This window comes from Styela clava, chromosome 14, assembly GCF_964204865.1.
Source record: "Styela clava chromosome 14, kaStyClav1.hap1.2, whole genome shotgun sequence".
Classification (NCBI taxonomy): Eukaryota; Metazoa; Chordata; class Ascidiacea; order Stolidobranchia; family Styelidae; genus Styela; species Styela clava.
Window position 1 is genome coordinate 19,102,387 of NC_135263.1, and position 72,089 is coordinate 19,174,475.

The 72,089-nt window shown below is 33.5% G+C and overlaps 3 long non-coding RNA genes across 10 annotated transcripts; all 3 read left to right on the forward strand.

Moving 5' to 3' along the window:
- Positions 1-1,302: 1,302 nt before the first annotated feature.
- On the forward strand, positions 1,303-48,520 carry LOC144432090 (uncharacterized). 8 transcript variants are annotated; one of them, XR_013480377.1, is made up of 15 exons: positions 1,303-1,378; positions 2,189-2,268; positions 2,442-2,628; positions 3,172-3,324; positions 8,713-8,792; positions 10,277-10,439; positions 11,014-11,112; positions 12,106-12,140; positions 12,504-12,580; positions 14,150-14,275; positions 15,330-15,380; positions 16,918-17,020; positions 17,294-17,338; positions 20,381-20,463; positions 21,172-21,229. It is a non-coding gene; the product is annotated as an uncharacterized LOC144432090 (long non-coding RNA). The 8 variants fall into 8 exon arrangements; XR_013480372.1 differs by lacking the exons at positions 14,150-14,275; positions 15,330-15,380; positions 16,918-17,020; ... (1 more) ...; positions 20,381-20,463; positions 21,172-21,229 and adding exons at positions 42,321-42,361; positions 42,708-42,869; positions 43,951-44,076; positions 46,899-46,949; positions 48,412-48,520; XR_013480374.1 differs by lacking the exons at positions 14,150-14,275; positions 15,330-15,380; positions 16,918-17,020; ... (1 more) ...; positions 20,381-20,463; positions 21,172-21,229 and adding exons at positions 42,321-42,361; positions 42,708-42,855; positions 43,951-44,076; positions 46,899-46,949; positions 48,412-48,520.
- On the forward strand, positions 28,632-32,159 carry LOC144432093 (uncharacterized). The gene is made up of 4 exons (XR_013480387.1): positions 28,632-30,405; positions 30,763-30,818; positions 31,501-31,581; positions 32,039-32,159. It is a non-coding gene; the product is annotated as an uncharacterized LOC144432093 (long non-coding RNA).
- Positions 39,726-41,748, forward strand: LOC144432094 (uncharacterized). The gene is made up of 4 exons (XR_013480388.1): positions 39,726-39,860; positions 40,494-40,592; positions 40,693-40,727; positions 41,060-41,748. It is a non-coding gene; the product is annotated as an uncharacterized LOC144432094 (long non-coding RNA).
- Positions 48,521-72,089: the final 23,569 nt, after the last annotated feature.

Below are 72,089 nucleotides of genomic sequence, written 5' to 3' on the forward strand. Positions count from 1 at the left end.
AATATGGGTATGCTTATATTTATTCAATTTGCGTTATTCAATGTGCAATTAACTGCTCCATGGATTAAAGAAGACTGACAAAGATCGCACTCCTGCCTATATTCTATCAGTTTTTATGAGAACTACTTTGTTCAATTCTTAATATTCTCAATACTTGAATCTTTGGCTACTCCCGTAGTGTGTGTACCAGGTTAGGTTTAAGCCATAATTTTATTCGGATTTTTCCTATTTCAGTTCTATAACGAGTTCAGGAACTGTTTGTTTTAGGCAAGTGAATATACCCCCTGCCCATAGATTTAGTCCCTATTCACAACTTGATGTTAGGTAGGCGAATAAAATTATTTACCTCCATATTGGTACACGTAGCCTACTTCTGGAGCGCCAACTCTTGAGTACGGCTGACTCTATTCTCTGAAATTATGTTTTCCATTCCCACTCCTGAGAAGTATTTTATGAATTTATAACATTTCAAATTTTATGTGAATACTATTTTATGTAACATGCTATTTTATGTAGAAAAAAAGGTTTCAGTTTCTTTTTTCTCATTTTTTTAATATTTATTTTCAATTTCGCAGGCAAAGGAGAGACTGAAAAAATAAAAGTCAACTCCTAAGTTTTGCAGACTACGGTACCTTCATTTCTTGACAAATCATATCGACAATGGTTTCATCTTTTCTCTCTATTAGTAGTCTCAAACTTGCGGCCCAGTGGACAATTAGGGCCTGCATGACGATAGTTTGTGGCCCCTGTTCGTATGGTTAATTATTAGGACATTTATTTCAAGCTATAAGTTTGCAAATTTTAGATTTTCTCGGATGTTTTCGTCACAATCACATCAATTCATATTCTCTTCAGTTAATTTTTTTTAGTTTATTATTAGTAAGCTTTTATTGCGGAAAACCTAATGCGGCCCAAACCCACTCAGACTCTGCCTCCAGTGGCCCCTAGGTAAATAGAGTTCGAGACTCCTGCTCTATATCCTATTTTTGACTGTTTCAACACACAAATGATATTAATACATTTTTTGTTCTTTGGATAATTTTTTTTTTCGGTACTCCAGAAGTATGTGCAACAAGACTGCGGACACCGGGACGTAGTATGTGTATCTGGTTAGGGTTAGGCTATAATTTGAAGCACAAATACTGAGGGAGTCACCTGGCTAGTCCCTGAACTCATAATAGAACTGAAATAAGAAAAATTGGATTTAAATTATGGCCTAATCCTAACCTGGTACACATACTACATTCCGATCTCCGCCATCTTGCTGCACATAGTTCTGAAGTGCCCATTTTTTCTACGTAGACCGCAACAGTTCAAACATAGAAAAATACAAATGAATATTTTGTGAAAAGGTACCGCGACCTATTTTGTGGGCTCAGTTAAGTATTACTTTTTTAAAGTCTTAAAATTATTGCAATTCCCTAATAGCGATGGTATACTATATTTGTGCATGGTATATAGCAATGGTATATATTCGTGCATGAATATGCATTTTCCTCTACCTATACTCAGCAATATAACTTGTCCCATTGTTTGTACTTTTCAATACTTCTGATGATTGATGCTGCTAGTTTCTATAATTATAACGGAGTCGAATTGCAAGTGGTAATATAATCTTCCTTTGTATAGAATAAAACATTCTGAAAAATACGACTTACCTAATTGAAAACAAAATTTGTTTGTATTCTAATTTCTAAATCTGATTTTAATAGGAATACCAAATATATTTATCGGATTGAATGTTTTTATTTATCATGATAGAAGTCATTGCATGTTGACTACAGTTATGGCAAATATCCATGGTCTAGTAATATATCTCTAAAATATATTATTAACCTTGTTTGACGATTTTATCTCTAACTTAAGTTTGAAGCAAACATATATATTCTTTTCGTGAGTTCTTGAGTTGCATTAGAAATGTACTAGTCGTATTTTTATATGTATCGTACAAAAAATAATTATTCATTGTAAAAATTGAATTAGACAGTGAATTGTCTATTGCTAGTTCATAGATGCATCTTGATTATTTGGAATGAGTGTTACAAAACAAGCATTGAATACCAGTTCATTAAAATATGGATGCTCTCTTTAACATATATAGTCGCCATTGCAGTATCACTCAAGCTTGGTGTACCTATATCCTATGATAGATATTATATTTGTCATAATATTTTATTTCATATTTCAGTCATGGCACCTTCTGCCCAAACAGAAATTGTAAAAACCGATATCCAGAAGACAAAAAATCAACCAGCAAAAGATATGAAGGTGTGAAAATACAGTCAAATATCATTCAATAGTTATTGGAATGAGCTTGGTTTTCATTTTAGTGATTTCATTGTTCTGCAAAATTTCAATCAGGAATTTATTGTGAAATAAAAATCAATTCATATCTAAATAACAGGCAGAATAAACTAATAAATTATTTATTTTCATACAAGGTACGGCAAGTGAAATCCGCAAGAAAATTGAAATACTGTGAAATTCTTAATCTGCCGAACTTCAATTGGACATAGAAACAGAACATCGTCTCAGTGTTCAAAATTAAAACAATTGAATTAACATTATTGCAGAAGATCTGAAATGTCATCTTTAACATCCTCAACTCAACCTTTGACTGTTCAACGAGTGAGTAGAGGGTTAGAAAGAAACGTTTACTGCAAAATTTTTTTTAAATTTTTTTTTTTTGATTCATTTGATGTAGGAAATAATTCATCGATATTACACTATAAGTTGCTGGCGAGTTTGTGTGGTATTTTGAAAAACACTGTGCAATTTAATACAGAGCTTATTCACGCTGTACACTCCGGGCGAGGCCCCACACAAACTTTTTTACTTTTATTATGATTTCCTTATGTTACTAATCTATGCTTCGTGTTCACATACGACTCGTTGACATATACCACGAGTTTTGTCATAAAATGTACTGTTCAAAATTGATGTAAAATATGAACTGGAAATAATAGGATTATAGACTGGCTCACCCGGGGTGCATTAAATGGGGTAAGCAATTATGAATCAGAGACGATGTAGTTCCTCCAAAAAGATTTTTCTACATATAATTACCTGCTTCTACAAAGACTTATTCCTAGAAAAATCTGAAAATGGCTATTAAAATCTTTTCATTACTAGGACTAACACTGTTAAAACTTTCCTTTTTCTTTTACCAAGGTGAAAGTAATATTTAAAAAAGAACCTGGTGAAGAATCAGGAGTTGCCAGAAGTTTTTGTACAGCTCTTGTACAGCTGTGAAGCTCTTTTATCCTATGATCAACTTCCACCACTGAATGATACTCTGGTTTCGCTCGGTTTGTCTTCTTCCAGGTTTGATATATGAAATTGTTTCTGTTACAGTATGATTCTATATTTTTCATATATGATTTTACTTGTAGTACATCAGGGTGGTCCAAGGTTGCGAAGTTGACGGGCCGCCAAAACTTTCGACGATGTCTCAGTTTTGTAAGAAAGATATATAAAGCTATCAGTAAGGTTCAGTTATTTCAAAATTGCTTCCCGAGAAATACTGTGGTGTTATCTCATGTTTGGTTTGTCTCTTCAAATTATATTTTTTCGTGATGGATCGGCATATTAGCCGACTTCCTAAAAACTGTCTTAAAACGGCGATTTTATAAAAAAATTGCATATAAGCTGACCCTACGAATCGTAACAGGTCTAGGCACCTATCACAGTGGAGGATATCAAAGTATTCAGATACTTTTCCGGCTGATTTTCAAATAATAGCCACTTTTCGCCCTCATCGCTTCATCGTGGTGTTTATTCAAACATATTTTAGCGCTTTGCCACATATTGTAATCACAACGATAAATAAAATCGGCAATTTGATTGTTTATCTTCTGTGCGACCCTACGCCTCAAATTGTTGCAACACATTTGCATGGTTGTGTGGAGGACATTGCCGCCATTTTCTTTCAGGGCTTCTTATTTCACATTCATTTCCATTACCTCTCAAAATTGAAAATTATATTGTTAAAAGTTGTATCTCCGTCCCATAGAATGTAAAAAGCCATTTCATGTATGGTCATGACTGAAAAGATATTCAGTGAAAAACCGTCTGAAAACACCAAAAACCCTGCAAAAACGCTAGTTCTATCTCTGTCTGGTAGAATGTAATAAGCCATTTCATGTATGGTCATGACTAGGGGTGGGCAAAATCGAATATTTTTTTCGAATCGAATAATTCGAATATTTCTAACAATAACGAATATAGTCGAATAACGAATATTTTTTATCTATAATAGGAGGCCCAGAACGTCGGTCGATACTCCCTTTGGAAATTAATAAAGACATTGAAAAATCGGATACAAAGCGTTTTTTTACTGGTTAATTTCGTCAGAATCGCTGATTGTTTTTGACATCGTTACCGTTTTTGCGGCGATATATAATCTATATTACCGCCCCTTCTGTTTTTTGCAAGTATTAATACGCCGAGTTTAAAACACAAAAAAAAAGTTGCCAAACTAAGGGGGCGGCTTATACTCGCATAACTCAGATTGCATAAAAAATCGACTCATTCGCGCATGACTTTGATCACGCAACGAGATTGACATTTAGCTAACTTACCGGTAATTCCAAAAGCTTCAAACCGCACCAAGTTCTCACGATAAAGAACGCACACACACAATCGCTTGTGCCGGTGTGATTGTCTCATCATACAGCTGATGGCTCGTACAGTCTGTGATTGGTTGTTAAACACGTGACGCTTGTACAGTCTGATTGGCGTCGATTTACGGCCAGCATTTCGTGGTGAAACGTTATCATTTAGTGCACTATCGCGGTACAACGCAAGTAATGGCGCCCTCATTTTGATCACCTTTACGATATGTTATCCTTTTCAGTTGCGCTGATAAAGACTCTTATCTCCGTTATAATTGAAATATTTACCGTTACATATGCATGACATCGCTTACGCTGTTGAGGTGATGACACAATATTTAAAATTAAATGATATATACAATTATTCAAATCGCATTACGGAGCAACATCGAAATAATGGAGCTTGTAAATATGTCACAAAACGACATTCATTCTACGAGGTTTGAAAATCCTTTTAATAGCAACTTCCGAATCAGCGATTTATAAGAATGTGTTAATACAACATTCGATTTAAAAGAAATTGTTTTATGCTGATCCCTTCTGTTTTATCCCTTCATTAATACAAATCACCGCCCATTGAAAAGCAATATAGACGTTATTAACATAAATTTACAAGTAAGAATCAGGTAGAATAATACTCACAGTATGGTGTGATAAATATTGCTGTACGTCCATGGGTTAGGCAACAGCTGTGTTTTCCGTTTTTTTCCTGAATCAGCAAAACGGAAGGGTCATAAATCAATTACGTTATCTCGTGGTAGCGTTTTCTTTCTGAAGTGCCGATATCGGACAGGAAGTGCTTCCCACGTTTTTGTTTTTAAAGGTTTAACCCGAATAACAGCTGGTATACAAAGTCAATTAAATAATCAGCAGACACTTTGGCATACATTATAAAATATATCAGCCCATATATGAAGCTTACACAAATCATGTTTGAGAAGACTTGCGAAAAATAACCAAATTTATTGCCGTTGCCGCTCAGGATATCTCGACTACGTTAATATAAAATAAGGATTGTAAAATATTTTCAATCAAAAATGTTCTCATGTGATACATTCGGTACTTCAAGTCGGCGCTGATTTAATTCCTTTTATGTTGACAGTAATCCGCAAAGTGCTGTCTTCCATTACGATTTGGATTTGTAGAAACGGCGTATATGCGAATTTTTATAAATTCACTATTTTGAAGCTGGTATTAGGGAGTCGGCTTATTCGCGAGATAGGCGTAATTTCGAGAAAATACGGTAATTCTTTCGGTTCCGTTCGGCGGACATCAAAGTTTATATTTCGCGTTTACCCGTGCGTTCACGTCAGCTGATTGATTTCAAAACCCAAATTTATTCTGATTTTTATCATTTGGGCTTTCATATTACTTATCAACATTTGTAAATTCACCGTCACAATATCACAAGCGAACGGTAATATTATTATCGATACCGGGATGCAGATATTTATTTGGACAATACCGTAATTAACATTGCTATGTTTTTCTATGGTGTCTATGTTACTTTACAGATAAACCTCACAAAGCTGCGATTGCGCAATCCCGAATGTTGATTTAAAATAGTGACTAAATAATTCCGCAATAAAGGCATTTCTGCGTGGCCATATGGCGAGATGAAGTAAATAAAAAGCGCTTCTTGAATAATAATTTACATATGCGACCTGATGCTGAAAAAAATTGCGCTTTTGTACTTTTGTGCCTAATAGATGGCCAGGCGCTAATTATAACTAACTCCTTCAAGTTCCGACATTTTCTTTCAACAAACCCCGCGATCATTATAGCTAATATCGTTACAGAGTAAATTCATAATTTTATTTACGGAATTTGCAAATTCACTTTTTCTTCTCTTGAGGATTTTGATAATGTATTTATTAGTGCAAAAATGCTCAAAATATAACGAATGTAATCATTTCCGATGATACAACAATTCGTAAACGAGACAGTGCGCGTTGTTACATCGAAATTCACGATTGATTTTACGTTATTCCCCTGTTCACGATTTCTGCACTCCACCCGCCATGCATGCCCGAGTAAAATGTTTACATTTCGAAAGATTACTTGGTCAGGAATGAAAGGGATCGCTAAAGAATTTTTTGAAAGTACATTAAAAGAACTATTACCTGCCATTTCTTTTCTGGTTATAGCTTGTTTGTGTTATACTATGTATGGTTTCATGCGAAAGTTATTTCAACTTTTAATTTTTGTTAAACAAATTTCTGTTTGGTTCATGCATGAAACGGATAATCACGTGCCGCCAATCATACCGAGTTTAAAATCTGGGATATTTATTTTAAATACTTCATCTGATTTGAAGTTTCTAAATTTAGGGAACGTTGTCGGTACCTTTTTTGCAAAATAGGGAATTGAAATGAGGGATTGAAACGCAAAGAAAACAAATAACACCACAACGCCAAGATGATTTTTCAAATTTGTCGCTTTTGTCTGTTAGCGAGCGTTGTAGGTGAATAGTAAAATGCCATTCGAATAATTTAATAGTCATGACTGAAAAGATATTATCGGTAATAACATCTATTCTAAAGTGAGGTTTTTGAAGGAGGAGGAGAAAACGCTAGTTTTATAAATAGAATCGAGTTGTATCTCTGTCCGGTAGAATGTAATAATCCATTTCATGTATGGTCATGACTGAAAGGATATTATTGGTAATAACATTTAAAATGATGTATTTGAAGTTTACAGAAGGAGAAATCGGCAGAAAATCTAGTTCTATAAATAGAATCGAGTTGTATCTTTGTCCGGTAGAATGTATTAAGACATTTCATGTATGGTCATGACTGAAAAGTTATTATCAGTAATGTAAATATTCTAATCATTATTCTAATCAGCACATATCATAAAGATAAATAAAGGTTGAAGTTATTTGGGTTACAGCAATAGCGCTCCAAATAATGTATGACATACCGTAAAGATGTTTATAAAATTTGGGCGGCGTTATTTGATTTACGACGAGAGTACAATCACAATTGTACAAGCGATCACATGTCGTTTTGTATTGTGATCTGAGTTATGCTCATATAAGCCGGACCCTCAGTTTGGCAACTTTATTTTTGGAGTTTTAAACTCGGCCTATATGCGAGAGAATATACAGTACTTGAAAACACACCAGACTCTGTGGTTTATCGTTGTTGTTGGTTGGGAAATTCGTTTTCTCGCTGTTTACCTCAGTCACCTTTTTTACGCTCATTGTATGATGAATTGTTATATTTGCAGTGACTAATTTTATTACTCGTAGCATAGCCAGTCCTGGTGCTATTGTCAAAAAACAACCAGTCTTTCTGAGTTGGAATTCTGGACACAGCTAAAAAATACTGGATCGCGTGGCGCTAAGTCAGCTCTGTGGTCCGTCATTGCTGTCACATGGCCAACGCTTGAAAATAGAGGAGTGTCTTTACTGAAATAAAGGCGCAAAACGTCTCTCCAAATGAGGAGCTTAAGGTACGGGGTTTAGATAAAAAGCGTGACCCATCTCATATGCTTGGTCCTGTCTGCAAAAGACAATACATTCTTCTTGTACCGGTATTCCCATATTGGTACTATCTTGATGCTTATAGATACAACACTGAAATCAAACATGAATCCCGCCATCGGGATTAGAAATAAGGCTATTCCTAGTTGGAATAACTCAAAATAACTCAAAAATGTTCTGCCAATAAATACAAATACCTGCCAATAATTTAGTGCACACTAACATTGCTCTGAGGGCCAAACGGAATGTGTCGTCGGGCCGCGGTTTGGACCACCCTGTAGTACATAATCGATGCCCCCTTCATTGTGGTGAATGACCCCGACTCTGCAGTTTTAACATGTTTAATTCAGTTATTTTGTTTTCCACATCTAAAGATAAAAAAGCTAACAATCGAGAACAAAAAAATAAATACATTTTGATAAAAGAAACTAAATACTGTAAATTGAAGTGGTCACTTAGAAAAAGACTTTGCTCATAGGCTAGCACCCAAGGGATCAACAATTCATGACCACCTAGAGAGGCCGAGGTCACCTTCATGTAATGGCTATGGAACCATATTGAGAGTGGTTAATAAACTGGTTTGCTGACATCACTATTGGTTTCCATTTTAAGGAATTTGTCTGGAACTCACAACAGCCTTGTGTTTAGGCTGAGAAGAAAGGAACAAGGAAGGGACCGATTGTGACATGTCGGTAAGTTATCTTGTTTTAGATAGAAAGATGTTTTGAGGTTGATTTTTTGGTAAGTATTATCAAAATCTAACAGGTATGTTCACGATATTTAAGGAAATATGACATAAGTGATATTAATAGATTCCTCAAATATAGCGGCTCAGGACGGACATAAGATAGCTATGGATCTCAATGTAATTAGGTTGTCTTATAGCAGGGGTCTGCAGCCTTTTGTCGCTCGTGGGCCAAAATTAGGGGTTGCGAATCATTGGCGGGCCACACATACTTTTAGAAAAGTTAAAAACCGAACAAATGACGGATGAATCAACATTTTGTCACACAGATCAGAAGTTAAATTTTAAGCAACGTGAGCTAACTCATGAACTCAACTTGGTCGACTTACAAATGATAATAAATGTGACACTTTTTGTTGCATCACACTTTTCTAAATGGAACACTGGATGAAGCCAAAGTAAAACATTTACCAAATGGGAATCACTGATATGAGTTCTCAGCTTGTTCTTTCTAATGTTCATTTAATAAAATAATGTTTGCATGCGTATGTACTTCAATAAAACATCAATGTGAATTTTTTTTTGCATGGTTTGTCAAATTTGGATAGAGTTTTCTATAAAGAAGATACTTTTTATAATAAAAATCAAGCCTTGATCTCTCGAATAGTATATAGATTTATTTCCTCGTTGTCCATCCATCTCAAAAAAGTTGCTGTTGAAAGAGATGAAACTTCTCAAAAAATTATAATTGAATTATAGACGCATCAAACGAGTAATTCACAATCATCAAAACAGCTGTTTTGTTTGTAGCCTATAATTCAGTGGAGCGCCGCAGGCCAGATTATATTACCTGGGTCGTATGTTGCCGACCTCTGTTTTATAGAGTCACCTCTCCCCTTAATATCTATATTACATTGCCTTATTTTGTACCTTTGGTTCCCAAACTTTTGGAAAAAAAATTCTATGACGAACCCTCAGTAATCTTTTTAAAGATTCCCGGCCTTGTGCACTTAAACAAAACAATAAAAGATCACAACAACAAAAAAAAATCAATCCATCATATAGTGAAACAAACAAAAGAATATAAAACGCAACTCCAAATGACATGTGTGACAACCTGCCTGTTTCGATATTTGGTGAACGTGCAAAAGGGCAGCATTAGCTATAGCTCAGCAGTTAGTAAACATTTGGTGACATGACTTGAACTCTCTCTGTGATCCCACAGCTATGGGACATCACAATAGAGACAGCGTGACCGAAACAGAAAGAGAATAATCAGTTTAGCGGTGATTGTAAAGCAAAAAAGGCGATGAATGTGAATTTGCAAATTTAAGTTTGACTTATTTTTGTATTATCAAGCTATTAGCCATATTACAGATTTGTTTCACGGACCCTCCGAAATTGCTTAGCGGACCCCAAAAGGGTCGCGGACCCTAGTTTGGAACCACTGGCCTAACTCATCAATCAAATCTAAATATTTCATTCTTCTAGGAGGAAGAAAAATAAACTTGCAATCGTATTCATGGCTCGATATGCTCAATGCTTCCACAACAACAACAATGTCAACATCTGTACTTAGCACTGTCATGTCGTTCTTTCATCTCAGTTCTCAATTCTTTTGCCACCATTTTATAAATCAACTGAATCCCCAGAAGTGAGTAAATTAGATTGTTTTTAACTGCTTTAGATGTCATATTTCGCCCTTTGATTGACCTAAAAATGAAATCATATAACTACAACATTTTTGCATGAGGTTGCACGTAGATGTTGACTGAGATTTCAGTAGACCGCAGTTCAATTTTTCTCAATTGTGAAATCCCGACTGTGTATTTTCACCGACGGTTGTTGGTTTCGAAGTTGGTTACTGGCAACCAGCAGTGCTTATTCGTTGGTCGTTTCAGCACATCCACCTACGACATACCGAAAAATATCGAGCAAGTTTTGCACACTATAAATTATGATTAACCTTATGTTTCAGTATATATTTTTTTTTAACTGGCAGCACTTAAGTTAAATTCTAAGCTGACCTTTTGCAGGATTATATTAAACATAAATATTTATTCAAAAATCTACTAGTATAGTTATTTTTGAAATGTTCTTTTCTTAAAGAAGGTCCGTAGATAATTTTCTTGCTTCCAACTCTGAATAATATAATATGTATACATAAGTCAAGCCTATATTATATGTCTGAATTTATTCAAAGTTGAATTCTTATTTTTATTTCTTAGTTTTTAGCTCAGCTTGTTTCTTTCTTCGATAGCAATCAAATCACATGAATATGAACAGGAGAATTGTGGCTTCAGTCAAGCATCAGAGAAAGTTATTAGGTTTGTTTTTTTAATTGCATTTCAAGCAGATGCTAGTTTGGATCCATCTCCATGCCTTTACATTAGCGGTTCCCAACTGGCGGATGAGCATGAATTATTTGAACATAGTTGGATTTGGAATCTACTGATCAAAATACCACTATAATACCACTAGAAAGATAAACAGGTGGCCATGAGACGTAAAAGCGTTGGAAAAACTGCTTCACATATCTATATATATAGCCAAACTCGACACAATATTTTTTTTGTAACTATATTATTAATTCATTTTTATACTATAAAATCTATGGTTTTCTGGCTTAGGATATTGTATCTCTTCTTGCATAAACTAAGTCTGAATGATTATTTAGACTGCAATAATTTATTTAGTTTGAATTCTTGAACTTACTATGAGATTACCTCTTTGTTTATTTTTATGCTGTAATTGGTTCTCCATTTGTAATTATTTATCATGGTATGATTAATTCGCTGTTATATTGAATATATATGCTGGTTAGCTCCCAAAAAACTTTTTTAAAATAGCAGAATTTTATTTTATCTATTTTTTGAATATCTGATGATTTAAGATCCGAATCGAATATTTCTTTTGAATCTGATCAAATCTCAAATACTTGGGAAGAAATGTAGTTGTATTGGCTGTTTTATTGTAATGGATCCTCCAGACACATGAATTAGTGAAAACACGTAATCTATCACTTGAACAGTTTGATGAGCGTTAACACACAGTTTAAAACATATTTCACCAATAACACACTCACACGATAAAAGATTCCATGTTATAATTGCATATTCAAATTTTGATATGAGTAAAAAAGGAGGGATTCATCTTGATCTGAGGCTAATAAAACAAGATGACGACGATTCAAAATTCCAGTCTAACCGATTCCAATAATTTACTATTCTATTCAATTCGAATATTTTATTTGAAATTCTCGGTCCTACTCACCATATTCCAAAAATATATATATGACTATTTTTTTTTCAACTTTACAGTTCTCAACATCAAGACTCAAACTCAAAGATGAAAGGTGTGTTTAAATATAAATGTTCTTTTGCAATTCATTATTTTTCATAATTCGTCTGAATTCTATTTAGTATGTTCTTATATATACCTCCTCAAGAAGTAGGACTATGATCCATTAAATATGAATTGCTCAATTTTCATTAATTTCACCCCCCGACCTTTACAAATGGCTAGAAAAACTTGTATAGATATGTTCTGGACTTTTGAAACTTATCAAACATAGTCTTACTGAAATCGCAAAACATAGTCTTACTAAAATCGCATTGAGGATTATATTGCTGGAAAAATACATAGGACTATTGTTGTATGTGAACTTGATATTATTTAAAGTCTAATGCTATATAACTCTCACATTAATCCTGCACAGGATTATAAACGAGAAGATGAGACCCAACATTTTGCAAAGAGCAGAACGAAAGAAAGACCAATTTGGAGCAAATGGTTGTGAGTCCTAAATTTTTAATCTTTCGATTAGTTATTAAATTATTGCTATAACGAAATCAGTTAATACTACAAATCCTTGTCCCCTCCTCTTACATTGCACACAAAGAGGCTGATTGCGTTTTGAATAATAACATATTTTATACTGACATGCAACTATTTTTTTTTACATTCATTATTTCCTTTGTTGTATGTATTCCCTAATCTTCCAAACATGGTATAATTGTTCACAAAATGTTTGCAAGTCTTCTTTAAATATTAGGTATTTCAGCCATATCAGGAGGCAGATAAGCTATCTTTTAGGATGACCCAGAATTATGGGATGATCTAAATAAATTTTTAATTTGCTGACTAGGTGAACAGTAACCCTTATATCAAAACAATTTATTCCATGATTTGAAATACTAGTCATATGGAAAAAATCATCTACTTGATAAAAACTTAATCATATAGAGTGTAAGCTCTTACTTGCTTCTGGATCAAAAAAAGATGAAGATATTTTTAGAATCCACTTTTTAAGGCATCAATCTCTCCCAATTTCCCATAAAATAATAAATGGATAGCTTTTTAATAACTGATGCCATACTCTTAAAAAGGGCTCTAAATCATTTGGAATTAACTAAATATAATGAAAATAATTTTTTGCCATTTAAATTTAGCTCTTTTCAAAAAAATACTCGTTGTAGTACTAGTGAGACTGAATACACATTCATATATGTGATAAATATGTATACACGTTTTTATACATATTTGTTGATCCAAATATTCCAATAATATGGTTATGAATATTTTTATTGAACACATTTGAATTCCTTCATCTGTTTATTGAATGCTTCCCTGATTTTGGGGTTTTTTTTTTTTGGTCATCTTATTAGGCGAGTATGATAATTTTCATTTTTCTGGTGTTGCCTTATTATGTATTAGGTAATGTTCTTTTAAGGTTGACTCAATCGCGAGTTGAACACAATTAGAGTAAAATTTAAAGACAGTTTGAATTCTCATAGTTAGTTATTATGGATTGAATATTATGCTACGAGAAAACGTCATTATAGGCTATTTTAACCAATGTGCAAACGTGGCGACCGCTCAAGAGGCATTGCATGGTAATTTGAGATTCTGATGTTGATGCGATTTTATTATCCCGACTTATTGGCAGGTTATATCCAAAAACCCATTTTTTCAGGCTTAAAAACAGGCCTCGTCTTATTTACCGGGTAGACTTATTCGCCGGGAAATACGATATCTAGCAACAGATTTAAATTTTAATAATGTTAGCGTTTACTTAGAGGAAAAATCTGAAATAGTACAAAATTCTGAGACAAATATTTACTTTTGTTTTATAGCTTTACAATTGTAAAAAGGTAATACAATCAAGTATTTGACCCGCCCATAAATGTTGTTCTCATCGTTATGTGTTTTTAGTAGTTACCTACTTCTCAACCCATGAACCATCCCTGGGTCATCAGTCTATTTTACAAGACTTAGGTCTCAAGTCTTTGAATCTTGTTCTTGTTTTTTGGGATCTTTTGATGCATGAGATGGTTTCTAATCTATTATCATACTTGTTTACAGGGTGGTTGAATATGTGAGGATGTGCTGCTCTCTCATAAAACAAATATTTATGAAACAAGTGAATATCTTTCATAGGAAATATTTTTATTATGAACACACTAAATTGAAATGGTGCGTTTTAGTATGGTGAGTGTTTTCATTTTTTAAGCATTGCCTTGTCAATCTTGTCATCATAATTTTTCAGTAAATCAAACTTCAATGGATATGAATAGTTGAATACTGTTAAATGAACATTTTATTATTGTAAGATTTGAGCAAACGAAGTAGACCCATGTTTCCTTCATCTAGTTTGAAATACTATGTTGAATCTTGAACAAAAAAGCTATTGGATACGAGTAATGTGTGTTCAACCTAGACCAGGGGGGTCCAAGGCTGTCGGCTCCGCCACAAAATTATTTTTGTACTGTTCACGGACCACAACCACAATAGTGCCCAGAATAGGTGAACAGTGCAATACAAAAAAAAAAACATTGATCAGTATTTGCAAAAACCACAAAACCTGCGCCCTTTATATATCTACATTAAGTGTAAGATTTCACACTATTCATAACGAAAAAAGTGCTTCCGCAAATGTAAGTTGCCAACATTGTTTATAAAATAACTGCAGATGGATTTATTACCAAATGTGAGGTACAGGAGGGTAATTACTAAATTATCTGACATATAGGCAGCTTTTTTGTAATACTGATTAGGCTGATTACAAAAAACACCTGCATGAATTATATTGTCAGGCCATAACATTAATATTTAGTTATCATGCATAGCCAACCTAGGCTAATAGATTCCGCATTCACTTTTTGGTTTTCAATAATGCCAAAATTGTTATCATATTTTCCAAACCAAAAAGATAGAAATTCAGTTAACAATTTAGACTAGCCAAGAATATCATTCAACTTCGCTAGTTCCTATAGCTAGCCATAACACTCGTCAATTCAGTGACATTAGTGATGTAACAATATGTCAAAAGATTTTTCTGGTTAATTTTATGACGAAACAGCACCAAATGCGTTTTTTTGATTACTCTCTGAATTCGATGCGGACCACAGATAATGAAGCTGTGGGCCACATGTGGTCTGCGGGCCTGGATTTGGACCACCCAGACCTAGACTATTTATAAGTGATGTACATTTAGTTTAGTTAGTCTTCCCAAAATTATATTATTTTCAATACTATTTTATAGCTCACAACAACAAACTTCATCATAAATATGGCACAGAAAAAGGAGTGTCAGGTAATGTTTTTCATCATCATCATATTTAATTTTACATATCAGGTGTGAATATTGAGGATTTTCTAATTTTGTGTATATGATTGTTATTATTCTGCCGTTGCAATCGCCAGGTTTCCAAGCGTATATAGAAAAACAAACGGCTAATATCATACTCTTTGAGTGTTTGACAAGCACTTGTTTGTTGTTTGTGATCTACACATACCTGCTTTAGTACATTCTTCTTGTGCGATAAATGGTAACTTGATAACGATATATAAGTTGCTGTAATAAGAAAGAAAAATAAATAGTTTATGAATAAAAGCAACTATATGAGACAAAATGCATGCATTTGAGAGACAAAAAAATTGTTGATTAATTGATCATTAAGCCTTGAATGCAACCCAGATACGTGAACTATGTGAAAATTCAATTATATTTTTATTATTTGTTTAGCTAATCAATTGTGAGACTTTCTAGTATCGTAGCTGTTGTCAAGCTATCTGACATTGTATTGTTTTAAATTTGATGAATTCAGAACATAATGACTTGATGGTGTCATTCTATTGTTAACCTTGTATTTTCATCAGATGATATATAAAACTATATTCATATATTTATCTATAACAGAGGAACGATTTTGTTGAAAGAATCTATTTTTACAATCATTGATGAATGGAAAGAGTTTTTAAATTAGGAATGAATTTATAGGCTAAGTTCAGTTAATAATTGTTACTCAATTCGCATTCTAGGATATCATAAGGATTTAAATAGTTATCACAGGGGAAAGAAAAGCTGTTAAGGCAGCTCAATCATATGGCGAACCACGGCCTCTTGTTCGGTTACTGGTTCAAGTAGGGCAGGGGTCGGCAACCTACGACCCGCGACGCTTCACTGAATTATAGTAACAAAACAGCTGTTTTGACGATTATATTTTTCATGTTACACAATTCACTGTGAAACGCGTGTAGACTAAATTATATTATAATCTAACAAGTATAAAATTCACAATTACTCGTTTAATGAGCCTATTATAGTTTAATTATAATTAGACAAATGACAACAAAACGCAGAAAAGTTGATGCTAAGTACAAAGAGTTCAATGGCGCCGAAAATGCAATGCAATGAGGAAATAAATCTATATTCTATTCGAGAAATGTATCACTGCTTGATTTTTATTATAAAAAGTATAATCTGTTCGGTTTTCAACTTTTTGAAAATATGTGCGGCCCGCCAATGACTTACAACCCTTATTTTTGCCCGCGAGCGACTAAAGGTTGCCGACCCCTGAAGTAGGGTATGGGATTAGTTGGCCAGGTATTTGTTTTGGGCACATGACTTGGTGGAGGAAGACGCTAACCACCCTATGGCGGCAAGAAGTCCAGCAATTCTCGTGCACATAACTATCCCCGCATGGGATTCAAACCTGCGAACCCAGGCAGGGTAATCTGAGGTCGTATTCCTATTGCGATGCGCCACTCCGCGGAGCAATTTCGTATCAGAAATATCAATAACCAGATTCTGTGTCTGCTTATTTCTTATATATCTTCCATTTTGCAAGGCATCTGTAAGAAGTTAAAGACCTCATTCCACAAAAAAGGAAAATTGTATTGCATGAAGATGACTGAATGAGCAATTTTTGTTTGTTAGTTGTGAAATTTTAGGTAAATGTGCATTTCCTACTTTCATGGTTCAATTAAGGATTTATCAATGGTTTTCATGTTTGATTGGTTTCATTTTCTTATTCTCTCGTATTGTATACTAAATATGTGCCCAATTTGGACCCCCTTAAATCAGTACAATTTGAAATATATTGAATCAAGCCCAAAGTCAGAATCTGTAGAAATTGATTAGTCAGACTATTTATGAGTGATGAACTTTGGCTTGAATGATGGCTTTTTTACCAAATATTAAAGATTAAATTATAATATTTTCAGATAAATTTTACAATTCACAATGAACACGAATTTGCACAGAAAAAGGTGAGTAAGTTCTGTGCTTGATCCATATTTGTGTTTTATTATATTCAACAGCTGTTTTTTCATATTCAAACTCTTATTTTTGTCTTACCGGTATATGTGTTGAAATAATATATCTACGGTACTTTGTCATAGGACAGCCATACCGTGCTGAAATCAAAAATTACTGTTAAAAATTGGAAAATGATTTTGTTTTTTCACCAAGTTTCATTCAATTCATGCGCAATGCAATATTGAATGGAATGTCCAATCATTAGAGAAAGCAACAGGTCGGGGAAGCAACAAAATCTAGAAACTGACTTGATATTGACAGTGGCATTTGTCAGGCTATACCAAGGACGGTGCCTAATATAAGAAACCTCGTCAGAAAGTCTCAAGCGCAAGGTTTCCATTGATTGTATACTAAAAAGCTTGGAGTTTTTTGTCTGTAGTTTGTTTTTGCATTCCATAAAAGGTCGTAAAAACATAATACAATCACAACACGTATAGTTTTTTGGAATGGCGAACAGGGGGCCACAAGCCATAAAAGGTTAGGAACTACTGTTATATATGCTAATCCAGCAGTTCCCAAAGTATGGGTCGCGACCCACTGGTGGGTCGCAAAAAGATGTAGAAAGCTTTGATTGATTATACTGGTTATTAGGGTCGGTGGCGACTCGAATACGTAAATCTTCAAAAAAACAAAAGAAAATAAATGGAATTTAAATTTTAATCTGTGAAAGTCATAATCATAAATTCCCATTGCGGTCTGTAACAGTCTTCGCATTACGCGCTCGTTAAAGGGACGTCTTTTCAGCGAATAATGATTATTCTTGTCGCGTGAAATGTTCAATCTCTGACAATTACAAAATTCTAAAATGTCTTTATATATTAGTTTAATTGTGTCCAACGTAACTCGCGGTTGCTTCTTCTTACGTCAAAATTAAAACATTAGTTCTCTGAAATGCCACGGCGATCGGTGGACATAAAAATATGAGATAAACGGTGTATTTAATTTTAATACGTATTTTTGGAATCTTGCCAACTCGTTATCGCCGTTAGAAAAATCTCAATAACTGATATAAAATCCCGAAAAGTACAATGAAAATGCATATGAAGTATATCGTTAAATCAAAAATACATATTCATCGCCGCGATTACGCCACTTGTTAAAAGAGCCGACGTTTACAACGAAAAATGATTTTTCTGTTGTGCAAAGTAATCAATTCGTGACCGATAAGGGCATATTTAAAATGTCTTGCTTTATTAATTTAATTGTCTTCAATTTAACCAGCGTTTGCGTCAACAAAACAAAATTTTTTTTTACAATTCACAATTTCAAAATACCTCGGCCATTTGCCGACATATGTGGTAACTGCCCGTCGCCTATTATATATTGTTTTGATCCGTATTTTTTCTATTTTGCAAATTCGACAAATTTGAGATGTGCTTGTAACATTGACTCCGTTCAATCGCAATGCTGACACTCCGATTATTTTTAAAGATAAAACCTCCTGAAAAATCCCTAAATCTGCTGTAAATTCTCATGGAGTAAAATTTATTTCAGTACAATAAAAATTGATGGATATACTTCAGATTAATTATCTTATATATCATCACAAACCGGGGAAAAATCGTGTTTTCAACCTTGTTTAATGATAACACGAAAATCTTCTACGACAATTTTAAAGTACTGGATAAGAGGCATATCCCACCCACAATTAACCGTGTTTCGATTTTAGTGACGGTATGTTCCTAAACGGCGACCAAACATAATGTGCGCTGTAGGCACACGAAATTTTGCGATTTTGCGACTAGAAAAGCGTTTTTAGACTGTCGCGGGACTCAACAAAACTGATATTGTTTACGGTTTCATTTTCAGTATTTTATAATGCCGCTTTTCAATCAAATTTAGATCGCGGTTTTACTCCTTTTGTCTTTAGAACCTCGCCACCGATGAACGTATAATAACTCACGAATTCACAATTCCTTGCAAAGTAAAAAAATAAAATAATTATCATGTTTATCGTGGCACAAATTTATGATTTAGAAAGAATAAAAACCGACGGGTTCGACCCCGACCGTCCCCCCCTGGCTGCGCCACTGGCTGTAGTAATAAATAGTGGGTCCCAACTCTAAAAAGTTTGGGAACCACTGTGCTAATCTTCAAACAGCCTGTTAAAAATGTGTTTCAAATTTACTAATTTCTTTCAATACCTCAATAGCTCATCAACACATTATTCAACTTTGCTAGTTGCCTCAGCTAGCCTTATTAACACTAGTCAATTCAGTGACATTCATTAGTGATGTAACAATATCTCAAAAGATTTTGCTAGTTATTTGTATTACGAAACAACACCAAATGCGATTTTTTGTTTACCCTCGCGCAAATGCGACGCGGGCCATAGATAATGGAGCGTCGGGCCACATGTGGCCCGCTGGCCTGGGTTTGGACCACCCTGTCATAGCTCATCCATATTCAATCAGGGTCCAAACCACCCCTTTTTAAAATTCTTCTAATGCTGAAGTGGTTACGAAGAATGTGTGTGATTTTCCATAGCTAATTTTTTTATAACAGCTGATCGTTGCGTTGCCATTCGGATGACCTGATTATTTAATAAAATGCAAAAATCTTCATATAGCTCTCGCAAATTCTCCCAAGTCATATCTCATAGGTATCTATCAGCGCCTACCGTATATATCTTGGGCTACAAAGAAATCGATTATTTGTTTTTTAGGTATTTTGTGAACATCTGCAATAAGATAATAATTTCATTAAAGCCTTGAATGCTGCACTCCAACTTTTTGACTGAAACATGAAACTCCATCCTATATATGCCATTCTTAAGTGAAATTCCAGATTGACTTTTTCCAGAATTATTCTATACATAAATATTTATTAGAAAATCCAAAAGTATAGTTTTTTTCGATATGTTCTTTTATTAAAGACGATCCATAGCTGAATTTCTTACTTCCAACTGTAAATAATGTATGTATACAAAAGTCTATATTATATATCTGAATTTATTCAAAGGTGAAATCTTATTTTTATCTCTTTGTTTTCAGCTCAGCTCGTTTCTATCAATCAAATCACATGAATACAAACCAGAGCATTGTGGCTTCACTCAAGCATCAGACAAAGTCTTTAGGTTTGTTTTCTAAATTGCATTTAAAGCAGATGCTAGTTTGGACCGGCGGCCCATTTCCAGAGGGGGTCCGCAATGCTAGATACAAAACTGATTTTACTTTTCCCCTGACAATAAACCTCCCCATTTATTGATTGATAAAGGTATTTCATTGCGTGTTTTCATCATGTTGAGCATGAATTGTTCAAACATAGTTGGATTTGAAATCTACTTATCAAAATACACTATAATACCACTAAGTCAAAAGATAAACGAGGCCACAAAAAACTAAAAACTGCTTTACATGCATGTATATAATATAGCATTTTTGAACACCTGATGATTTAAGAACCAAATCCAATATTTATTTCGAATCTAATCAAATCTTGAATACTTGGAAGATATGTAGTTAGTTGTATCGACTGTTTTATTGTGATGGACCCTCCAGAAACATGAATTAGTGAAAACATGTAATCCATCACTCGAACAGTTTTCTAAGCATCAACACACAGTCAAAAACATATTTCACCAATAACGCACTCACACAATAAAAGAATCATATGTTATAATTGCATATTAAAAGTTTGATATGAATAAAAAAGTAGGGATTCATCTTGATCTGAGGCGGACAATAAACCAAGATGACGACGATTCGGATATTTTATTTGAAATGTCCGAACCACTCACCATATTTCAGAAATATGTATGAATATTTTCTTTTCAACTTTACAGTTCTCAACATAAGATTCCAACAAACTCAAAAATGAAAGGTATGTTTGAATATATAAATGTTTTTTGTGCAATTCATTATTTTTCATAATTCGTCTTAATTTTATTTCTATTTAGTTTGTTCTCATATATACCTTCTCTCAAGAAATATGATTTGTTCATATTCAATATGAATTGCTCAATTTTCATTATCAATTATATTAAATAATTTATAATGAGGTGAAATTTTAATGATAATTCCACTCCCCCAAATTTTACAAATAGCAGGAAAAACTTTTAAAGATATGTTCTGGACTAATAAAACTTATTAAACATAGTCTTACAAGCTATCTTTCAGTGCCTTGTTCATAGGAAATGTGTGGTACCTTCTGACCTTCTTGAAAATTTTTTAAAAGTCGATTAGTAGCATTGATGGAATTTCCAAATTCCAATTATTCATCTGACACACTTTACAAATACATTTGTATTATCTACATAGGCATTCTTTGGTATAACTGCCTTTGCAAATAAATTTCTGGACAAACCAATTGATATGGTTTGGTAATCTCTCCCTTCGAATACATGCTGTTGTTGCAAAGGCAATCTAAATAATCTCTCAAATTTGAAAAAACGTTGTTACAAACATAACTTGAGGGTTTGGGGGGAGGGTAGCACAGCATCACATTCATTATTAGACATCTACATACGGTAAGTGACACTAAAATCGCATTGAGGATTATGTTGCTGAAGAAATACATGAGACGATTGTTATATATTGTGAACTTGACTGAGGAATAACAATGTTAGTATGTTATAATTGCCAAAATGGTATTTACCTTGTCTACTACTCAAAAAGTCTAATGCTATGTATAACTCTCACATTATTTTAAACAGGGTACAAGGGTACAGGATGAGATTATCATTTTGCAAAGACCAGAACGAAAGAAAAGACCAATTTGGAGCAAATGGTTGGGTAGTCCAGAATTTTTAAGCTTTGTATTAGTTTGTATTGAATTATGTCTGTAACGAAATCAGTTATTACTACAAATCCTTCTGTTACATTGAACACAAAAGGCTGTTTGTGTCTTAAATAACTTAGACATTTTATGCTGACATAATTGACATATAATTGTTTGTAAATGTCACAAGTTTTGTTTTACTTCAACCATATCAGGAAGCAGGTAGATATATATATTTTATGCTGACCCAGAAAAATCTTTAAGGCATCAACCACTCCCTATTTTCCATAGAATTTTAAATGGATAGTCATTTTAATAATTGATGCCAATCTCTTAAAAATGGCTTCAATTTATTTTTTATATTAGCTTAATATCATGAAAATGATTTTTCAATCTTCTTCAAATTTAGCTTGATTTACATGTTTTTATACATATTTATCCAATTATGTCATCGATATGATTATGATTATTTTTACTTAACATGTTTGAATTTATTTGTCTGTAAATTGAATATTTTGATATTAAGTCCTATTTTTCTCCAACTTTTGCAAATTTTTTTTCAAGTTATTTGTGATAATCATATTGATTAGTATCTTTTGGTCGCCACTAGTTCAAAAAAGATGAGGAAAATTTTAGAATCCACTTTTTAATGCATCAATGTTTCCCCATTTCCCATAGAATGATAAATGGATAGTCTTTTTAAAAACTGATGCCAATCTCTTAAAAAGGGCTTCAATTTATTTGGAATTAACTTAATATCATGAAAATAATTTTTTAATCTTTTTCAAATTCAGCTTCATAAACACGTTTTTATACATATTTATTAATCCAATTATGCCATCGATATGATTATGATTATTTTTACTTCACATCTGAATTTATTTATCTGTATATTGAATATTTTGATATTAAGTCATATTTTACTGAAACTTTAGCAATATCTTTCGGTCGCCACTAGTTCAAAAAAGATAAGGAAAATTTTAGAATCCACTTTTTAAGGCATCAATGTCTCCCTATTTCCCATAGAATGATAAATGGATAGTCATTTTAAAAACTGATGTTAATCTCTTAAAAAGGGCTTCAATTTATTTGGAATAAACTTAATATCATGAAAATAATTTTTTAATCTTATTCAAATTCAGCTTCATAAACACGTTTTTATACATATTTATTAATCCAATTATGCCATCGATATGATTATGATTATTTTTACTTCACATCTGAATTTATTTATCTGTATATTGAATATTTTGATATTAAGTCATATTTTACTGAAACTTTAGCAATATCTTTCGGTCGCCACTAGTTCAAAAAAGATAAGGAAAATTTTAGAATCCACTTTTTAAGGCATCAATGTCTCACTATTTCCCATAGAATGATAAATGGATAGTCATTTTAAAAACTGATGTTAATCTCTTAAAAAGGGCTTCAATTTATTTGGAATAAACTTAATATCATGAAAATAATTTTTTAATCTTTTTCAATTTTAGCTAGAAATACGCGTTTTTAGACATATTTATTGATCCAATTATGCTATCGGAATGATTATAATTATTTTTACTGAACATGTTTGAATTTATTTTTCTGTATATTGAATATTTTGATATTAAGTCATATTTTTCTCAAATTTTTGCAAATTTATTTTTCAAGTTATTTGTGATAATCATATTGATTAGTATCTTTAGGTCGCCACTAAATCAAAAAATATGAGGAAAATTTTAGAATCCATGTTTTAATGCATCAATGTCTCCCTATTTCCCATAGCATGATAAATGGATAGTCATTTCAAAAACTGATGCCAGTCTCTTAAAAAGGGCTTCAATTTATTTGGAATTAACTTAATATCATGAAAATAATTTTTTTAATCTTCTTCAAAGTTAGCTAAATATACACATTTTTATACATATTGATTGATTAATTCAATCATGTCGTCGATATAGTTATGATTATTTTTACTTAACATGTTTGAATTTATTTGTCCGTATATTGAACATTTTGTTATGGAGTCATATTTTTCTCAAACTTTCCCAATTTATTTTTCAAGTTATTTGTGATAATCATATTGATTACCAGTAGTATCTTTTGGTCGCCACTAGATCAAAAAAGATAGGAAAATTTTTAGAATCCACTTTTTAAGGCATCAATATCTCCCTATTTCCCATAGAATGATAATTGGATAGTCATTTAAAAAAAACTGATGCCAATCTCTTAAAAAGGGCTTCAATTTATTTGAAATTAACTTAATATCATGAAAATAATTTTTCAATCTTCTTCAAATTTAGCTTGATCTACATGTTTTTATACATATTTATCCAATTATGTCATCGATATGATTATGATTATTTTTACTTAACATGTTTGAATTTATTTGTCTGTAAATTGAATATTTTGATATTAAGTCATATTTTTCTCCAACTTTTGCAAATTTTTTTTCAAGTTATTTGTGATAATCATATTGATTAGTATCTTTTGGTCGCCACTAGTTCAAAAAAGATGAGGAAAATTTTAGAATCCACTTTTTAAGGCATCAATGTCTCTCTATTTCCCATAGAATGATAAATAGATAGTCATTGTAAAAACTGATGTTAATCTCTTAAAAAGGGCTTCAGTTTATTTGAAATAAACTTAATATCATGAAAATAATTTTTTAATCTTATTCAAATTCAGCTTCATAAACACGTTTTTATACATATTTATTAATCCAATTATGCTATGCCATCGATATGATTATGATTATTTTTACTGAACATTATTGAATTTATTTGTCTGTATATTGAATATTTTGATATTAAGTCATATTTTACTGAAACTTTAGCAAATTTTTTTCCAAGTTGTTTGTGATAATCACATTGATTAGTATCTTTTGGTCGCCACTAGAAATCCAAAAGATGAGGAAAATTTTAGAATCCACTTTTTAGGGCATCAATGTCCCCTTATTTCCCATAGCATGACAAATGGATATTCATTTTAAAAATTGATGTCAATCTCTCAAAAAGGGCTTCAATCTATTTGGATTTAACTTAATATCATGAAACTAATTTTATAATCTTTTTCAAATTTAGCTAGAAATACACGTTTTTATACATATTTATTGATCCAATTATGCTATCGGAATGATTATAATTATTTTTACTGAACATGTTTGAATTTATTTTTCTGTATATTGAATATTTTGATATTAAGTCATATTTTTCTCAAATTTTTGCAAATTTATTTTTTAAGTTATTTGTGATAATCATATTGATTAGTGTCTTTAGGTCGCCACTAAATCAAAAAATATGAGGGAAATTTTAGAATCCATGTTTTAATGCATCAATGTCTCCCTATTTCCCATAGCATGATAAATGGATAGTCATTTCAAAAACTGATGCCAGTCTCTTAAAAAGGGCTTCAATTTATTTGGAATTAACTTAATATCATGAAAATAATTTTTTAATCTTCTTCAAAGTTAGCTTAATATACACATTTTTATACATATTGATTGATTAATTCAATTATGTCATCGATATAGTTATGATTATTTTTACTCAACATGTTTGAATTTATTTGTCCGTATATTGAACATTTTGTTATGGAGTCATATTTTTCTCAAACTTTCCCAATTCGTTTTCACGTTATTTGTGATAATCATATTGATTAGTGGTCGCCACTAGATCAAAAAATATGAGGAAAATTTTAGAATCTACTTTTTAAGGCATCAATGTCCCCTTATTTCCCATAGCATGACAAATAGATATTCATTTTAAAAATTGATTCCAATCTCCTAAAAAGGGCTTCAATTTATTTGGAATTACCTAATATCATGAAAATAATTTTTTAATTATCAAATTTTGCTAGATATACACATTTTTATACATATTTATTAATCCAATTATGCCATCAATATGATTATGAATATTTTTATTGAACATGTTTGAATTTATTGAATATTTTGACATTACTGGTAAGTCATATTTTTCTTAAACTTTCGCAAATTCATTTTTCAAGTTATTTGTGATAATCATATTGATTAGTATCTTTTGGTCGCCACTAGATCAAAAAAGATAGGAAAATTTTAGAATCCACTTTTTAACGCATCAATGTCTCCCTATTTCCAGTAGCTTGATAAATGGATAGTCATTTTAAAAACTGATGCCAATCTCTTAAAAAGGGCTTCAATTTATTCGGAATTAACTTAATATCATGAAAATAATTTTTAATCTTCTTCAAATTTAGCTAGAAATACACGTTTTTATACATATTTATTGATCCAATTATGCTATGCCATCGATATAATTATGAATATTTTTACTGAACATGTTTTAATTTACTTGTCTGTATATTGAATATTTTGATATTAAGTCATATTTTAATGAAACTTTTGCAAATTTTTTTCCAAGTTGTTTGTGATAATCACTTTGACTAATATTTTTTGGTTGCCACTAGATCAAAAAAGATGAGAAAAAATTTTAGAATCCACTTTTTAAGGCATCAATATCTCCCTATTTCCCATAGAATGATATTTGGATAGTCATTTAAAAAAAACTGATGCCAATCTCTTAAAAAGGGCTTCAATTTATTTGAAATTAACTTAATATCATGAAAATAATTTTTTAATCTCCTTCAAATTCAGATTCATAAACACGTTTTTATACATATTCATTAATCCAATTATGCCATCGATATGATTATGATTATTTTTACTTAACATGTTTGAATTTATTTGTCTGTAAATTGAATATTTTGATATTAAGTCATATTTTTCTCAAACTTTCGCAAATTTATTTTTCAAGTCATTTGTGATAATCATATTGATTAGTATCTTTTGGTCGCCACTCGATCAAAAAAGATGGAAAATTTTAGAATACACTTTTTAAGGCATCAATGTGTCTCTATTTCCCATAGCATGATGAATGGGTAGTCATTTTAACAACTGATGCCAATCTCCTAAAAAGGGCTTCAATTTATTTGGAATTAACTTAATATCATGAAAATAATTTTTCAATCTTCTTCAAATTTAGCTAGATAAACACGTTTTTATACATATTTATTAATCCAATTATGCCATCGATATGATTATGATTATTTTTACTGAACATGTTTGAATTTATTTGTCTGTATATTGAATATTTTGATATTAAGTCATATTTTTCTCAAACTTTCTCAAATCTATTTCTTCAAGTTATTTGTGGTAATCATATTGATTAGTGTCTTTTGGTCGCCACTAGATCGAAAAATATGAGGAAAATTTTAGAATCCACTTTTTAAGGCATCAATGTCTCCCTATTCCCCATAGCATGATAAATGGATAGTCATTTTAAAAACTAATGCCAATCTCTTAAAAAGGGCTTCAATTTATTTGGAATTAAATTAATACCATGAAAATAATTTTTTAATCTTCTTCAAATTTAGCTAGATATACACATTTTTATACATATTTATTAATCCAATTATGTCATCGATATGAATATGATTATTTTTACTCAACATGTTTGAATTTATTTGTCTGTATATTAAATATTTTAATCTTAAATCATATTTTTCTCAAACTTTCGCAAATCTATTTCTTCAAGTTATTTGTGGTAATCGTATTGATTAGTATCTTTTGGTCGCCACTAGATCAAAAAAGATGAGGAAAATTTTAGAATCCACTTTTTAGGGCATCAATGTCTCCCTATTTCCCATAGCATGATAAATGGATAGTCATTTTAAAAAATAATGCCAATCTCTTAAAAAGGGCTTCAATTTATTTGGAATTAACTTAATATCATGAAAATAATTTTTTAATCTTCTTCAAATTTAGCATAATATACATATTTTTATACATATTTATTAATCCAATTATGCCACCGATATGAATATGATTATTTTTACTCAACATGTTTGAATTTATTTGTCTGTATATTAAATATTTTAATCTTAAATCATATTTTTCTCAAACTTTCGCAAATCTATTTCTTCAAGTTATTTGTGATAATCTTATTGATTAGTATCTTTTGGTCGCCACTAGATCAAAAAATATGAGGAAAATTTTAGAATCCACATTTTAATAAGGCATCAATGTCTCCCTATTCCCCATAGCATGATAAATGGGTAGTCATTTTAAAAACTGATGCCAATCTCTTAAAAAGGGCTTCAATTTATTTGGAATAACCTTAATATCATGAAAATAATTTTTCAATCTTCTTCAAATTTAGCTAGATAAACACGTTTTTATACATATTTATTAATCCAATTATGCCATCGATATGATTATGATTATTTTTACTGAACATGTTTGAATTTATTTGTCTGTATATTGAATATTTTAATATTAAGTCATATTTTTCTCAAACTTTCTCAAATCTATTTCTTCAAGTTATTTGTGGTAATCATATTGATTAGTATCTTTTGGTCGCCACTAGATCAAAAAATATGAGGAAAATTTTAGAATCCACTTTTTAAGGCATCAATGTCTCCCTATTCCCCATAGCATGATAAATGGATAGTCATTTTAAAAACTAATGCCTATCTCTTAAAAAGGGCTTCAATTTATTTGGAATTAAATTAATATCAGGAAAATAATTTTTCAATCTTCTTCAAATTCAGTTAGATATACACGTTTTTATACATATTTTTTAATCCAGTTATATCATCAGTATGATTATTTTTACTCAACATGTTTGAATTTATTTGTATTTAATATCAAGTCATATTTTTCTCAAACTTTCTCAAATTTATTTTTCAAGGTTTTTCTGATAATCTTATTGATTAGTATCTTTTGGTCGCCTCTAGATCAAAAAAGATTAGAAAAATTTTAGAATTCACCTTTTAAGGCATCAATGTCTCCCTAGCTTGATAAATGGATAGTCATTTTAAAAACTGATGCCAATCTCTTAAAAAGGGCTTCAATTTATTTGGAATTAACTTAATAATATCATGAAAATGTTTTTTTAATATTCTTCAAATTTAGCTAGGTATCCACGTCTTTATACATATTTATTGATCCAAATATTCTAATAATATGGGTATGCTTATATTTATTCAATGTGTTTGAATTCTTTTATCTGTATATTGAATATTTTAGATATAACTATAATTGTTTTCAAAGTTTTGCAATCTACTGATATTTGGTACTTAGATTTAAGATATTTGTGATAATCGTATGGATTGGTAGTTCATAGTTGCCACTAGATCAGAAAAAGTTGAAGAAATTTTTAGAATCCACTTTTTAAGGCATCAATCTTTACCTATTTTCCATAGCATGATAAATGGGTAGTCATTTTATTAACTGATGCCAAACTCTTAAAAAGGGCTTCAATTCATTTGGAATAAATTTAACACAATATATGGACAACTATTTTTCAATCTTGTTGAATTTACTCAGAATTTAATCAGAATTTAATCAGAAAAAGGTATAACAGTCCCAGACAAGGTATTGCAATTAACTGCTCCATGGTTTAAAGAAGACTGACAAAGATCGCACTCATGCCTATATTCTATCAGTTTTTATGAGAACTACTTTGTTCAATTCTTAATATTCTCAATACTTGAATCTTTGGCTACTCCCGTAGTGTGTGTACCAGGTTAGGTTTAAGCCATAATTTTATTTAGATTTTTCTTATTTCAGTTCTATAACGAGTTCAGGAACTGTTTGTGTTAGGCAAGTGAATATACCCCCTGCCCATAGATTTAGTCCCTATTCACAACTTGATGTTAGGTAGGCGAATAAAATTAGTTACCTCCATATTGGTACACGTAGCCTACTTCTTGAGCGCCAACTCTTGAGTACGGCTGACTCTATTCTCATTGAAATTATGTTTTCCATTCCCACTCCTGAGAAGTATTTTATGAATTTATAACATTTCAAATTTTATGTGAATACTATTTTATGTAACATGCTATTTTATGAAGAAAAAAAGGTTTCAGTTTCTTTTTTCTCATTTTTTTAATATTTATTTTCAATTTCGCAGGCAAAGGAGAGACTGAAAAAGTCAACTCATAAGTTTTGCAGACTACGGTACCTTCATTTCTTGACAAATTATATCGACAATGGTTTCATCTTTTCTCTCTATTAGTAGTCTCAAACTTGCGGCCCAGTGGACAATTAAGGCCTGCAGGACGATAGTTTGTGGCCCCTGTTCGTATGGTTAATTATTAGGACATTTATTTCAAGTTATAAGTTCGCAAATTTTAGATTTTCTCGGATGTTTTCGTCACAATCACCTTATCAATTCATATTCTCTTCATTTATTTTTTTAGTTTATTATTAGTAAGCTTTTATTGCGGAAAACCTGATGCGGCCCAAACCCACGCAGACTCTGCCTCCAGTGGCCCCTAGGTAAATAGAGTTTGAGACTCCTGCTCTATATCCTATTTTTGACTGTTCCAACACACAAATGATACTAATACATTTCATGTTCTTTGGATAATTTTTTTTTTCTGTACTCCAGAAGTATGTGCAACAAGACTGCGGACACCGGAACGTAGTATGTGTACCTGGTTAGGGTTAGGCTATAATTTGAAGCACAAATACTGAGGGAGTCACCTGGCTAGTCCCTAAACTCATAATAGAACTGAAATAAGAAAAATTGGATCTATATTATGGCCTAATAATCCTAACCTGGTACACATACTACGTTCTGATCTCCGCCATCTTGCTGCACATAGTTCTGAAGTGCCCATTTTTTCTACGTAGACCGCAACAGCAACAGTTCAAACATAGAAAAATACAAATGAATATTTTGTGAAAAGGTACCGCGACCTATTTTGTGGGCTCAGATAAGTATTACCTTTTTAAAGTCTTAAAATTATTGCAATTCCCTAATAGCGATGGTATACTATATTTGTGCATGGTATATATTCGTGCATGAATATGCATTTTCCTCTACCTATACTCAGCAATATAACTTGTCCCATTGTTTGTACTTTTCAATACTTCTCATGATTGATGCTGCCAGTTTCTATAATTATAACGGAGTCGAATTGCAAGTGGTAATATAATCTTCCTTTGTATAGAATAAAACATTCTGAAAAGTACGACTTACCTAATTGAAAACAAAATTTGTTTGTATTCTAATTTCTAAATCTGATTTTAATAGGAATACCAAATATATTTATCGGATAAAATGTTTTAATTTATTTATCCTGATAGAAGTCATTGCATGTTGAGTACAGTTATGGCAAATATCCATGGTCTAGTAATATATCATTAAAGTATATTATTAACCTTGTTTGACGATTTTATCTCTAACTTAAGTTTGAAGCAAACATATATATTCTTTTCGTGAGTTCTTGAGTTGCATTAGAAATGTATCATACAAAAAATAATTATTCATTGTAAAAATTGAATTAGACAGTGAATTGTCTGTTGTTGGTGTACCTATATCCTATGATAGATATTATATTTGTCATGATAATTTATTTCATATTTCAGTCACGGCATCTTCTGCCCAAACAGAAATTGTAAGAACCGAGACCCAGAAGACAAAAAAATCAACCAGCAAAAGATATGAAGGTGTGAAAATACAGTCAATTACTTATTTCATAGAGCATTTATTTCAGTGGTTCACCCAAGGGATTTTCGGGGTCCGAAGTACCCTTTTTTGAAATTTTTCTAAGACTGAAATGGCCACGAAGAACGTGTGAGATTTTTACATAGCTAATTTAATTATAATCGCTGATAGTTTCCATTAGCATGACCTGATTATTGAAGATGCGAAAAACTTTATAATGCTCCCGCAAATTTTCCCCCATCTCACAAGTATCTATCTGCACATATACGTCTTGTATATATACTGAAAAGAATAAGATTCTAGACTGGCTCACCCGGGGTGCATTAAATGGGGTAAGCAATTATGAATCAGAAACAATGTAGATCTTCCAAAAAGACTAGATTTCCACATATAATTACCTGCTGGCTATTAAAAACTTTTCATTACTAACAATATTGAAACTTTTTTATCTTTTACCAGGGTGAAAGTATTATTCAGAAAAGGACCCGGTGAAGAATCGGGAGTTGCCAGAAGTTATTATACATTTCTGTGTGAAGCTCTTTTATCCTATGATCAACTTCCAACACTCACTTCTTCCAGGTTTGTTATATGAAATTGTTTCTGGTATGGTATGATTATTCTATATTTTTCTTTACATATAGTACATCATGGTTTTCCAAGGTAGGAGTGGGCAAAATCGAATATTTTTTTTCGAATCGAATAATTCGAAGTACATCATGGTGATCTATCCAAGGTTGGTGGGTAGGAAAAACTTTCGAGGATGTCTCGCGGGCCCATTCGGAGAGAACCCAAAAGTGATGAAAACGTAAAAGAGTTTTCTCACTTTCCATATATTTAGAAATGAGAGTTTACCATTCTAATCAATTTAGAAGGATATATTTAGAAGGATTATATTTAGAAAGATATATAAAGCCTTCAGTTATTTCAAAATTGCTTCCCGAGAAATACTGTGCTATTTTCTCCTGTTTGGTTTGTCCCTTCAAATTATATTCTTTCGTGATGAATCGTCGTATAAGCCGACTCCCTAAAAACTGTCTTAAAACGGCGATTTTATAAAAAAATTGCATATAAGCTGACACTACGAATCGTAACAGGTCTAGGCACCTATCACAGTGAAGGATATCAAAGTATTCAGATACTTTTTCGGCTGATTTTCGAATAATAGCCACTTTTCGCCCTCATCGCGGTGGTGTTTATTCAAACGTATTTTAGCGCTTTGCCACATATTGTAATCACGACGATAAATAAAATCGGCAATTTGATTGTTTATCTTCTGTGCGACCCTACGCCTCAAATTGTTCAACACATTTGCATGGTTGCGTGGAGGACATTGCCGTCATTTTCTTTCAGGGCTTCTTATTTTACATTTATTTCCATTACCTCGCAAAATTGAAAATTATATTGTTAAAAGTTGTATCTCCGTCCCGTAGAATGTAAAAAGCCATTTCATGTATGGTCATGACTGAAAAGATATTGTCGGTAATAACATTTAGATATTGGAGTGCGGTTTATGAAGTTTACGCGAGGAGAAAACACTAGTTCTATAAATAGAATCGAGTTGTATCTCTGTCCGGTAGAATGTAATAAGCCATTTCGTGTATGGTCATGACTAGGGGTGGGCAAAATCGAATATTTTTTTCGAATCGAATAATTCGAATATTTCTAACAATACCGAATATAGTCGAATAACGAATATTTTTTATACGCAACAGGAGGTCCAGAACGTCGGTCGATACTCCCTTCAAAAATTAATAAAGACATTGAAAAATCTGATACAGAGCATTTTTTTACTGGTTAAATTCGTCAGAATCGCTGATTGTTTTTGTCACCCTTACCGTTTTTGCGGCGATATATAATCTATAGTATCGCCCCTTCTGTTTTTTTTTACTTCGGGATGGCGGACATCTAAGTTTATATTTCGCGTTTACCCGTGCGTTCACGTCGGCTGATTGATTTCAAAACCCAATTTATTCTAATTTTCATCATTTGCGTTGGCTTCCATATTATTTATCAACGTTTGTAAATTCACCGTCACAATATCAAGCGAAGGGTAATATTATTATCGATACCGGGATGCAGATATTTAATAAGACAATACCGTAATTAACTTTGCTATGCTTTTCTATGTTGTCTGTTACTTTACAGATAAACCTCGCAAAGCTGCGATTGCGTCAATCCCGAATGTTGATTTAAAATAGTGACTAAATAATTCGGCAATAAAGGCATTCCTGGGTGGCCATATGGCGAGATGAAGTTAATAAAAAGCGCTTCTTGAATAATGATTTACATATGCGACCTCATGCTGAAAAAAATTGCGCTTTTGTGCCTAATAGATGGTCAGGCGCTATTTATAACTAACTCTTTCAAGTTCCGACGTTTTCTGTCAACAAACCCCGCGATCATTATAGCTAATATCGTTACAGAGTAAATTCACAATTTTATTTACGGAATTTGCAAATTTACTTTTACTTCTCTTGAGGATTTTGATAATGCCACGCCCTATTTATTAGTGCAAAAATGCTCAAAATGTAACGAATGTAATCATTTCCGATGATACAACAATTCGTAAACGAGACAGTGCGCGTTGTTACATCGAAATTCACGATTAATTTTACGTTATTCCCGTGTTCACGATTTCTGCACTCCACCCGCCATGCATGCCCGAGTAAAATGTTTACATTTTCGAAACATCAATTGGTCAAGAATGAAAGGGATCACTAGAGAATTTTTTGAAAGTACATTAAAAGAACTATTACCTGCCATTTCTTTCCTGGTCATAGCTTGTTCGTGCTATACTATGTATGGTTTCATGCGAAAGTTATTTCAACTTTTAATTTTTGTTAAACAAATTTCTGTTTGGTTCATGCATGAAACGGCTAATCACGTGCCGCCAATCATACCGAGTTTAAAATCTGGGATATTTATTTTAAATACGTCATCTGATTTGAAGTTTCTAAATTTAGGGAACGGTGTCGGTACCTTTTTTGCAAAATGGGAATTGAAATGAAGGATTGAAACGCAAAGAAAACAAATAACACCACAACCCAAAGACGATTTTTCAAATTTGTCGCTTTTGTCTGTTAGCGAGCGTTGTAGGTAAATAGTAAAATGCCATTCGAATAATTTAATATTCGCTATTCGGTATTCGAATATTTTGCCCAGCCCTAGTCATGACTAAAAGGTATTATCGGTAATAACATCCATTCTAAAGTGAAGTTTTTGAAGTTAACGCGGCGAGTAGAAAACGCTAGTTCTATAAATAGAATCGAGTTATATCTCTGTGCGGTAGAATGTAATAAGCCATTTCATGTATGGTCATGACTGAGAAGATATTATCGGTAATAACATTAAAAATGAGGTATTTGAAGTTTACAGAAAGAGAAATCGACAGACAATCTAATTCTATAAATAGAATCGAGTTGTATCTTTGTCCGGTAGAATGTATTAAGACATTTCATGTATGGTCATGACTGAAAGTTATTATCAGTAATGTAAATATTCTAATCATTATTCTAATCAGCGCCACTAAAAAAGATAACATATCATAAAGATAAATAAAGGTTGGCGTTATTTGGGTTACAGCAATAGCGCTCCAAATAATGTATGACATATCGTAAAGATGTTTAAAATTTGGGCGGCGTTATTTGATTTACGACGACAGTACAATCACAATTGTACAAGCGATCACATGTCATTTCGTTTTGTATTGTGATCTGAGTTATGCTCATATAAGCCGGACCCTCAGTTTGGGAACTTATTTTTGGAGTTTTAAACTTGGCCTATATGCGAGAGAATATACAGTACTTGAAAACACACCAGACTAAGTGGTTTATCGTTGTTGTTGGTTGGAAAGTCGTTTTCTCGCCGTTTACCTCAGTCACCTTTTTTACGCTCATTGTATGATGAATTGTTATATTTGCAGTGACTAATTTTATTACTTGTAGCATAGCCAGTCCTGGTGCTATTGTCAAAAAACAACCAGTCTTCCTAAGTTGGAATTCTGGACACAGCTAAAAAATACTGGATCGCGTGGCGCTAAGTCAGCTCTGTGGTCCGTCATTGCTGTCACATGGCCAACGCTTGAAAATAGAGGAGTGTCTTTACTGAAATAAAAGTAAAAAACATCTCTCTAAATGAGGAGTTTCTTGACGCGAGCTTAAGGTACGAAGTTTAGATAAAAAGATTGACCCATCTCATAGGCTTGGTCCTGTCTGCAAAAGACAATACATTCTTCTTGTACCGTCATTCCCATATTGGTACTATCTTGATGCTTATAGATAAAACACTGAAATCAAACATGAACCTCAACATCGGGATTAGAAATAAGGCTATTCCTAGTTGGAATAGTTTAAAAATAACTCAAAAATGTTCTGCCAATAAATACAAATACCTGCCAATAATTTAGTGCACACTAACATTGCTCTGAGGGCCCCCAATAATTTCGCAAAAAATTTTAACGCATGTTGTTTCCGCCTTACAATTATCATTTCCGAAAAGTGCGATAGTCAACCGCAATTAAACGGTTAAAAGTTACCGATATTATAACTGTTTGCTTACAATAATGTAGACCACAGCGCCTTCGGAGCACTTCACATTTTTGTGAAACATGCGCGCCCGCACGGGTAATACTTCGTCTTCAAACGCACCGCCGATCACGCGCCACGGTTTTGCACAACTAATTCATTTTTGTACAATTTAATATGGTTTTCTCATTGTCAAAAACTTTCAATAGTGTTATTGTTGGCACTTGCGAGAGAAGTGAAAGAGGCAAATTGTATTTCATTACAACAATTAATTATTATCGCTAAAACATTAAATAGATTTAAAGTTGTTATAAACAATTTTCACCGCTGGACGTATCTTTTCACGTTATGGATTTCGTGCAAGGCCCAGCATAATTTGCGGGCAAAGATCAAAGCATTTACTATGTCGAAACGCTTATTCGACTTTTCAGGCCACAGAAACTATCTAAAAAAGAATTTTTTTGAAAACTGAAAAAAAGTCGCCAATAACGCGTGCAATTGCCTTTTGCTAAAATCGCTGATTGTTTTCATCTGTTATTTCGGCTGTAAACGCCTTTACGTTGGCGTTTATTCTCTCTAAATCCCAAATTTGTGACACGATGACTATGCTAATTATTTTATTTTTGTACTAGCACGGACTTATGAACCCGACGAGAATTCCTAATAAGTTCATCGGCGGTGAGATTCTAAAGACAAATGAAGGAGTAAAATCCGAGACCTATATTTTTGTTAATATTAAACAAGGCTGAGAACGCGACTTTTTCCCGGTTTGTGATGATATATAAGATAATTAAAGTATATTCAATCAATTTTTATTGTACTAAAATAAATTTTACTACGTGAAAATTGACAGAAAATTTACGGATTTTTCGAAAGGGGTTATCTTTAAAAATAATCGGAGTGACAACATTGCGATTGAGCGGAGCCAGTGTTACAAGTACATAAATTTATCGAATTCGCAAAATAGTAAAAATACGGATCAAAACAATATATAAACGGGCAGTTCACCACACATTTTTATGTCCACGGATTGCCGTGGTGTTTTAGAGTGGCTCTTGTTTTGTCGACGCAACCGCAATTTGAATTGAAGACAATTAAATTAATAAATCAAGACATTTTAAATATGCCCGTATCGGTCTTTGATTGATTACTTTGCAGTGAAAAATCATTTTTCGTTGAAAAAGTTGGCGCTTTTAACAAGTGGCATAATTGCGACTGTTCGGCGTGGATTTCGAGGAGGCGGTGAATTTGTATTTTTGATTTACTAGTATACTTTATGATTATTTTCATTGTATGAAGTAAAATTGTACTATACGGGATTTTATATCAGATTTTTGTAACGGCGATAACGAGCTCGGAAGATTGCAAAAATACGTATCAAAATCAAATACATCAGGCATCTTATCTCATATTTTTATGTCCACATATCGCCGTGGTATTTTAGTTTAGTAATATTTTTATTTTGACGTAAGAAGTCGCAACCGCGAGTAACGTTGCACACAAGATTCTGGTGGCTGTCATGGATTGAATATTTTATGCGATAGAAAAATCATAATATGCTTAAAAAGGCGGCTCTTTTAACGAGCGCGTAATCGCGGTGACTGTTACAGACAGCAATGGGAATTTCCGACTTTAATCCCCTCCCCCCCACCTTTTTTTGAAAATCCTGGCTGCGCGCCTGAACTTGTGCCTGTTTATTTTCGTAGTAAATTGTAAATAAAAACCCTGCAAAGTCATTGCGTGAATCGTGAATGTTATTTCGAGTTCAAATGATGATTTAATGAATTGGCAATAATGGCAACTTTACTATTCAAATGATAATTCCTTGGTAAAATTTAGGAAAAAATTCGCACAATAGCTTGTTACCTTGTTTTGCATTTCTAATTTTACGAAACGGCGTTAGTGCGCTTTATGCAGAACTAGGAATTGAAACAATTACCCAATACCACTCCTCAAATCTGTAGTTTATGTTTGTTAGCAAGAGCCGTGGGCTAATTCTCGCGGAATTCAAGAAATTGGTTCAGTGACGCGCAAATTCCGTGTACAATCAAAGCAGCCTGGGTACTCGATATATGAGTAGCAAAATGACATTCTAATACTTAGAGAATGACATCGACAGGCGGGCCACACATACTTTTAGAAAGTTAAAAACCGAACGAATGGCGGATGAATCAACATTTTTGTCACACAGATCAGAAGTTAAATTTTAAGCAACGCGAGCTAACTCATGAACTCAACTTGGTCGACTTACAAATGGTATTAAATGTGACACTTTTTGTTGCATCACGCATCTAAAAGGGACACTGGGTGAAGCCAAAGTAAAACATTTAACAAATGGGAATCACTAATACTAGTTCTCAGCTTGTTCTTTCTAACACGAGCCAACTCATGAACTCAACTTGGTCGACTTACTTGAAGAAAAAAAATTTACAAATGATATTAAATGTTACACTTTATGTTGCATCACACTTTTCTAAATGGAACACTGGATGAAGCCAAAGTAAAACATTTACCAAATGGGAATCACTAATATGAGTTCTCAGCTTGTTCTTTCTAATGTTCATTCAATAAAATAATTGTTTGCATGCATATGTACTTTAAAACATCAATGTGAATTTTTTTTCGCATGGTTTGTCAAATTTGGATAGAGTTTTCTATAAAGAAGATACTTTTTATAATAATAATCAAGCCTTGATCTCTCGAATAGTATATAGATTTATTTCCTCATTGTCCATCCATCTCAAAAAATTGCCGTTGTATCTTGTATTGTTTGAAGAAGTTAGACCATGATCTAACGAAAGCTCACAAATATACTTACTATTTCACTATTTCGTTGAAAGAGATCATGTTATTTTTACTTCTCAAAAAATTATAATTGAATTATAGACACATTAAACGAGTAATTCACAATCATCAAAACAGCTTTTTTGTTTGTAGCCTATAATTCAGTGAAGCGCCGCAGACCAGATTATATTACCTGGGACGTTTGTTGCCGACCCCTGTTTTATAGGGTCACCTCTCCCCTTAATATCTATATTACATTGCCTTATTTTGTACCTTTGGTTCCTAAACTTTTGGAAAAAAAATTCTATGACGAACAGTAATTTTTTTAATGATTCCCAGCCTTGTGCACTTAAACAAAACATTAAAAGATCACAACAACAACAAAAAAACCAATCCACCGTATAGTGAAACAGAAAAAAGAATATAAAGCGCAACTCCAAATGACATGTGTGACATCCAGCCTGTTTCGATATTTAGTGAACGTGCAAAAGGGCAGCCTTAGCTATAGCTCGGCAGTTAGTAAACTTTTGGTGACATGACTTGAACTCTCTCTGTGATCCCACAGCTATGGGACATCACAATTGAGACAGCGCGACCGAAACAGAAAGAGAAATTCAGTTTAGCGGTGATTGTAAAGCAACAAAGGCGATGAATGTGAATTTGCAAATTTAAGGACTTATTTTTGTATTATCAAGCTATTAGCCTTATTACATATTTGTTTCGCGGACCCTCCGAAATTGCTTGGCGGACCCCAAAAGCGTCGCGGACCCTAGTTTGGAACCACTGGCCTAACTCATTAATCAAATCTAAATATTCTTCTAGGATGAAGAAAAATAAACTTGCAATCATATTTATGGCAATGCTTCCACAACAACAACAATGTCAACATCTGTACTTAGCACAGTCATATCGTCCTTCCATCTCGGTTCTCAATTCTTTTGCCACCATTTTATAAATCAACTGAATCCCCAGAAGTGAGTAAATTAGATTGTTTCTAACTGCTTTAGATGTCATATTTCGCCCTTTGATTGACCTAAAAATGAAATCATATGACTACAACATTTTTGCATGAGGTTGCACGTAGATGTTGACTGAGATTTTAGTAGACCGCAGTTCAATTTTTCTCAATTGTGAAATCCCAACTGTGCAACCAACTTGTTGGTCTCGAAGTTGGTTACTGGCACCCAGCAGAGCCTATTCGTCGGTCGTTTCAGCACATCCACCTACGACATACCGGAAAATATCGAGCAAGTTTTGCACACTATAAATTATGATTAACCAAAATTAGAAAAAGCTATTCGAATACAGTTCTACACGAAAAGGGTAATGATAGGGACATCGCTATATTTCAGTATTTTTTTTTAGCTGGCACTTAAGTTAAATACAAAGCTGACCTTTTGCAGGATTATATTATTAAACATGAATATTTATTTAAAAATCTAATAGTATAGTTATTTTTGAAATGTTCTTTTCTTAAAGAAGATCTGTAAATAATTTTTTTATTTCCAACTTAAAATATTATAATATGTATACATAAGTCAACTTAGTCAAGCCTATATTATATGTCTAAATTTATTCGAAGGTGAATTCTTATTTTTATTTCTTAGTTTTTAGCTCAGCTCGTTTCTTTCCTCGATAGCAATCAAATCACATGAATATGAACCGGAGAATTGTGGCTTCAGTCAAGCATCAGAAAAAGTCTTTAGGTTTGTTTTTTTAATTGCATTTCAAGCAGATGCTAGTTTGGATCCATCTCCACCATATTCCAAAAATATATATATGACTATTTTTTTTTCAACTTTACAGTTCTCAACATCAAGACTCAAACTCAAAGATGAAAGGTGTGTTTAAATATAAATGTTCTTTTGCAATTCATTATTTTTCATAATTCGTCTGAATTCTATTTAGTATGTTCTACCTCCTCAAGAAGTAAAATTATGATCCATTAAATATGAATTGCTCAATTTTCATTAATTCCACCCCCCAACCTTTACAAATGGCTAGAAAAACTTGTATAGATATGTTCTGGACTTTTGAAACTTATCAAACATAGTCTTACTGAAATCACATTGAGGATTATATTGCTGAAAAAATACACAGGACTATTATTGTATGTGAACTTGATATTATTTAAAGTCTAATGCTATATAACTCTCACATTAATCCTGCACAGGATTATAAACGAGAAGATGAGACCCAACATTTAGCAAAGACCAGAACGAAAGAAAGACCAATTTGGAGCAAATAGTTGTGAGTCCTAAATTTTTAATCTTTCGATTAGTTATTAAATTATTGCTATACCGAAATCAGTTAATACTACAAATCCTTGTCCCCTCCTCTTACATTGCACACAAAAAGGCTGATTGCGTTTTGAGTAATAACATATTTTATACCGACATGCAACTATTTTTTTTTACATTCATTATTTCCTTTGTTATATGTATTCCCTAATCTTCCAAACATGGTATAATTGTTCACAAAATGTTTGCAAGTCTTCTTTAAATATTAGGTATTTCAGCAATATCAGGAGGCAGATAAGATATTTTAGGATGACCCAGAATTATGAGATGATCTAAATAAATTTTTAATTTGCTGACTAGGTGAACAGTAACCCTTATATCAAAACAATTTATTTCATGATTTGAAATACTAGCCATATGGAAAAAATCATCTACTTGATAAAAACTTAATCATATAGAGTGTAAGCTCTTACTTGCTTCTGGATCAAAAAAAGATGAAGATATTTTTAGAATCCACTTTTTTAGGCATCAATCTCTCCCAATTTCCCATAAAATAATAAATGGATAGTCATTTTAATAACTGATGCCATACTCTTAAAAAGGGCTCTAAATCATTTGGAATTAACTAAATATAATGAAAATAATTTTTTGCTATTTAAATTTAGCTCTTTTCAAAAAAATACTCGTTGTAGTGAGACTGAATACACATTCATATATGTGATAAATATGTATACACGTTTTTATACATATTTGTTGATCCAAATATTCCAATAATATGGTTATGAATATTTTTATTGAACACATTTGAATTCCTTCATCTGTTATTGAATGTTATAGATATGAACTATTATTTTTTTTCAAACTTTCACAATTTATTTGTTTTCATTTTCAAGATATTTGTCGTAATCAATAATCATATGAAATTGTAACTCTTAGTCACCACTAGATCAAAAAGAGATGGAGAAATTTTTAGAATTTGTTTTACCACATTCTGAAAAATACGAATTACCTAATTGAAAACAAAATTTGTTTGTATTCTAAATCTGATTTTAATAGGAATACCAAATATATTTATCGGATTAAATGTTCTATTCATATATCATAATAGAAGTATTTGCATGTTGACAATAATTTAAACGATAATTTTATTGGTTTCCATAATATCCTTTCGTATTTCAATTACCGAATTTACAGCACTCAACAAGATTGAAACTCAGAAGCTAGAAGATAATGAAGTAAGTCGTTCTATAGCTGTTTCATATTGCATAATTTGAATTACCAGTACATCTTGTTATATAGTCAATAATTACCTTCTGGTTTCTTTGCTTGTGTTTTAGTCATAGGGTTTTTCATATTATAAAATTTTAAAATAATTTAGGATAAATTAGGCGTAGCCCCAATCCTATTATTAAATTCTTTTGAATCTGAATACTTTGGGATTGGAATCAAAATAGCTCATTCCTACATATGCATATTCAGGCCCACCTTGCATATTCATATTTTCAGTCGAAGCAAACTGCATTCATAATTCTTGACTAATTTTTGGGAATTGCATTGACTACCTAATTTGTTTTTTAAAAGGATGTTTCAGTTGGCATATTTTTACCCGATGTGATATTTCTGGGTGTAACATCACAGAGAAATGTATGTTGAACCGGATAACAAAGCTTGTTCTGCAGACAGAAATAAAAATACTGCTCAAGGAGAAGTTGAAGACTAGGAAAAGCAGGCATGTTAAATTGTGTAAGTCTGTGTTTATATTGCTTTATATATAGATTTTGTTATATTGACATTGATAGAAATCATTAGATATCGCCTATCGGGACATTTTTTATAGGTCTGTTGTAATCATTGTTAGATGCTTTTTTCACAAATATTGGTCTATTTCTGACACTGACCATTTTGGAATCTCATGACTAATTATGACATTTATTAACATTTTCAGATGTCCTATCAGCACTCATTTTTGAGCTTTTCACAATTAAATGCCAGAAACTAAATTATCAGTACTATGTTACATTTTAGTATTTAAAATATAGAGCTCTTCAAAATTAGTAATCTTCAGTTGGTAGCTTAGCAATTGGAAAATAACTACCTCATTTTGGGGGGGTCATCTTATTAGGCGAGTATGATAATTTTCATTTTTCTGGTGTTGCCTTATTATGTATTAGGTAATGTTCTTTTATGGTTGACTCAATCGCGAGTTGAACACAATTAGATTAAAATTTAAAGACAGTTTGAATTCTCATAGTTAGTTATTATGGATTGAATATTATGCTACGAGAAAACGTCATTATAGGCTATTTTAACCAATTTGCAAACGTGGCGACCGCTCAAGAGGCATTGCATGGTAATTTGAGATTCCGATGTTGATGCGATTTTATTACCCCGACTTATTGGCAGGTTATATCCAAAAACCCATTTTTTCAGGCTTAAAAACAGGCCTCGTCTTATTTACCAGGTAGACTTATTCGCCAGGAAATACGGTATCTAGCAACAAATTTAAATTTTAATAATGTTAGCGTTTACTTAGAGGAAAAATCTGAAATAGTACAAAATTCTGAGACAAATATTTACTTTTGTTTTATAGCTTTACAATTGTAAAAAGGTAATACAATCAAGTATTTGACCCGCCTATAAATGTTGTTCTCATTGTTATGTGTTTTTAGTAGTTACCTACTTCTCAACCCATGAACCATCCCTGGGTCATCAGTCTATTTTACAAGACTTACCGGTAGGTCTCAAGTCTTTGAATCTTGTTCTTGTTTTTTGGGATCTTTTGATGATGAGATGGTTTCTAATCTATTATCATACTTGTTTACAGGGTGGTTGAATATGTGAGGATGTGCTTCCCTCTCATAAAACAAATATTTATGAATCAAGTGAATATCTTTCATAGGAAATATTTTTATTATGAACACACTAAATTGAAATCGTGCGTTTTAGTATGGTGAGTGTTTTCATTTTTTGAGCATTGCCTTGTCAATCTTGCAGTGGCGGCGCGTCAATAGAGCCACCCGGGGCAATGCCCCGGTTGTTTTTTCGGTATAATAAAAAATGTTCGAAAATATCGGTATGCACAGACTGTCTACACTAGCCATATTCTCCCGACATGGTTCATTTTTCGCTCGCAAAGCCTTCGCCAAACGTCGACGGGGCGACGCCGGTTTTGCCCCGGTTGCTCATTGTATATCGTATTCTGTCTTTTATCTTCCACTCGCCGCGTTTGTCTCGTTTGATTTCTGTTTCTTTTACTAAATCATCGGGGCCGATCGGGGCTAACCCCGAAATTATGACGACACAATGCCGACGTTTCTTACAACAACGTGTTGACATATCCACGCATTCCTTCTCGTTCGTTGGTTGCTTGAAGAGTTGATAGTTTCCTCGCCTTCGTTTTTGTCGCTTGTTTCGCTATTTGAATCAGTTAGAGACCTTTAGTTCATTTGCTTTCGATTTTCCACATTCCTTTTGAGCTCCTCACTTCTTTCCGGCTTCGCATTTCTTAGCCTTAGACCTTATAATGAATAAGGTTGATGCACTACTTCGCACTCCGTTTTCGCAGCTGCCACTGGAACAAAAATTAGAGGTACAACGTCTTGGGCCTTATCAACCAAAAAATTGTTCACTGGAACAATCCCATGACGGAGGAAAGCGTCGGCGTACATTCTGCGCAGAAACTTGGTATAAAAAACACGAATGGTTGTGTTACAGCGAGGACAAAAATGCACTTTTTTGTTTTTATTGCCTACTTTTTGCTACCGCCCTTGACTCACGTTGGTGTAAATTTGGTTTTAGAGATCTTAAACATCTTTCCGAGCGTGCCAGGGATCATCAATCTTCTATGGAGCATCTGGACACTGAATGCAGTAAAATACCAAACATTCGGAAATGTTAATATTGCAGCACAGTTGGATGAAGGACGCGCGGTTTCTATTCGTCGGCACAACCAAAACGTCGAGAAAAACCGCCATGTTCTCGGTCGATTGATAGATGTTTTGAAGTTCATTGGTTGTCACGAGCTGTCCCTCCGTGGGCACGATGAACGTGCTGGCTCTTCTAATAGAGGGGTATTTTTGGATATGGTAGAATACACCGCATCCCTAGATACAGTATTGAGAGATCATCTTGATGCCGCAACTGTTTCGAAAGGGACATCTAAGGATATCCAAAATGATTTGCTCGACTCAATGTATAAAATGTATTTACAACATTTGGCTCTGGAAATTGAGAATTGCCAGTTCCTTTCGATTCAGTCTGACGAGACAACTGACATCACGTGCGTTTCCCAACTGGCTGTGATTTTTCGGTTTGTGAAAGATGGTACACCTACCGAGAGATTTCACAGCTTTGTACCAATCGTTGATCGCACGGCTTGCGGGATATCGGTTGTACTGAAAGAAGTGTTACAGCCTTACAACGCGAAGTCAAAATTGATAGCTCAAACTTATGACTGCGCGGCAGTCATGAGTGGGTCGAAACATGGTGTTCAAGTTTATATAAAAGAAGATTTTCCCCATGCGCATTTTTTACATTGTTATGCACACCAATTTAACCTCGTTATTAAAAATATGTGTCTTGATACCCCTCTCGTCCGTATATTTTTTGCAAATGTTTCGGGGTTTTCTTCATTTTTTTCCGTTTCGCCGAAGCGCTCTGACCTCCTTCGTCGCCAGATATGTAGCCGCCGTCTACCAGCTTGTGCACCAACACGTTTGAACTTCCAATCACGCGTGGTGCAGGGCGTGTCCGAAATTAGGTCTGAGCTCATTGAGTGTTTCAATGGCATTCAGAGCTCTCCGGTTTGGGACGAACGCTCTGTGAGGGAGGCGGCAGGTCTAAAGCGTCTGCTAGAAGATGGTGAGTTTTCATTTTTTCTCGCTTTTTTCTTCACAATATTCTATCACGTGGATGTATTATACGGCGGCGCATTGCAATCAAGGCTAATGGATGGAGCGTCTGTGCAGTCGTGTATTTCAGACTTCTGCGATGCTGTATCTCGTATCCGGGAAACAATAAAATACGACGACATATGGAGTGCTTCTTTACGCCGCGGGCAAACAACGCAGCGTTTGATTTTGTCTGCAAAGGAATGCTGTGACATTCTGGTGAATCAAATAGGTGATCGTCTGCGCACTGAACACCTTGCCGCGTTCTCTTTGATGAACCCCAAAAATTTTTCAAAATTTGCACGTCAATTTCCCATCCATTTGTTGGCTACTGTCTCCAAATTTTACCCCATGATAAACGTGGGTAAATTGGAAAATGAATTGCGATGTATATACACCAATCAAACTTTTTTGAACATCACATCAACTTGCGCGCTCTATGGGTTCCTCATAGATAACACTCTAGTAAATACCTTTGCGGCGTCTGCAAAATTTCTGGACATCATTTTGATGACGCCTATTTCTTCCGCCGACGCAGAGCGAACATTCAGCACGCTGAAGCGTATTAAAACGTATCTCAGAAAGACAATGAAGCAAGATAGATTAAATTACTTGGCTGTTTTATCCATTCACAGAGACGTTATTTCTGGGATGCATGACTTTAATCAGCGCGTTATTGAGCATTTTGCTTCCAAGAAACCGCGGCGTGTTGCATATATGTTCAAGCAGTAGAAGTCTAGCATTCGATGCGGACCACAGATAATGAAGCTGCGGGCCACATGTGGTCTGCGGGCCTGGGTTTGGACCACCCAGACCTAGACTATTTATAAGTGATGTACATTAGTCTTCCCAAAATTATATTATTTTCAATACTATTTTATAGCTCACAACAACAAACTTCATCATAAATATGGCACAGAAAAAGGAGTGTCAGGTAATGTTTTTCATCATCATATTTAATTTTACATATCAGGTGTGAATATTGAGGATTTTCTAATTTTGTGTATATGATTGTTATTATTCTGACGTTGCAATCGCCAGGTTTCCAAGCGTATATAGAAAAACAAACGGCTAATATCATACTCTTTGAGTGTTTGACAAGCACTTGTTTGTACCTGCTTTAGTACATTCTTCTTGTGCTATAAATGGTAACTTGATAACGATATATAAGTTACTGTAATAAGAAAGAAAAATAAATAGTTCATGAATAAAAGCAGCTATATGAGACAAAATGCATGTATTTGAGAGACAAAAAAATTGTTGATTATAAGCCTTGAATGCAACCCAGATACGTGAAATATGTGAAAATTCAATTATATTTTTATTATTTGTTTAGCTAATCAATTGTGAGACTTTCTAGTATCGTAGCTGTTGTCAAGCCATCTGACATTGTATTGTTTTAAATTTGATGAATTCAGAACATAATGACTTGATGGTGTCATTCTATTGTTAACCTTGTATTTTCATCAGATGATATATAAAACTATATTCATATATTTATCTATAACAGAGGAACAATTTTGTTGAAAGAATACATTTTTACAATCATTGATGAATGGGAAGAGTTTTTAAATTAGGAATGAATTTATAGGCTAAGTTCAGTTAATAATTGTTACTCAATTCGCATTCTAGGATATCATAAGGATTTAAATAGTTATCACAGGGGAAAGAAAAGCTGTTAAGGCAGCTCAATCATATGGCGAACCACGGCCTCTTGTTCGGTTACTGGTTCAAGTAGGGCAGGGGTCGGCAACCTACGACCCGCGACGCTTCACTGAATTATAGTAACAAAACAGCTGTTTTGACGATTATATTTTTCATGTTACACAATTCACTGTGAGACGCGTGTAGACTAAATTATATTATAATCTAACAAGTATAAAATTCACAATTACTCGTTTAATGAGCCTATAGTTTAATTATAATTAGACAAATGACAACAAAACGCAGAAAAGTTGATGCTAAGTACAAAGGGTTCAATGGCGCCGAAAATGCAATGCAATGAGGAAATAAATCTATATTCTATTCGAGAGATGATCACTGCTTGATTTTTATTATAAAAAGTATAATCCGTTCGGTTTTCAACTTTTTAAAAATATGTGCGGCCCGCCAATGACTTACAACCCTTATTTTTGCCCGCGAGCGACTAAAGGTTGCCGACCCCTGAAGTAGGGTATGGGATTAGTTGGCCAGGTATTTGTTTTGGGCACATGACTTGGTGGAGGAAGACGCTAACCACCCTATGGCGGCAAGAAGTCCAGCAATTCTCGTGCACATAACTATCCCCGCATGGGATTCAAACATGCGAACCCAGGCAGGGTAATCTGAGGTCGTATTCCTATTGCGATGCGCCACTCCGTGTCTGCTTATTTCTTATATATCTTCCATTTTGCAAGGCATCTGTAAGAAGTTAAAGACCTCATTCCACAAAAAAGGAAAATTGTATTGCATGAAGATGACTGAATGAGCAATTTTTGTTTGTTAGTTGTGAAATTTTAGGTAAATGTGCATTTCCTACTTTCATGGTTCAATTAAGGATTTATCAATGGTTTTCATGTTTGATTGGTTTCATTTTCTTATTCTCTCGTATTGTATACTAAATATGTGCCCAATTTGGACCCCCTTAAATCAGTACAATTTGAAATATATTGAATCAAATTAGCCAGACTATTTATGAGTGATGAACTTTGGCTTGAATAATGGCTATAAATTTTACACTTCACAATGAACACGAATTTGCACAGAAAAAGGTGAGTAAGTTCTGTGCTTGATCCATATTTGTGTTTTATTATATTCAACAGCTGTTTTTCATATTCAAACTCTTATTTTTGTCTTACCGGGATATGTGTTGAAATAATATATCTACAGTACTTTATCATAGGACAGCCATACCATGCTGAAATCAAAAATTACTGTTAAAAATTGGAAAATGATTTTGTTTTTTCACAAAGTTTCATTCAATTCATGCGCAATGCAATATTGAATGGAATGTCCAATCATTAGAGAAAGCAACAGGTCGGGGAAGCAACAAAATCTAGAAACTGACTTGATATTGACAGTGGCATTTGTCAGGCTATACCAAAGACGGTTGCCTAATATAAGAAACCTAGTCAGAAAGTCTCAAGCGCAAGGTTTCCATTGATTGTATACTAAAAAGCTTGGAGTTTTTTGTCTGTAGTTTGTTTTTGCATTCCATAACAGGTCGTAAAAACTTAATACAATCACAACACGTATAGTTTTTTGGAATGGCGAACAGGGGGCCACAAGCCATAAAAGGTTAGGAACTACTGTTATATATGCTAATCCAGCAGTTCCCAAAGTATGGGTCGCGACCCACTGGTGGGTCGCAAAAAGATGTAGAAAGCTTTGATTGATTGTACTGGTTATTAGGGTCGGTGGCGACTCGAATACGTAAATCTTCAAAAAAACAAAAGAAAATAAATGGAATTTAAATTTTAATCTGTGAAAGTTTCCTTTTTACGACCTTCTCAAAGGAACAAAAACTTGCTACACAAAGAATTACCATGTTTCCCCGAAATTTAGACAGGATTTAGATTTATTTTCTTCTGAAGAATAACACTAAGGTTTTTTTTGGAAGAGGTCTTTTGTGTTCATTTATCAAAAATAAATTACATTGTAGAAAATCACGAGATTTTTAATAAACATTATATATAAACCGACATCCATTGTTTTTATTTGTATTTCCTATACAAAAATCAAGTGACAAATATCATAATTGTGATTGTAACATCACACAATCTTGAATACCTTACCTCAGGTCATTGAACCTTTCCTCTCCCACACATTTTAAATTTATTTTAAGGGTAGGGTTTAAGCAAATTTCGAAACAAACTGCAACTTTCGAATTCTTCAAGTCTAAAACTATCTGAAATGAAATAAATATGGAGTCTATTATGGAAAGTAGCAAGAAACAAGCTCATCCTCTCACTAGCTTCACTGAAAATAAGTTTGTTTTCTCCATCAATGTTTTATTAAAGTAAAATGGGTCGCCATAAGCTGTAGTAATAAATAGTGGGTCTCTAAAAAGTTTGGGAACCACTGTGCTAATCTTCAAACAGCCTGTTCAAAATGTGTTTCAAATTTACTAATTTCTTTCAATACCTCTGCTCATCTGGGTTGAGCAACTAATTACTTTATCTACAGACCTTTTATCTCATCATACAACCAATAATATGAATCTAAAATGGATAATATACTACCGGTATGATGCTTTCAATTGAAACGTTACAAAAAAAACTTCGAATCCATTTATTTTATAATCATTGACCGAAGAAAAGAGTTTCAAATCAGGAATAAATTGCAGAGCTTAACTCTCATTCTGTGATATTATATAAATCAAACATTGTTTAAAATCATATAAAGTATTGAGATTATGATGTCATATATGTAAGGTCTATTTTTATTTTTCTGTCTTAAGTTTCATTTTCATCGATTGACGAAAATTATTTTTTAAATAAAAATATTAGTTTTCCATTCAACTTTACAGCTGACAAGATCTTCAATAAAACAAAGATAGAGAAGTAAGTTAATAAGTAATAATATTCTGTAGGTGTTTATATCGGGAGGCGATCAACTCGACTACACTGACAACTCGACTACCTAGAGGCCTGGTGAGTTTTCCGTCTTTTGACATTTTCTACGGTGGTGTTTTAGGTCTATAGAAAAGCATTCTTGATATTTTTAGTGCTCAAGTGTTGAGAAAAACACATGAATATGCTCTAGAAAGCATTTTTATTTGTATAAGTGGCTTATTTTGATCATGTTGTATGAATACAAATACAGTCTACAGACGAAATTGGAGTAACGTTAGCGAAGTTTGACTGTTGACTTATAGGACTGTGTTCGTTTAATTTTTTGAACTTTATTGGTATTAAATGTTTTGAATGAGGACCTTTAAATATATTAAAATCTTTATACTTCACAGTAACACTTAAATATTTATGAATGTGAGCTCAGTAGTCTATGGTTGCAGTAGTCTAATCTCGCCTACGGCAGTCGCCCGACAGGCCGTCAACTCACCAGTCGAGCAAACCATTGATACCTTAACAATGGATAAAAATGTGCATTGTCTTACCATTGTTATGCTGCAGTGAACGCTCCAGTGAACTTCTGTTCCACGCCCCTTTTCGGCGTCGAGCGTCATATTTATCGAAAATGCAATGTTTTCGGGTACGGTACGGCCGATATTTGAAAATTAAAGTAATCTTGACAATCTTAGCTCGATAAACAAACTAATGTGAGATCACGAAAAATGCCCACATTTTAAAAAGCGGTCGATCGGTAATAGATGAATTTATTTATATTTTCCGTATAAGAGCGCTCACTAAAAACTCATTCGCGACATGAATGAGTAGCATTGCGAGGAACAAATTTTATTAGGTGTTTATCGCGAATCGCAATACTTGTGAACCTTGATGCAGAACTAGACTGTAAGAAATATTCCAAATTTGATTACATAAGACAGCCCTGGCGGAGAGGAAAGCCGATAAATTTGGATAACATGTATGCCTACTTCGGGTTTAAGAAAGCCATGCTTGACCAGCAGTTAATTGAACCACCCTACAGTGGCGAGTAGCCTACGGGTAATTTAGAACTCAATTATCCTGACTGGGTTCGAACGCGATCGTCGTAAGATGGTTAGATTAGCGATAACAAACATGTAGAAGCTCGCGGTAGCGCATCGTGTCAAGAGTTAAAAAAACGCTCGCCATCGCACCTCTTGACTAACTACCCTGCGCGGGTTACCTAATCCCATACCCCATATAGACTGCTAACCGGACGAGAGGCCGTGGTTCGCTGCATAAATCGGTTATCGGCGTCTCCCTCCCCCGAGATAAATCCAGTCCAAAAAAATCGTATGTTCATTTTATTTCTCATTTGATTAAATAGGAAATCAAAGCTAAACATGCCGACTGGAGTTGGTTTAAAGCCAACACACCTAAAGCCAACACACCACCACGTCAAGGTCTCCAGTCTAGGTGTTGGATTCTCTTTACAGGAGAATCCCCAAATCAGATAGGCAGTGATCGCTGAATTGGGGCAAGACTGATTTGAAGGCCTATTTATTTTGGGACCTCACCAAACGTGGTATTCCCTCCCTTGACTCTCTTGATAATTTTACGCTGTGTAACAGCAGAAATACCATAACCAACCTGTGATATATCAGGATTCCTGCAGTGAGCCATTCTTGAGCGCTGAATGAAAGAAAACAGTGTAACATGCGCATGCGAGTGCAATCATACAAAACATGCAGTGAATCCAAAAAAAAATAGATGTTTGATGTTTTTTTGCAGTTTCATCCCAAACAAGGATATGTTAACGCAGCCATACATTTTGAAAAGAATCTTTTCAACTAGACTACTTACATAACAAAGGCATTCTAGACTACTTACATAACAAAGGCATTCTAACTACTCAGCCATAACGCATTTGCCTCAATGTGTACATCAATCAATCTTCACACGTATTTTTTTAGAAAATCAAAAATTTTTTTGGATACACTGCGAAACTGCCAAGAAATTGATAGTGTGCACAGAGAAAAAATGAGATTGTGTCAAACAAAAATAGATGATTCATGCTCATGCAAAAGTGACTTACGAGATCCCAAAATAAAATAGGTGTTCCATGCTCATGCAAAAGTGACTTACGAGATCACCAAATACTGCCTCAAGCACATCTTGCGTCAGAATTCTCAAGCATACATATTCTAGACCATTTTGTAGAAGACGTTTAGCAAGTTTAACCATATTTCTGGTTGTGAAAAACAATCCTTCCAGAGTTGGCCTAGCTAGAATTCTTTTCTCCTCTCCCTTGTACAGCACCTCCACCTCGTTCTAAAATACAAATCCAACTGGAACATATAATACAACTGCTTTGAAAAATAAGTAGAGAAAATTACTCACTTGCCATTCCAAAAAGTACGGAATGAAGTCCTCTTCAAGGCATTTTGCGCCACAGGTCACGATCTCAAACCACCTTTAGATTTTAACACAAAACAAGCAAAGTTGAAGATTTTGGCAGACGAAATCCAAAATTTTGGCACATTAAGTTTAAAAGTAAATAAACAACTAATGGTACCTGTCAAAGAGAAGAACATATTCAGCTGTACCAAGGGAACCGTTGACATCCTCCTTTAGTGACTGCCCAACATTCCAGCTTAACACATCCCTTGCAATAGAGACCCTCATCTAAGATTTGAAGACATCATGAGTGAAAATTATCATATTTACTGCATACTTATGGAACTCCGTAAACTAATTCATTTTTCACTTTGAGAGAATGTGAAATCGATGTGAGTAAACAAAACAAGAAATTTTTCGGGGATATTTGCATAAAATCTACTCTACTCACATACCTTTGAATAGGAAGGAGTTGAGATCCATATGCACCCTACAGAGTCTGGTTTTATGCAGTGGCTGAGCCTGGTCTAATGTGTATAATTCTTTGATGTGGGTCCAAAGTATATCATGACCCTGTTTGCACATGTACTTTGAAGACCCGGGTTTCGACGAATATAATGAATTTCGGGCAGTCTAAAAAACAAGTTCACGTTTGTAAAATTGCTCATCACAGTAAAGTGAAATAGCATAAATTGATATAATAACATGACATCCCAGACAGACACGGGTACAAAAAAGAGGTAGAGAGGTTTGAAGTTTGGGTTTACCTTCAACAGATGACTAGTATCGGAACAAAGAAATATTGGCTGATCCGGTCTGTATGGATTTGGAGCTGTGAAGAATCTTCGGTTAGTTGAAGCACCGTCTGCCACTACAGCATGGATGTGTACGTTGCGGTACTCACATACACCAAGAGCAGGGGTGGTAGCTGTTGGCCACCAACCTAGAGGCAATGAACCTCGCTTTCGTGAGATATTGCGAGCATCTAACAGACAGACAGACGATTTCACGCTAATGGAAACAAAATACTAAATTGACATACTACAGATATGACTTGCAAGTTTGACTGATGTTCCTATTTCTCCATAATTCACAAATCCAACCAATTTCCCATCGCGAAATACCAAATTTTCTCTCACTAAACAAAATAAATTTGATATCTGATTGAATGTTCGAATTACTGCATACATTGCATTCTTTCATTTCATCCACAGTAATGTACGCTTCCACGGAAGATGTCAATTTATCGAGGGTCAGTAATGCAAGAGAAGTAAATGCCAGGCTCCCCAGAGGCAATATTTCTATTTGAATAAAACTTACTGATTCCAAAATACAGATAAAATGTAATGGTAAATGTAAAGGATGTTATCATAAATATGATATATTTTGCCTAAAGTTACCTGAAATATGTAGTCATCGATGCTCGAGGTGAAGACAACTCGACTACCGAGCAACGAGAGGCAGACAACTCACCAGTCGAGCAATCGCTCTGCGATATCGATGCTCGAGGAGAAGAAGACCTTGCTTTGCAAAACGCTAACTCACGAGTTGCATAGCATTTACTTAGTGCCGACTGATATTAGTTGTAAGCCAACTCACCACGGCAGTCATAGAGTTGGAATTTCTTTTTGCAGAAGAAAACCAGGAACAGATAGTCACTAGGCCGAAGAATGGATAGAAGATGTTTACTTTTTGCTTCGATTAATGAATTTAATATGATATTTGAATACTAAACGCCAGTGGCGGCGCGTCAATAGGGCCAACCGGGGCAATCAAAATGCCCCGGTTGTTTTTTCGGTCTAATAAAAAATATTCGAAAAATACCTCAATATCGGTTGCACAGACTGTCTACACTAGCCATATTCTCCCGACATGGTTCATTTTTCGCTCGCAAAGCCTTCGCCGAACGTCGACGGGGCGCTCATTGTATATCGATCGTATTCTCTCTTTTATCTGTGTTACATACTTACTCTTTGCAATACTCTTTGCAATACTGCGGCCCGTAGATCCTTGAACACCTCCGAAGAAGAGAGTCCACAGATAACTCTCTTTCCTCGTTCTGTTCCCAGACACGTTGCACCCTCTCGTTGGCTTCCGCATACCTAGCGTCCGCCTCTATCCCTATACTTACCTCGTACATTGTTGAGATTAAACTGTAAAAAGGCATATTTTTCCGAGTTATACTGTTAAAATGGCGGTGCCAATACTGTTAAAATGGCGGTGCCAACCTTCCAGATGATTGTTGGTTCTTATTTCTACGTCGAATACTGACCAATCATTGGGAGTCCAGACAGACACTGTTGTATAGCCATGTGTTTTGAAAATATTCTTGAATTGTTTTGAAAAAATTCTTTGAATATATTCTTTTCTTTCAGTGATTTGAATCTGGACGTAATAAACATAGCTGGTATATAGCACAGCGCCATGGCATGCTTGATCAGGTCTCTTGTCCCAGCGTCCCTAAAACAAAATAAAAACATGTTAATACAAAAGTAGTGAAAGATGTACATATATAATATAAATATGGTTAATAACCACTCGCTTGTTGTATAGGCGAGCCAAATTATGATATCCATGCACGGAGATTAGATAAGGTGCCAGATCGGTGATAATGAAGCCGCGCGCCGAGATTACTGCTCGGTTATCGCCGAGTTTAAAGCCTCATTATCATCGCCCTTACAAACGTAAATACTCATTACGCAAGATTTCAAGATGACTACTCCAAATATGTGACGACAACGTTACCGTGAAGCAGGAGGGACTCACTCATCTGTGACGTCTGTCGAAATTGGTTTCATCGCAAGTGTTTTAATAATTCAGATGTGGCAATGACAAGGGAACAAACACTCAAACTTTTTTAGTCTCAGAGCCGCATTTCAAACCTCAAAGTTATGAAGAGCCGCACACAAACAACGCAAGGTAAAATAGCAACAAATCAAAATACCAAATCATCGTAACAACAAAACACGTAACAATTAGGACTGGGGAAAATATGCGAATAAAAAAATAATCGAATAGCATTTTACTATTCGAATATCCGGTACTACGCGACCTGCGCCGTTCTACTTGGAAACCGAACTCGCGCGTCTCCAACTCAATCGTGAATTGTGCGAGATTTCCCAACGGCGAGATATCCCAACGGCGCTCGCTATCAGAAAAAAAAAGACAAATTTGAAAAGTCGTTGTCTTTGCGTTATATGCTTATCTTTGCACTTAACGTATCGTTTCAATTCCAAATTTTGCAAAAAACCTACCGACCGTTCTGTAAATTTAGAAACGTCAAACCAGATTAGATATTTAATATAAATTACCCGCATGATTGGTGACATGCGATTAGCTATTTCTTGCATTACCGAACATAATTGAATGTTAAAATGACTTTTTGGCGTTTCATTGTGAAAAAGGCGAATTTAGGTCGTTAGAAAACTTAACCAAAAGTTTTTCAAAAGCTGGTATGAGAAATGTCAGCTGGTATGAGAAATGTCATGTCCTACTTACTACTCCCTTTAAAGCACTATTAGCTCTATTATCTATTATCTATTATCATCGAAAATGATTGAAATTGTTACATTTTGAAGCATTTGGGCAGTAATAATTAGCCCTTAAGGCATGACATAATCCAAATTAAAATGCTGAATTTGCAAATTCCGTAAAGAAAATTGAGCATTACTCAGTAAGTATTTTTTAGCTATAATAACCATCTGGGTGTTGTCCTTATTCTTGCAAAAAAAAAAAAAAGGACACAATCGCGGTGACAAAGACAAGCAGCGATTATGATGAAGTTAACCATGAACACGCTTTACTGCCGACTTTTCAATGTTCCAAGAAGTTCCAAATGGAGTATCGACCTCTCCGACGTTCTGTTATGTATAAAAAAAAACTTCGTTTTTGCGATTTTGAATGCTATTCCATAACTCTAAGACTGTCAAGGTGACAAAAGTGTCTGAGCGGATACGAAAAGGCCTATTATTACGTCACTTTTTTGCATCTTGCTGATTGGCCCTTATTATCAAAGAAATAAGGAAGACAATGCTCGGGAAAATTTCCCTTGGAAAAAAATTTCGTCATTTTTGCGTGTTGTTGCGGGCCGTCCAGTCTAATTTACGATTTATCATCATTGATTTTCTTACTTTCTCGTATTTCATACCAAATATGTGCCACATTTGGACAAACATTCCATCGAACCAATTTGCAAAATAGTGAATCAAGCCCAACTGCAGAGTGGAAAGAAAGCAGTGTATGATTATTTATGATTGATGACTAAGTTAAAAATTGAATTATAATATTTTCAGATTCAATTTACGGCTTACAACAACTTCGACACATATTTGCACGGAAAAAGTTGTGTTAGTTTTCTACAAAGACTTTCTTTCATATTCAAGATATTTTGCTGTGTTAAAATACTATCTATATACTTTTTCATATGACAGTCATAACAGGCTGATATCAAAAATTTATTATTGAAATTTTTAACTTAAAAACTAGGACAACGATTTATTGTTACAAAGTTTCCTTCCATTCAAAACTAAAAACTTCCTAGATGTAATTCAAACTGTGCACATTATGTTTCAGGTTTCAACCTCTTCTGTAAAACCTCCATTCTTTATAGGACCTTTTTACGTCCTCAGCAAAAACAATTTATGACACCCGATTCATGTGTGCACTAGAGATGTACCGATACCACTCCGATACCAGCTAAAAACGCCGATGATACCGATACGCCGATATTACAAAAAGGCCGATATTCCGATACCGATACTATGTAAATTACCTTAATTAAGTGTGCTGTGTTAATGGTCTTTGAGCGTTATTCATTTTTCAGATTGGAAAGAATATATAACATAAGAAAATGATGTTTGCTATCCAGATGCAATAATTAATTCAGATGCATTGTATGTACACTGACGCTAGTAGCTAGTAATCTCGGTGTCCAATTAGAAAACTCATAAGCCGGGATGTCCAATTCAATATTAATATTGCGACCTTCGAATATCGTTTTTCGTGTTCGTGTTTTTCTTGTGTTCAATCGTGATCGTCGCGGCAATAAATTGCAGATATCACAATCAGCGCCGACGTATAATAATAATAATATACTAGTTAATCTAATTTAAAATTAATATAATCACAATATTTAATACCTGTGTAGAGAGATAATTGCGTCGGAATTTGGCTTAACGATGTCGATGGACTAAATGACACTCGCGCTTGACGACGATAAACCGTCAGAATTTATGACCGTGCCACAATAATGCATGTAATAAAAAGAATATTTATTTAAAGAGAGGTGAATCCTATTCCCGTTGCCACCACCCGCATGGCTCATAGTTCAGGATCTTACGTTGCAAAGGTTTGGCTAATTTTCTTTACCGAAAAATCGGTGTTTACCCCTTCCAATCGCGCCCTCAAGTGTGGCGTAAGAAGGTTGCATACTTAAAAATGAATGGGTAAAACCAGATCAAAAACCTAGTTTAGCGGTTACGCCACTAGGCATTTATTTCATCAAAACGTCGTGGCATGTTGCTAATCATCAATCAATCCATACTCTCTCAGCGTAATAGAAGAAGAAATGATATATATAATCCTCACATTATACGAAATTAGAGCTGATGAAATTGATCATCATCAATGAAACATCAATGAAATTGATCATCATCATGAGTTCATTCATACCAATCAAATAACATTTACATTGATTGATTGGTGTATATCAAAATATCCAGCAGTAGTGACATGAATATCGTAGGTGTAGTAAATCTCTATCTCAGTTCTGCTCATACACACAAACCAGAGAAAGAAATAATAAATACAGTTAAAAACCTAGTAGTAACCTAGTAGTTTAGCTAGCGGTTACGCCACGAGTGAGTGGCATGTTGCTAATCAGCAGGAGGTCTCTAAGGTGCAAGATGTCGCACAACCTGAATCCTACTAACCTGCCTCTCTCTGTACACACACACACTCACATTATACGAAATTATACAACACACAAACCACACACAAACCAGAAATAATTTTCATTTAACAGCTCCTATTTTTACTGAAAATTGCGAACATAAATTTATTTAGAGGACAGTTTAAAACACATACAATTAATATGGCATTTAAATAGTGAGTGAGAATTGCTTCTTCCAATAGAGCTGATGAAATTGATCATGTATGTATCAATATACTCATACACTCCAGCAGTAGTGATATGTGTAAATCTATCTCAGTTCACAAAATATAACCAAAAGGAATCTTTTGGGCACTGGTAGGCCCTAGATCTAAATATCTGAAAATATATCATTTTTGTTAAAACATTTTGAAGTTTATATTAGTTTATATTAATAAAGTTTATATTAATATATCTGTTCGACGGTACCGCGCAGTCGACGGTACCACTGCGCAACTAACTGCTTACCAACGAAAACTATGTCTGTTTATGACAAGAACCCATCCATCCATATAGCAATAGACTAGGGTCTCCCTAAAACCAGGCACTTTGATATTTTTTTTATTTTTACCGTCCAATTTTTACTTACCTACCTACTTTTAGACTTAATTTTTCAATAGTAAAATGTGGCAACATTGATGCACTTGGTCAAAACCTATTTTACAATGTATGATGTATCTCTGATTACTTACTCTAAAGCAGAAAATTAAATATATACACTTTGTATGGTTGAATTTACAATATTTTGGTAAAATACAATACCGTTTGTGACTGATGGAGAGAGACGTGTCACATATTTCGCAAGTGCCTGATTTTTCTCGGTGACAGTTGCCATATTTTTTCTCAATTATTTTCTTAAATTATTTGCTTTACTAATCTTTGCTTTCTAACGCATATTCATTGTTCAGAAAGCAAATTCATTGTTCCGCAACATTGACAACATATGGTCAACCATTATATTGTACTTTCTGGATTTATTTGAAATTGAATATAAATGATAAAATCTGGTAAGCACAAAATACTAAAACCAGGCACTTTTTCAAGCACTTTTACTTTGATTTTTCATTTTTTTCGATTACAGTTGCCATATATTTTTGCAATACTTTTCATAAATCATCTTCGGGCAGCGGGAAAGCAAAGTATGGTGCAAGTATTTATATTTGAAGTGAGTACATACCTCTCTTCAAAACGCCCAGATGGATGGAAGATTAAACAAGGCGGAGACAACAAAAATTCAATCGCATTTGGAACTTTGTCGCACTGCATATGCATGAATTTTGCTTTCTGGAAAATAATAATTGGAGCGTTGGTATCATGATACATGAGAGAAAGTATCGAAAGCCAAATTGTGGAAGTGTAAAATTTGTATTCGGTAAAAAGTCTGTGTTGCTTATTGGACACGTAGTGGACATAACGATCGTTTCAATATTATGTTGTTGTTGTTATTCTTGTTCTTTGACACGTTTTTAAAAAGTCGCTTTTCTCTTCGAATACTGGACCAATTGCTTTGAAATTTTCAGTGGTTAAAGATAAAAATTTTCTCTTTATTACTTTTTTTTCGCTATGACGTCATCAAAATTATGTGACTCTACGTGTCCATATATTTGAGCATAGCTCTCTTGTTTCTCTTGTTATTGGAAAAGTTTGATGCAAGGTTTTTTTTCAAGTCTACGTAAACTATCCATGAAAGTTTATAACAAATTAGAAGAAGTTTTTTAGTAAAGATATCTGAATAACTAATATTCCCTACAAATCTGTCAAATTTAAACCCGTATTTAAATAATACATATGTCGTCATACTTTTGAATGAATAAAAATAAACAACACAATGTCGTCATTTACACTTTACAATAATATAAAATATAATAAATAAATATAAAAAAAAGACAAAATTATCGAGATATGGCCAAAAAATCGGGCACTTGTTAAATTTGCCACATTCCTACCAGTGTTGCCACATTCCTACCAGTGACAGTTCTTCTTGTTTTGGACTTCGGCTTCAAAGTAATCGATAGTTCGATAGTTTTTTACACAAAGTGCCTGATTTTAGTATTTTGTGCTTGCGGGTTGCCAGATTTTATCATTCCTATTCAATTTCAAATGAATCCAAAAAGTACGATATGTTGTCAAATGATGTTGCTCATTGCATTATTAAAAACCAAACATACGTATATTATTCAATTTTATAAACAATGTGGACATCATAAAATGGATTTGTATTTCAACTAAATCAGCTACGGTAAGAAATCTAAAGCAACAATGACGTCAGACGTACAACAAAAGTCAAATGAATTTCAATTATGTGAATTATTGATTGAATTTTGATGATCTGTCGCAAAATTGACGTAACTCGTATTTAGCGATTTGGATGATTTTCAAAGCCCATCAGCATGTTGTTCCGGTCAAGAGGCGGTTGATTTTATTATTTTAAATTAAAGATATAGTCATATAGATTGTGGTAAGCAAAGTCGAATGAATTTCAACAAAAACTTTTGAATTTTTCGATTGAGTTTTGATAACCTGACGCAAAAACCTGACGCAAAATTGACGTAGTCATATAGATTGGTATGATTTTATAAGTCTGTCGCAAAATTGAAGTAACCCACAAATGACGATTTTGTCATTTTCACCAGCAGCATGTTGTCCGATCGAGAGGGGGCTGAGTTTATTCAAAATGAGTAAATGTTGTGCCAAGTCGAATGAATTTCAGCGGGTTTCTTAAAATTCTCCCCATGGTAAAAAATAGGATGGATATGAAATATTGAAACAAAATGGCGATCACATCTCAGGAAGAAATTTAGGCAAAAAAAAAAAATATCGGATTAGATACGTAGGTCATCAAACTTAAAAAAAAAAATAATTGAAATTAATCCATTGAATAATTGAAATTGATTCTGTATCAATTCTACATCAAACAAATCAAACTTATAACTTTCTAAAACATACATGGACATTGCGAAATACATACACACTAAGTACAGTTCGCAGCAATCAAGTTTGTAATCGAGTTGGCCTAATGAAGTTCGCAAAATTAATACAAATTCATTGAATACTTATAATAAGTATTCAATGAATTTGTATTAATTATAATAACATTTATAGTCGGATGTGCAGAAAAGTTGGTGCTTGTTTGTCTATTGGGTATGCTTTCCAAGCTCGCCATTGACATTTTGAAATTACAACGTCGAGACACTCGAGAGATTGAAAACATTACACGTGCTCAAACTCTCACAAATCAACAAAAACAAGCTAAACTCGCAACTCCACAGTCGATTTTACAAAATATACTGACAGGTAGCAAGCAATATAAATTATAAATCAGTAAGAAATATCAATGGCAATGGCATATAAGATTGTAATATCTCAAATCCTGAAAATTTAAACTATACCAACATACCGGACAGCATACAAATCTCCGTAAATCACAAGTAATGTTATTGTTTATAATTTTTTTTAAATTTATTATATGCTTTACCTGATTCAAAAAGTGACGCTAAATCACTTCCTCTTTTAAAACAATTAGATATGTAAACTAGCATTTTTGAGGGAGTGGGTATTTTTCTAAATACCAAACTATAATTTGTATTAATTGCAAAAGTACTTAGAATGTAAGTATTTTTCCATGTTTATGAGAAAGATACCCTCACCAAATCGATGCTAATAGTCTATTTATAACCCTGTAAAAACATGTCCAAACCAGAAGACCAAGTTTCATCAGACTCATAAATTGGATCAATCTTTTTTTGTATTTTATGTTTCACCACAGAAACACGGTTGTTTTGTGACAAAGATGAAGGAACCCTGTAATATTTTCGTTTGACAGTTTTGATAGTGTCGTCAACCAACTGGGGAATGATCTATCTGATCTATTTTTTTATGACCGACTTTGACATAAAATAGGAGAACACAATTCTGTTTTATCAATTCAATACAGTAAGGTATGATAGAAATATTGATATTATAGAATACAGCAACTTGAGAACTTTGTGGTATAAAAGAGTACGGTGGTATAAAAGAGTACGTAACAAAATGACCACGGTCTACTCTTGAACCCAAATGGATAACACAGCTGCGTAATTCATAATTTGAAAATGGTTATAACATCAGTCATTGTTTGCGAAGTATTGGAACCACATGAATCACACACATCGGCCGAAGAAAATATGCAATTCGTGGTTATTCCAATATACTCCAATACACCTCTTTGTATTAAAAGTATTGCAAACTCGACCACATCATGATGCTCGCCAAGATTCATCTAAACTCCTTACATACCCCCATTAGAACCGAATGCAATTTATCCTTTTCTAGATTATTCCCGTCTTTCAAAATTTTCAAAATACCACATATACTCTCATTCAACCAGTTATTAGCGGAACAACCTTCTACTTCTACATGTAATTTTGATAGAATAGAAGCAAAAGACTGGAGGGCGGAATTGAACCAACAATTATTCCAATTATTGATCATTTTTGTTTGCATGGCGTAACTTCTAATAACTTCTGTATCTGTTTTATCACCATCTCCAAATTCGCCCAAATTGAGCAGTTCGTAAGTTATGAAGTGACGGTATTTGAATATCAATTCTGAATTGTAACGTCAGTAGCAATGCATGTACAGACCCCACAACTGCTATTGTCATTTTGACGAATCAAACACCTTTCTTTCATTGTATTTGATTTTTTTTCAGCTGTGATATTTTTTTCTAAAAACGGAATGAAGTGTTTCTCTATCCTTTCTTTGAGTATTTTGTTCACTTCTCCCAATGAATCGATAACGGTAAGATCATGGGTTTCGATTGATAAAGTCATTAGAACAAAATGTGCATTATAAAGCACAGGAAATAAAACATATTCAATAGAAGACATGTTTTTTCCATAATGCAATATTCGTTGCAGAGTATTTTTAGGATTTTTAAATTGATCACCATTTAGTACCTGTCTCACAAATATGGTATCTAGCTGGCCAGGTTCATAATCGATTTCATTGGCATGTTTTTTCAAAGCTGAAACAACTACTTCGTTCTCAATCGGGCATACAGAGCATATATCCATCCAAAAAATAGGGCCATATTTTAGCTTGAATTTGTTTGTCCAGATATTTTCTGAAAACGACATTATGTTTCGCATTTTGGTATTGTCAAGATTCCAAACGTAGGGTGCGCACCAAGCTAATTTAGATATATTGCAGTTATTATACTGGTATATTGTTGTACTTCTTAACAAATTTCGCCAAAAGATGCTCATTGTAGGCAGGCGCCCTTCCCACGACATTTTCCTCTTTTTTTGAACTTTGATTTGGGCTTTTTTTGATAGTGTCTTTAAGTACATTTTTAGGTTTAGGTTTTCTCAAATAATAACCACGAGTCACAACAAGTCACCAAATTGTTTTTCAATAATTTTCCATCAAGTCCAGAAGCACGGGTGTTATTGAAAAAGGTTCGCTTCATGTATCCAAAATGCTGTTCAATTCTGTTATCCGAAGCGATATTTTGAACAGGGCACTTAGATCTGTTTGATGTCGAGAAAGGTGGCCAATCATAAGAGCAGAAGTGGCAACAACTCTGCTCAGTACGTATTTGACAACCACCTGGCAAAAGTTTTCATTATAAAAAGGGTTTATTTCATCAGCAGTACCAATGAACTTGTGCGTTGAATAGGTTGGAGACTCAATTACAGTTCAAGAAGTATGTTTGAACCACGCCGTTGATTATGACGTAAAGGCGCAAAGCAGTTACACCGAATCGGCCACGCAAGCGTCAAGATTTTCTTGTTTATATTTTTTGTAATAATTAGCAATATTTCAATAATGACGTAACAAAAGCGATTTGTCTTGCGGCCCAAGAACTTCTTTCGCTCACAGCCGTACACAGTTTCCAAAATTTAGATGTGAATAAAATAACCTAGTTGTTATCATGCCTTCCGGGAGCTTTAGTTTATCAAATTTATACGAATATAACGTGCACTCTCTAAATACGGTGCATTAATTTTGATTAAAAATTGGTATAAATTTTCTACTACTTTCCTCAATATACAGGGTCTGACTGACTGACACCTTTTGAAACCCTCTTCCAGCCGAATAGCTCATACGAGAGAAAATTTATATTTACGCTAACGATGGGTAACCTACTGTTAATATCGCTCTTAGCTATTTATTGACGTAATGCCCTGATATGAGAGAAGCGAGAAATCCTTCCAGCCGTGTCGCAAAGTGCGAATCGTATAAATATCGTGGATTTCAAAATCGCCTGTCAGATCATCAGATGTCTGAAAATGCCGACGCGACTGATGTCATTTAACTCCTTTATAATGACTTATCATTGGTTTAGCAAGTATTTTCAGTCATAAATACCCTGGCGCTGTGTTGTTTTGATAAATATGATTTCGACTGCACCATACTTGGCAGAGGTATGGGGATTTTTTAATACGCGTGAAAATTACCATTAATTTTACGTTTAACTGCGAGTGTTGGATTGTTTACATCGTTTTACGCGCATTTCCGTCGAAAAAAGTGAAATTTTTTGCATTGGGGGTGGTCTGTGCAGTAATAATTATAGCTGTGACATCATCAAATATTGAATTCAATTGGAGTCAATTGAAGCGTTGAACATGATAATTCTGTATACACCTGTGAATTTCAAAGTAACCATTTATGCTATATTAGTCGTTTTGGTATTGTTGTTGGGAAAAACTTGACGAAAACTTTGGAATGAAAATTAATTAATTAGGAATTAATTATTAACCCTCTACTGTACACAGAATATCTCAAGGTCACATTTTTTTTAGAAATTTTTGAACTTTTTTCGCATTAAATTTTTTTAAGTTTTTGTTGAAATTCATTCGACTTTGCTTACAATCTATATGACTATATCTTTAATTTAAAATAATAAAATCAACCGCCTTTGAAAATCGCTAAATATGAGTCACGTCAATTTTGCGTCAGATTATCAAAACTCAATCGAAAAATTCAAAAGTTTATAAGTTTTTGTTGAAATTCATTCGACTTTGCTTACAATCTATATGACTATATCTTTAATTTAAAATAATATAAAATAATAAAATCAACCGCCTCTTGACCGGTACAACTTGCTGCTGGGCTTTGAAAATCACCAAAATCGCTAAATACGAGTTACGAGTTACGTCAATTTTGCGTCAGATTATCAAAACTCAATCGATCAGATCAGATCAGATCAGATTTTTCGATTCAGTTAATCTAAGTTTTTGTTGAAATTCATTCGACTTTGCTTACAATCTATATGACTATATCTTTAATTTAAAATAATAAAATCAATCGCCTCTTGACCGGTACAATCGCCTCTTGACCGGTACAACTTGCTGCTGGGCTTTGAAAATCACCAAAATCGCTAAATACGAGTTACGTCAATTTTGCGTCAGATTATCAAAACTCAATCGAAAAATTTAAAAGTTTATAAGTTTTTGTTGAAATTCATTCGACTTTGCTTACAATCTATATGACTATATCTTCAATTTAAAATAATAAAATCAACCGCCTCTTGACCGGTACAACTTGGCTTTGAAAATCACCAAAATCGCTAAATACGAGTTACGTCAATTTTGCGTCAGATTATCAAAACTCAATCGAAAAATTTAAAAGTTTATAAGTTTTTGTTGAAATTCATTCGACTTTGCTTACAATCTATATGACTATATCTTTAATTTAAAATAATAAAATCAACCGCTTCTTGACCGGAACAACATGCTGATGGGCTTTGAAAATCGCTAAATACGAGTCACGTCAATTTTGCGTCAGATTATCAAAACTCAATCGAAAAATTCGAAAGTTTATAAGTTTTTGTTGAAATTCATTCGACTTTGCTTCCAATCTATATGACTATATCTTTAATTTAAAATAATAAAATCAACCGCCTCTTGACCGGAACAACATGCTGATAGGCTTTGAAAATCGCTAAATACGAGTCACGTCAATTTTGCTTCAGATTATCAAAACTTTATAAGTTTTTGATGAAATTCATTCGACTTTGCTTACAATCTATATGACTATATCTTTAATTTAAAATAATAAAATCAACCGCCTTTGAAAATCGCTAAATATGAGTCACGTCAATTTTGCGTCAGATTATCAAAACTCAATCGAAAAATTCAAAAGTTTATATAAGTTTTTGTTGAAATTCATTCGACTTTGCTTACAATCTATATGACTATATCTTTAATTTAAAATAATAAAATCAACCGCCTCTTGACCGGTACAACTTGCTGCTGGGCTTTGAAAATCACCAAAATCGCTAAATACGAGTTACGTCAATTTTGCGTCAGATTAACTGAATCGAAAAATTCAAAAGTTCATAAGTTTTTGTTGAAATTCATTCGACTTTGCTTACAATCTATATGACTATATCTTTAATTTAAAATAATAAAATCAATCGCCTCCTGACCGGTACAACTTGCTGCTGGGCTTTGAAAATCACCAAAATCGCTAAATACGAGTTGTTTTTGTTGAAATTCATTCGAATGTATTTGCTTACAATCTGACTATATCTTTAATTTAAAATAATAAAATCAACCGCCTCTTGACCGGTACAACTTGCTGCTGGGCTTTGAAAATCGCTAAATACGAGTTACGTCAATTTTGCTTCAGATTAACTCAATCGAAAAATTCAAAAGTTAAGTTTTTGTTGAAATTCATTCGATTTTGCTTACAATCTATATTACTATATCTTTAATTTAAAATAATAAAATCAACCGCCTCTTGACCGGAACAACATGCTGATGGGCTTTGAAAATCGCTAAATACGAGTCACGACAATTTTGCGTCAGATTATCAAAACTCAATCGAAGAATTCGATTACAATCTATATATATGACTATATCTTTAATTTAAAATAATAAAATCAACCGCTTCTTGACCGGAACAACATGCTGATGGGCTTTGAAAATCGCTAAATACGAATCACGTCAATTTTGCGTCAGATTATCAAAACTCAATCGAAAAATTCGAAAGTTTATAGGTTTTTGTTGAAATTCATTCGACTTTGCTTCCAATCTATATGACTATATCTTTAATTTAAAATAATAAAATCAACCGCCTCTTGACCGGAACAACATGCTGATGGGCTTTGAAAATCGCTAAATACGAGTCACGTCAATTTTGCTTCAGATTATCAAAACTCAATCGAAAAATTCAAAAGTTTATAAGTTTTTGATGAAATTCAATCGACTTTGCTTACAATCTATATGACTATATCTTTAATTTAAAATAATAAAATCAATCGCCCCTTGACCGGTACAACTTGCTGCTGGGCTTTGAAAATCACCAAAATCGCTAAATACGATTTATAAGTTTTTGTTGAAATTCATTCGACTTTGCTTACAATCTATTTGACTATATCTTTTATTTAAAATAATAAAATTGGTACAACTTGCTGCTGGGCTTTGAAAATCACCAAAATCGCTAAATACGAGTTACGTCAATTTTGCTTCAGATTAACTCAATCGAAAAATTCAAAAGTTTAGAAGTTTTTGTTGAAATTCATTCGATTTTGCTTACAATCTATATTACTATATCTTTAATTTAAAATAATAAAATCAACCGCCTCTTGACCGGAACAACATGCTGGTGGGCTTTGAAAATCGCTAAATACGAGTCACGACAATTTTGCGTCAGACTATCAAAACTCAATCGAAAAATTCAAAAGTTTATAAGTTTTTGTTGAAATTCATTCGACTTTGCTTACAATCTATATGACTATATATTTAATTTAAAATAATAAAATCAACCGCTTCTTGACCGGAACAACATGCTGATGGGCTTTGAAAATCGCTAAATACGAGTCACGTCAATTTTGCGTCAGATTATCAAAACTCAATCGAAAAATTCGAAAGTTTTAAGTTTTTGTTGAAATTCATTCGACTTTGCTTCCAATCTATATGACTATATCTTTAATTTGAAATAATAAAATCAACCGCCTCTTGACCGGAACAACATGCTGATGGGCTTTGAAAATCGCTAAATACGAGTCACGTCAATTTTGCGTCAGATTATCAAAACTCAATCGAAAAATTCAAAAGTTTATAAGTTTTTGATGAAATTCAATCGACTTTGCTTACAATCTATATGACTATATCTACAATTTAAAATAATAAAACCAACCGCGTCTTGACCGGTACCCCTTGCACTGGGCTTTGAAAATCACCAAAATCGCTAAATACGAGTTACGTCAATTTTGCGTCAGATTATCAAAACTCAATCGAAAAACTCAAAAGTTTATAAGTTATGTTTGAAATTCATTCGACTTTGCTTACAATCTATATGACTTTATCTTAAATTTAAAATAATAAAATCAACCGCCTCTTGACCGGAACAACATGCTGATGGGCTTTGAAAATCGCTAAATACGAGTCACGTCAATTTTGCGTCAGATCATCAAAACTCAATCGAAAAATTCAAAAGTTTATAAGTTTTTGTTGAAATTCATTCGACTTTGCTTACAATCTATATATGACTATATCTTTAATTTCAACAGCCTCTTGACCGCAACAAGATGCTGCTGGGCTTTGAAAATCATCCAAATCGCTAAATACGAGTTACGTCAATTTTGGGTCAGATTATCGAAACTCAATCGAAAAATTCAAAAGTTTATAAGTTTTTATTGAAATTCATTCGACTTTGCTTACAATCTATATGACTATATCTTTAATTTAAAATAATAAAATTAACCGCCTCTTGACCGGTACAACTTGCTGCTGGGCTTTGAAAATCACCAAAATCGCTAAATACGAGTTACGTCAATTTTGCGTCAGATTATCAAAACTCAATCGAAAAATTCAAAAGTTTATAAGTTTTTGTTGAAATTCATTCGACTTTGCTTACAATCTATTTGACTATATCTTTATTTTAAAATAATAAAACCAACCGCCTCTTGACCGGTACAACTTGATGCTGGGCTTTGAAAATCACCAAAATCGCTAAATACGAGTTACGTCAATTTTGCGTCAGATTATCAAAACTCAATCGAAAAATTCAAAAGTTTATAAGTTTTTGTTGAAATTCATTCGACTTTGCTTACAATCTATATGACTATATCTTTAATTTAAAATAATAAAATCAACCGCCTCTTGAACGGAACAACATGCTGATGGGCTTTGAAAATCGCTAAATACGAGTCACGTCAATTTTGCGTCAGATTATCAAAACTCAAAAATTCAAAAGTTTATAAATTTTTGTTGAAATTCATTCGACTTTGCTTACAATCTATATGACTATATCTTTACTTTCAACAGCCTCTTGACCGGACAAGATGCTGCTGGGCTTTGAAAATCATCCAAATCGCTAAATACGAGTTACGTCAATTTTGGGTCAGATTATCGAAACTCAATCGAAAAATTCAAAAGTTAAGTTTTTGTTGAAATTCATTCGACTTTGCTTAAAATCTATATGACTATATCTTTAATTTAAAATAATAAAACCAACCGCCTCTTGACAGGGTCACAACTTGCTGCTGGGCTTTGAAAATCATCCAAATCGCTAAATACGAGTTACGTCAATTTTGGGTCAGATTATCGAAACTCAATCGAAAAATTCAAACGTTTATAAGTTTTTGTTGAAATTCATTCGACTTTGCTTACAATCTATATGACTATATCTTTAATTCCAACAGCATCTTGACCGGTACAACTTGCTGCTGGGCTTTGAAAATCACCAAAATCGCTCAGATTATCAAAACTCAATCGAAAAATTCAAAAGTTTATAAGTTTTTGTTGAAATTCATTCGACTTTGCTTACAATCTATATGACTATATCTTTAATTCCAACAGCCTCTTGACCGGTACAACTTGCTGCTGGGCTTTGAAAATCACCAAAATCGCTAAATACGAGTTTCGTCAATTTTGCGTCAGATTATCAAAACTCAATCGAAAAATTCAAAAGTTTATAAGTTTTTGTTGAAATTCATTCGACTTTGCTTACAATCTATATGACTATATCTTTATTTTCAACAGCCTCTTGACCGGTACAACTTGGTGCTGGGCTTTGAAAATCACCAAAATCGCTAAATACGAGTTACGTCAATTTTGCGTCAGATTAACTCAATCGAAAAATTCAAAAGTTTATAAGTTTTTGTTGAAATTCATTCGACTTTGCTTACAATCTATATGACTATATCTTTAAATTAAAATAATAAAATCAACCGCCTCTTGACCGGAACAACATGCTGATGGGTTTTGAAAATCGCTAAATACGAGTCACGTCAATTTTGCGTCAGATTATCCAAACTCAATCGCAAAGTTCAAAAGTTTATAAGTTTTTGTTGAAATTCATTCGACTTTGCTTCCAATCTATATGACTATATCTTTAATTTAAAATAATAAAATCAACCGCCTCTTGACCGGAACAACATGCTGATGGGCTTTGAAAATCGCTAAATACGAGTCACGTCAATTTTGCGTCAGATTATCAAAACTCAATCGAAAAATTCAAAAGTTTATAAGTTTTTGATGAAATTCAATCGACTTTGCTTACAATCTATATGACTATATCTACAATTTAAAATAATAAAACCAACCGCGTCTTGACCGGTACCACTTGCACTGGGCTTTGAAAATCACCAAAATCGCTAAATACGAGTTACGTCAATTTTGCGTCAGATTATCAAAACTCAATCGAAAAACTCAAAAGTTTATAAGTTATGTTTGAAATTCATTCGACTTTGCTTACAATCTATATGACTTTATCTTAAATTTAAAATAATAAAATCAACCGCCTCTCGACCGGAACAACATGCTGATGGGCTTTGAAAATCGCTAAATACGAGTCACGTCAATTTTGCGTCAGATCATCAAAAAAACTCAATCGAAAAATTCAAAAGTTTATAAGTTTTTGTTGAAATTCATTCGACTTTGCTTACAATCTATATGACTATATCTTTAATTCCAACAGCCTCTTGACCGGTACAACTTGCTGCTGGGCTTTGAAAATCACCAAAATCGCTAAATACGAGTTTCGTCAATTTTGCGTCAGATTATCAAAACTCAATCGAAAAATTCAAAAGTTTATAAGTTTTTGTTGAAATTCATTCGACTTTGCTTACAATCTATATGACTATATCTTTAATTTCAACAGCCTCTTGACCGGTACAACTTGCTGCTGGGCTTTGAAAATCACCAAAATCGCTAAATACGAGTTTCGTCAATTTTGCGTCAGATTATCAAAACTCAATCGAAAAATTCAAAAGTTTATAAGTTTTTGTTGA